Below are 72,089 nucleotides of genomic sequence, written 5' to 3'. Positions count from 1 at the left end.
CAATATTTATGCAAGCTTAAAGTCTACATCACCAACCTGTGTGAAGAGATTATAACTAAACTGACATCAAATCAAGCAAGCTTAACAATGATTACCGTAGAAGGGAAGTGTTGGCCAAGTAAGCTTGATGCGTATGTGCCTGGCTCCTCATGTTGTTGGCTTCATCCGATAAATCTTTCAGTCCATCTACAAACAAGATGCACACTATTCCAATGTAAGCATACACAAAACACTACATGAATAATAAATGAAGCATTGGCCAAAAAAATCCAGGCTGGCATGACTGTCTATCTTTTAAATAGTCAATGAGATGTTTCTTAACACAGTTCTGTTTATTATTCTTTTTTAAGTGAGTTGAAGGTTATTTAATAAATTTCCACCAGAATACAAGAAACTGGATGTGTACAGGTTATTTCTTGGTCTAGGTATCCATAACATATGGTTATGTCTTTGGTCATTAGTTTTAAACGTGCCTGTAATCTTTTTCTGCATTATTTCCATATAGAACATAATGCATGCAAACTGCCTTGTTGAAGAACAGCCTGTTGTGGAAAGATAATTTTTCAAGCTATAAAAAGTCCTATGGGGTCAGGGAGCTTGACTTCAACAATACTGATTTTAATACTCTTTAAATACAAACAAGAAATAAAATTTAAGTCTGTATTGCTACAACTGCCACACAAAGTTGGTGCATAATTGATGATTGACAGAACATGTGCATAGACAAAAAAGCATTCGGTAATGGATATCAAGGATACTTTCTATTTTTGCTAACTGAAATATTTTGCTTGAGAGACGTCTTCCTAAGTATGTTGTATGATCAGTCCAAGATAGATTTCTGTTAATAAAGACACCCATAATTTTATGTGAATCTATCTCTTCAATTCTGTTGATGCTTAGGAGTAGAGGCTTACACTTCTTTTGTTGCTTTTTGTCATGCAGATACATACATGTGTGCACGCACATGTGCATGAATGCACACGGATACCACTGAATGAAACAGAAATAAATGATCAGCTTTTTAAAGCAGCTCTCAATCAGCTCTACCCTGGTAGGCCGCCTGTTGAGCAAATAACTGTAAAGCTCTCAGAGTATAGGCACCATGTAAGTATCCATATCAATAAGTCAATGATAAATATACCGCCTGAAGACATGTCATGCGCACACACATGCACACACAAATACACACACATAAAAGTAAACACAACCACCCACACAAAACTCACAACCCACCTTTCTGCAGCCTTTGGATATACATGCGAAGAGCCAGGTTCCACAACTGCAGGATGCTCATCAGGTTGAGTTCTCCCCCTTCGTAAATATTATCCACTTGTCGCTGAAAGCAGACACCTCTCGCATCAGCAATATCAACATCTGTCTTCTCTCACACTGTATTCTGGCAAACTATACTTCATATGAACAATTACTCATGTTATTTCTCCACTTGTTCTGACCTGCAACAATTTGAATAATATCACTCTTTTTTTTTCAGAACAGACCAGTGCAAACTGAGCTGAACCTCTGCAAGATAGTGACTGCTAGGGAAGCAGACATCAGACACCAGACCAACTCTGGCATGGCAGTCTCCGTACAGCACAGACAAGCAGGCAGGCTAGACAGTTCAATGCACTGGTGTTTTTAACTTTGGTATTTTTTTTATATTTCTTCTCTGTTGTGCCACTGCATGTGCTTAGATATACCTGCATATATATCCATTGCCAGTGTTAAGATTTCTGCTGACTCAATAGTAAGTTTATTTACAAAGCACTTAATCAAATGATTTTGCTCTATGAGTTTTACAATAGCTACCTAAGTCTCTCAAAACAGTGGAGGGCAGAAATTTCATTTCAACTTCACAAGGACTGACACGAGCTCAACATAAGGTCAAAGACCCCAAAACCAACACATACTGAGCACAAGGCAAGTTTAAGAACCATTCACTCCAAACTCCTTCAAATGTCTATCCAACCCAACATAAAAACAGAAAAAACAAAACAAAACAAAGCAAACAAAAAAAAACAACAACAAAAAAAACACACACAAATTCACTCAAAATTCAAATCTAGTCTGGAACATAGTTTCACCACATCACACCTTCACTGCACATTATGCACTCACCCTGCGCATCTCCTGCTCACACTCGCGCAGCATGAGGTGGGGGATGCTGATCTGGATGTTGGCTGCATCCAGGGAGTATTTCTCCTGAGTCTTGTCCAGGACAGAGCTGACAATGTCCTGCTCCTCCTGTGACCTCTCCAGGTAGCCCTCTATATCCTTCCACAACCCTCTGACCTGCAGACATTGATTGGTTGATACAGATACTTACATAGTGCCTATCCTTGGACAGAGACCACGCTCGAACCACTCAAAGCACTTTACAAACACAGAGGCATTTGCACCACAGGCTGCCTACCTGGGTAGACTGGCTGATCGAGAGCTGCCTTCCACACTGGATTCCTTTATAATGACCAAACAGACAGGGCAGCAAAAAGGGGAGCAAAGAATCATATAGATGGTATAAAAGTATATTGCCCATTGTCATACAAGGAAACAAGCAATATACTAGAAAGAGACTTTAATAGGTGCTTGAATTCAAGTCTAAAACCTTGTCAGTTGACTCTCAGACTTTGGTCCAATTCGCAGACCAATTCTGAGTTTAGCTCTCAGACTATTATCAAATTCATTACGGACCAAGTATTGTTCTAATGTCAAGTGCATATGCTTTAGTAACCTGACAATTAAGCATATAATTTTTGACAGTAGCTTGATGAAGCCTTATGTACACGAAAGTGTGTCTTCACAAGTGACTGAGAACGTTGATGTTTTTGACTTTTTGCAGTCATTATCAGTTTCGCTTGTCAGTTTAATGACTTCTCTTTTACTAAGTCCTTTAAGTAATTTCCTGTAATTGTATTTACTTTTTTTTCCTCTTCAAATTTCACCCTCATTTGCCCAGTTTCCCCCAACCCTCCATTCATTCACATCTCCCACCCCTTCTAACCGATAATACTCAAATGTATTCATAAATACTTTAACAAAATGTCTTCAATCACTAATATGTGTGACGGGACATTAAACAAAATTCCTCCTCCTCCTCAATTGTATGTTCATAAAACATCACAAATTTAACTGGGAAACATTTCAACAACAACAAAAAGTTTCTCTGTGAAATGAGTGATCTGTTACTGTTGTTCATAAGCCCTGTTTTTTGTTAAATGTATTTCACTATATATGTCAAGATGTCATGCAAATGGCAATCAGTTATTTCCTATCATGCCATCAGCAAATTGTTCAAGACTTTGAAAAAGAAATGATAAAATCAACAATGAATGCTTCAAAAGAAACAACTCAACACATACATTCCCCCTGCTGCCCACACACGCATACAGGGAGATGACCGTGCGTTAATGCTGCCTTCATACACTACAGTACAACACTTATCAGTGCCAGTAAGACAGAAACAGACAAGTTTGCAGCTTACCTGCTGCACCCTTTGGGCTCGTCTGGCCATGTGTGTAGACATATCAAAATCTTGAGACCTCCGAGAAGCTGGGATAGGACTGCAACACAGGCAACACATCTTATATATTTCCTCTGTTTTTATTGTATTTAATTCATTTACCTAGTTATTTGGTTCAGTTAAATACATATATTATATTCCCCTCTGCCTCCCCCCTCCAGCATTTTGTAGGCTCTTGAGGCCTGACCAGCACACTGGGTCAAAAGGTAGATCAGGAATCTGCACCCCCTGCCCCCTTTTTTATGTAGATCTGGTGTGGACTGTATGGATAAGTCTGCATGCTTTGACGCCCCATTGAAACTGAAAATTATACTTTTCCTGACTGGCTTTCTAAGGCGAATGGAAAATAGCATGACAAGCTCTCTCTGCCAAATAGAATATGTCAATATAAATGACACACACACACACTGAAAAGACTGAAACAGCCTTCTGAAGTATGACTACTGAAGGCTTACAAATGAAAAAAAAAAAAAAAAAAGTAACTGACAGGACTGAAATAAATCATTCATATTGCGACTTGCTTAGGAACAAGCAGAAGGAAAATATTAACAATACAATTTGAGCTGACATTAGTAACAAATAATTCTTCCAGCATTATTTGCCTGCATTGCCTGTGGAAAGCAGATTGATTTTCACACAGACAAATCTGTTGTGACAAAAAGAAATACAATACAAAACAATGCAATGCGATACAATACCATGACTGGCAACAAAGAGACCACAGGCAGAGCACTGAATGTGTGTGTGTGTGTGTGTGTGTGTGTGAACGAGTGAATGTGTCTAACAATTACTGAATTAGTGTGTGAAAATAAATCAATATTGCTCCTATCAAGTTTCAATGGAAATTTGCTAGACTGCAATACTATAAGCACAGTGGGGCCTTACCTGCCGCGGTCAAGACCTTTGTGGGCAGCCAGCTGAATCTGGTCTCTTTTCTCTCTTTCCATCTCCCGCATTTCCTTTATTTGGCCCCGCAAGCTTTTTATCAGTTCACTGCAACAGTGAAACACTGACACCATGACATAGGGAAACTCCAAACTCCTGGGGCAACTGGTGGTGTCAAGGGCAACAACCAAACACACCAGTACATCCCTACACAAACAAAAATGCTGGGGCAACCAGTGATAACAGCAAGAAGCATACACACAAGTACATTCCTACATAAATATAAAATCAGAGATGCCAAGTGTCAAGTGTTTGAAGGAACAATCAGGAAATTTGGTAGGAACATTTTGAATTTGGTAGGAACGCTCAGATACTGAGCCACATCAGCAAATGTACATTTTATCTACAAGGCATACAAACACTTGGGCCTACCTTCAGCATGGTGTAACTGTTACGATTAATGTAACTGGTCCACTCAATGCTGTTTCATTGTAAACATGCACAGGATTAGCTGAGCATCAACATGTGAGACCAAGGTTAGTAGTGACTGCCCTGGCCTCGTGATCGATAGGTCTAGAGCATCTGGGTAATGTTATGACAGGAAAGCATGTGTCTATGCTATGTAGTCAAAAATGAACTTGTCTGAACAATTTTGGGGTTGGCATAACGCTGGAACAAACTGCGATTGAGCGTAACAAAATACAGCGAAATCATAACAGTTGGCACCTCTGCAAAATGCATGCAGGGAAGGGGGTGCGGGGGTGGGGAGGGGATTCAGAATGAGGGACATGGGAGTAATGCCACTGAAAAGAAAAAGGTAATAGCACATTAAAAACTAAAAAGCAGTGCAGGGTCACCTCTGGTGTATGGCCTTAAAGCGACCTGACAATGATAACCCTATGTGAACTACTGGCACTGGGACTGCCAGAGTACAAGCCTGGATGGGGCTGTGTGTACAGAATTCAGGGTGAGAGTAACGCTGGTGAGAGAACACAAAAGACAACTTGACAAGGCAACAAAATGATGTAGGAAAAACATTTAAAAAGTTTTCCAGAATTCTTACTCTCCATGACTTTGCCAGCGTTGCTTTGCAGATGCCGTCTGGCCCAATGTCTCAAAGAAACTTTTGCGATGCCTGATGGCTGCACAGTTCACTGTGGTTTCCATGACAAAGCCCAGGTCCTTGTTCTGTGAGGTCAGCATTGGGTAACCCAAGAGACCACTGTCTTTCACCCCTGTAGTGACATAAAACAAACACACACTGTACCTGACATCATGACATGTAGAACCTGTCAGGGTAAGTCATAAGCACTTTGTCTTTCAGTTTCAGTCTTTACCATATCACAGACTTCTGTTTTTATCAGATAATAGATTTTTTTCTGGTTAAAAAAAAAAAACAATATCAGAAAAAAATCAAGAACGAATGAACAAAGACCATAATAATGTAACTTCAAAATCACTGTGACCATATTCTCAATTCCATTTCAACAAAACATGTATCATTCCTTAATAAGTTAATTCATACATAGGGAAGGGCAATACTTTGAAAAAAAAGTTGGGCACTTAGGCATGAACCACCTCTAACTATACCAGAATACAAAATTTGGAACTTAATGATGTAAATCTTTTTCTTTTTATTTTATTTTATTCACTTTACATGTCATCATATTATCAATAATAAACACATATTGTACACACACACACGCACACAGTCACATGACATGCTCACAGTTTTCTTATCTTTCTGTCTCACAGGCACACACTCCCCAAGCATAAATTACCATGTTCCTTGCGAATCACATGAAGAATGACATATGTGGAGAAAGCAAACAACAGATGACAAAACTTGTCTCCCCCCGGGGACAGGAAGAGGGAAGCATTGATTCGAGGCAGTCTGGCATCAGCTTCTTCCTGCACACATGGTCCACATCAACTGTAACAAACTGTCCTGTTGAAAAACTGAAAATGTGCGTTGTGTATCAGCATGATACAGGATATAAGAAAAGTTACTTAATTAAAAAGAGAAACTGTTGACATGTCTGCTGGTAAATGGCGACATAAAAATAGCATTTATCCAGTTTTATCATCCAATAAACAAATATTTAAAACAGCACAAACTTCCACAGTACATTATATTTTAGTATTTATCTGAATTACTAATTCCCCATTAAAAAGAAATAATTTCTTTAAAATCAATAGATGAAATTAAAGAAAATGAAAACAAAATAAAGAGAAGTAAACCGAACATATCAAATAATAAAATTCAGTTTGCATATTACTAATAAAATGCTAAATTATATTATCATAAAACTAAGACTGCCTTTATGTGTATCAAGTTACATATTTTTGTGTCTTGTTATGTGTATCACTCTGTGCATGTGTGTGAGCATCTGATGCGGTATGAGAGTGAGAAGAGGGGTAGATGAAGGAAACAGGGTTGGCTAAACAAAAGCCAAGAGTATCTGAACTGTAGATCTAAAGAATCTTCACAAATCTTATTCATAACTCTTAAGTTGTCTTGTTGTAGTTATAACTTCTACATTTAAGTAGAAATAACAAATAAGTCTGTCAGACTCAGAGGCACAGTAAGTCCCTCTCACAAGCCAACCCTTTCAAACCAATCACTGCAAATGCAATGAGACCAGGAACAATGTACCCATTTTACCAAAAATGGAACACTGTACCCATGTACCAAATTTGGAACACTGTACCCACAATACCAAATTTGGAACACTGTACCCATAATACCAGATTTGGAACACTGTATCCACTTTCAGGATCTAAACCAGAAATCCTCCTGAGGGTAGCAAAAAACATCAGTACTGGCCAGACTGAAACCTGAAAGGAAGGACAGCAACATCTGATGATCTAGAGCTATGACTGTATGAGACACAAGGTCAGACTCCTGGTGCACTGGTATATTCCATCTTCCTGTATGCACGCAAGACATAGATTCTCATGGCAGATTTGGAAAGAAGAATTCAAGCCATGGAAATGAGGTGTAATCACAAGGTCCAAAGCATCAGGTACACTGATCTGTGATCACACAGATTCAATGTACAAGTGTACCAAAACATCAAGCAGCACATTAGACCATATGAACACTGGTATGGCCACATAACAAGATCCAATGGCCTTACTGAAACAATCCACCAAGGAACTGTTGCGGGTGAAAGACCGAGGGGAAAACAGAAACAAAGGATGGACTGACAACACCGCAGAATGGAGAGGAAAACCTTTTGCAGAGACCAAGATTGACAGACAACGGAACCAACAGATGTGAAGGAATCTGGTAAACAGTTCTTCTGTGTGGCGTTCCAATGACTTCACAGAGTTGAGGGAGAAGAAAAGTCCACTTTCTATTCCTGAGAGGCTATAATTAAAATTTCAACAACTTTACTTCATAAGTTTTGTTGTTTAATCTGTCACATCCAGTGTGTGGTCATATTTGTGGAAAATATACACACACATTATCAAATGGAATTATTGACTTTCACGTTCTAAATTTCATTTAAATCACTGCCATACATACAAAAATGCACAAACTCACACTTTTAAAATACATTTGATAACATTTCAGTCTGTTCAGATCTGAAATGAGTACATATATAAGAAGCATCATTTTCAGACTATAATTTTTTTTTCTAACGCTAGTGATAGTATACTGAATAGTAGTAACAGAGCAGAATTATTACTTGGCGAAAAGACGAATTTAACCAGATAATTACCTTTTGAATATTTTGTAACCAAATACAGCATACTTTACGAAATGCTGCTTCTGATTTCTTGTCTGTCACAGGCCAACAATCTCTGAAATAAGAAAGAAAAAAAATCCTTTTATGGTGATGGAACATGTTTCTTTTCTACCATCCCCAGCCAATTTAATCAGGAAATCTACTCTTTCAAAATTTCATTCTTTATTTTTTCTAAACACTGACTAATGCTAAACAGTGAAACATGGTTATGGATAAGTCATGAATTTATCTGTGTTATTCTGTGTGCAAGGTGTGTGTGTGTGTGTGTGTGTGTGTGTGTGTGTGTGTGCGCGCGCGCGCGCGTGCGTGCGTGTGAATATCTTTGTTACTGTGAGTGTCCATGCACTTAGATCTGTCAGAAATCACTTGACTGATACCACAGATAATCGATGTAATAATCAAAGAAAAGCAAATTCACTTCAGACCTCATTATGGTTAATATCAACTCATGAAATGAGAAAATATCCTTGCAAGCACATATTTGAAAACACACAATACATCAAGCATGTAGACATAACCACACATTCCCTCCCTGCCCCCCAATACCCTTTCCTATGCACAAAACTACAGCACACATACACACATGATTCCCCCCACCCCCATTCACCCCAAAACATATTCTTGTGCACAATGCTATTTCACCAAGTTATCACTTCAAGAAAACACTGATCACATCAACCAGCTAAGTGCCTGTAAGACAACTATGTCCTGCAAAACGTGTTGCCATTGTGCCTATAGACAGTTCACTGATGTCCTGCATCTATTTCAATTTTTCCTTCATAGGACTCAGGAGTTTGGTACAATGAAAACTACACCCTGAATGGTTAGTTTAATATGTCTGGATTATAAACATACCATGTGAGAATCTGGTGGAAGACCCCTTTCATCTAAATGATTTGCTAACTGGACCACTTAGAGCATGCGTTGAAACTAAATTAGTAAATAAAGTGACTTTGCCTCGCATGCCAAAAAGGCCTTGTACACCAGATGCCTAGCAGACCAAATATTTTGTCAAATCATTCACAACCAGGAGGAAAGGAACATCATCAAAGCACGCTCTCCTCTAAAGGGGGACACTCCTGTGTAAGAAAAGCTTAATCATGGCTCACTCTCTGAGAACATAAAATTTTTGTCTTTTTATCTTAACTGAACCCACATCTGTCGTTGCTATGACAGCTATTCACTAATATGACTACGAGTCATACAGACACAGAGAGAGAAAAGGGTGCAATGAACCACCCCCATTGACAAAAAGCATCTATTTATAAATTATATACATCTGCAAAAGTGGCGTGGAAAAGAACAACAAAAATAACTTAACACAGTACAGACCTTCAGTACATATAATTATATACATGCAAATGTTCGTATTTGTTGATTGTGCACTAGATATGTGTTTCCTGAACAGAAGTCATTAACAATATTTGCAACAATGTTGTCTTGTTTGTTCTATTTGTGTTACAAATACCTGTTACGTTCTTTTAAACTAAAGCCAATGATTTGGAAAACAAAAATCAGTTAAATCTGGTATTCTGGCTGCTTCCTGTAAATCATGCATACATGTATATCACTATATGTTCTTACTAATCTTTGGACATTCAGTCATACTCTAAGTGTAAGTTTCAATTACACACACACACATTATAATATATATATATATATATATATATATATATATATAGAGAGAGAGAGAGAGAGAGAGAGAGAGAGAGAGAGAGAGAGAGAACAATGTTCTTTGTACAGGTCAATACATACCTAAATTGCTGTTGAGACATGGTGGCATTAAGGCGATTAAACAAAAAATGTAAAACCACCTCAGCACCCGTTTTATTTGGCAGGTTGAACATTTCCCTGCAACATGTAACAATACGTTTTCCATGCTTTTCAAAGCACATTATTGATTAAGAAACTGAACAACAATATATTCCATAAAAAAAGGAAATTGATGCAAACGTCTTTTTAATTCATACAGCAAATTAGAAAAGATTTCAACTTTTTTAAACAAGGACTGAAGAAGGAAGGTGCGGCAGGACAGCAAGCGAGAAAGAGAGAGAAAGGGGCTTGGAGGAGAGAAACTAAGCAAACTTCAGTAACCGAATAAGCCTTTGGTCAAGAAAATTGGAATCATACTAAATACACAATACTGATATGGCACATGGTTAAATATACATACTTCTACTTTATGTATATTACATTTTTTCTATAGTCATATCATGTTGATACCTTTGTCCAAAACATTTCATTTATAGTTATAAATAGTGATCTTTTTGAAAGCTGCCAACTGTTCCCAGGCCAAAGATTTTGCTGTCAACTCTTGCTCTAGCTGAATACACAGTACATGCATGTACAAAGGATGAATGCTCCAACAACTGCTTCTTTTACTGTTCTTACACTACACAACTGACACTTTTAGACCAAGAAAATTAAATTTGTTTTATCACACTGGCAGGCCCAACATCATTTTTAGTTCATACACTATTCCTGGCCATTTCAACTATGGATTGGTATGTGCTAATGCCATAATTATCATATATGGGTGATTGTCTTTCAGAAGATAATAAACCAAGATTCTGCATGCAGTATACACTCAGCACACGAAAAAGAACCCACTGCAACAAAAGGGTTGTTCCTGGCAAAATTTAAAGAAAAATCAATTTTGATAGTAAAACACATACACATGCAGACAGAAAGAAAACAAAACAAAACAAAACATATGGGTGGTGCAGCAATGAGTCATAGTAGCCTGAATTTCGGAGAAATCTGTTGTGTCAATACAAATTACATAATAATACACTGCAATACACTTATGCAGTAAAAAAAACAACCCCACCAAAACAATAACAAAAACCCCAAAAAACCTGGCCAAGCAAACTGTCACCCTGCGTCAGACTCAACTGTGACATTCTGATTCACATTTAAAGACAGTAACATTCCGAAAACAAGTCGCTTTAACCAATTTTTGTTAAGCTTTAAGTAACTTTTTAATAACTGATTGTGTTTACTAGTACTTGTAACAAACTGGAAAGAATGAAGAAGAGTGACTGTGCTGTGTTCTTCTTCCTCCTCTTCATTTTTTATTTTTTCTACACACTGACTAATGCTAAACAGTGAAATATGGTTATGGATAAGCCATGAATTTATCTGTGTTATTCTGTGCGCAAGGTGTGTGTGTGTGTGTGTGTGTGTGTGTGTGTGTGTGTGTGTGTGTGTGTTTGCTTATTTCACAGATGCACCCTTTTATCGGTGCAGTAATCTACTGGAAAAGTAAACTGTCCATTCCTTAGTATCACAACATATGATGTTTTACTTGTTTTCCTCACTTGTTAAACGGGATCTTGTACTTCATTTCCATTGCAGCAGTGTCGAATCCCAGAAGTTGCAGATTAGTAAAGAAAATCTGCTTCGGGTCGAGACATGGAGGTAAGACATTATCACTTCCTGGTCCTCTTCCAAAATGGACGTTACTCTCGTCCATTGCGGTCGATGTTAACACGTAAAAGCACCAGAGTACATATAATAAATCCAATGTTGCTACAACCAACACTTGTTGAAACAGGCCGCCAACATCAAACGCCCGGATGCGTAATATGAACCATTTTCGAATATTTAAAAGTAAGTATTTAGACCAATTAAGGATAAGTTTCAGTTTCAGTTTCAGAAGCACAAGGAGGCGTCACTGCGTTCGGACAAATCCATATGCGCTACACCACATCTGCCAAGCAGATGCCTGACCAGTAGCGTAACCCAACGCGCTTAGTCAGGCCTTGAGAAAAAAAAATTGAAGATAGACTTGCTTCAATCTTCTGTCTTCTAATCGCCGTCTTGCCTCAGTAGACATTTAAGTAACTTGTGAGTGCACAGCAGGGGGTGGGGGGTAAAGAGAAAAAAAAGGGAGGGGTGGGGGGAGGTAGGGGGGCGTGGAGGGGTTGGGGGGGGTGGGGGGGGGGGGGAGAGGGAGAGAAAGAGGGGACGAGAGAGCGACGGGTCACAATATTTATCATTTATCATCACTTTACAAGTTTACAATTATTACTTATTCCTTGAGTGTAGTTAGACTATCTTGAGCTGAAGAAGAATAATACTTCTATCGTAGTTATATTGTTCTGAGCTGGAGAAGAATTATACAGAAGTAGATATAACTTTTGATAATTAAACTGTTTTTTTATTATTTTATTTTTTTATTTTTTTAATACTACTGCTACAGTAGTTAACTTCTCTTTGGTCCATGAAGTTGAATATATATATATATATATATATATATATATATATATATATATATATATATATATATATATATATAAAATCTATTTTGCACAATTTATTTTAACAGTCCATCTCTGATAATTTCTATTGCAGGTTTCTTAAGTCGTTAAATACTATAAAAAATATTATAAAAAGGCTTGAATTCATTTAAGTGAATATATAATCGATGAAAAATATTTGCAGGTTTGATTGAAAACAGTATGCAAATGATTTGTCACGTAAAGAATTGTACAGCAGGTACTGTGTATACCTACCATGAATGCAAGAAGAACACGAAAGCCTCGGGCTGTGGCACACAATAACTACGTTATGGAAAAGATTCAGTGAAGGTAATGACTGTTATAGTGAAAAGGTAATGACTGTTACTGTGTTAGTTATTTATGTTAATTGTTATTATACACATAAAGTACATTGTATCAGTAATATTGATAATTTCTTCCTTTTTCAATGTCAATTCCACACTCCCAAAAACGAATCAAACAAGTTTCTGAGTTTGTTTTCTTTCTCTTTCAGTTTCATTGGTGATGATAAATTAATTCAATTATTTATCTTTTTAAAATTGAATTTTCGTTTATTTATTGGAACTAAAACAATTAACTCTTTCTTTGTTTTTCCTATCGAAGTGGATTTTTCTACAGAATTTTGCCAGGAACAACCCTTTTGTTGCCGTGAGTTCTTTTACGTGCGTTAAGTACATGCTGCACACGTCTCATCCGAATGACTAGCGTCCAGACCACCACTCAAGGTCTAGTAGAGGGGGAGAAAATATAGGCGGCTGAGCCGTGATTTGAACCAGTGTGCTCAGATTCTCTCGCTTCCTAGGCGGACAAAACTAGGTGGATAAAACTAACCGGTAAACTGCTAACTTATTTAACAGCAAACTAATTGTTACAATCAGTAAGCTGTAAGCAACGATGATGTATATAAAAAAAGTGTGGACAGTGTGTGAATGTTGCAGGATGAGAAAGAGCAGTGCTTTTGTGCTTGTGTTACATGCTTTGTTATGGATAAAACTAACCGGTGAACTACTAACTGATTTAACTGCAAACCAATTGCTACAGTCAATAAGCTGTGAGCATCGATGATACATGAATACAGTGTGGACACTGTGTGAATGTTGCAGGATGAGAAAGTTCAGTTTTGTGCTTGTGTTACATGCTTTGTTATGAATAAAACTAACCGGTGAAGTAATGTGCTTGTGTTACATGCCATGATTAGTGACAATGACCCTGCCATAATTATAGTTTTCTTTGATCACTTTCTTTCTTCCTTATGTCTGAGGGTATTATTTTTTTTCTTGAACATCATCACCACCAGTTCAACACACTCCACATGGTTAGTATGTTCAAGGAAAGAAATGAAACAAAGCAGGAAAAAACCCAGAACAACTGAAACAGAACTGAAAATTTGATTCAAAACATAATAGTCGGCCTCTGTGAATACACACTGACATGTTGAAGGACACTTATTTGTGTGTTGAGGGTGAATAGCAACACTTACAGACATTCTAACAAGACAAACTGGTTTTCGTGCTCTGGAACTGAAAGCGGAGTTTGTGTAGAGCTTTGAATACACACTAAAGTCACACAGAACTGATGCAATGGTGGCTCAGTAGTAAAACATCCGCCTCAGAAGTGTACTCAACCTGTGGTGGTGGCTTGGATGCAACTCATTTGGATGAGATGATAAACTAGTATCCTGTGTGCTTTGTACATTTAAAAGAACCTACGGCAACAAGAGAGTTACCTGAAGCAAAATTCTGCAGAAAGATCCACTCTAGTATAAGTGTTTGTGCATGTCACCAAAGCCTGACTGAATGACACAGGAAACGAATGATGAGCGGCTTCAGGTAGCTGTCAGTTGCCTCTGCCCAGTTAGGTAGCCAGTTGTGCAAATGACTCTGTGTTTGTAAAGAGCTTACAGCTTGAACTTGATTTCTTTTAGCTTACAGCTTGAACTTGATTTCTTTTTGAAGACAGGTGTTATATAAATGATAATAATAATAATAATAGTGTGATGCAAATTGACGGGAGCCTTGCTGTGTGTGGCAGGGGCAGTGTGGTGATGATGGAGTGTGTGGAGAAGATCATCAAGAAGGACATGATCAACCCCACCAACGGCCAGAAGCTGAAGGAAAAGGACATCATTCCTCTCCAGAGGGTACAACCACCACATGATGATGATAATAATCATGATGATAATGATAATAACATTGGTAATAGCACAGTGAACAATTATGTAAACTAGTGGTAATGATAATGTGGTTAATAAAGTTATTGAGAGAGAGAGAGTGATAGATGTATATATATATATATATATATATATATATATATATATATATGGTAATAAAGTATTCAACATTGAAGTCATCAGTGTGACCAATTTTCTCAGTTGTTTCATTCCTTGGGTTAGAGTACAGCTACCTGGTCATACATACCATGTAATTTTTAAACTGTCTTTTCCTCAAATCTTGACCTCTGTGCCTTATACACCAGTGCACCTTATTTGTGGATAAAATTTATAACAGGACAAGCCTTATTTGTTGATAAAATTAGTAAAAGACCAAGCAGCACACATCAACAATATCACATACTCAAAAACCAATCTGATGCAATGTTTAACTCACTCAGTACGGCCAGTCCTCTCTTCTCCTCTACACAGACCCCTCGGATGTCCAGTGGGTGTCTCAATGACCCAACCTTTAGCTTCCGTCATCAGAATTGTGGTATTCTTTGTCAACATTCACGTCTTCAGTATAAGAGCCTTCCGCTTGCAATATTTTGATGATGGTAACTGGGGTGAAACGCTGTTAACGTCGTCTCTTTCGCCGTTCGTATGGAGAGAGTTAAACTGTACGTCAACGCAGAAGTCAGGGAGTTATGTGCATGCTGTTGTGTTGTACAGGGAGCGTCAAGTTTCACAAGTACTGGGGTTCAGCTGGAAGCAGTGAAGGCAGGCCCGGTGCTGATGGTTTAAATTGGGATTCAACTGTTTCTTGGCATGGACATATATGTATCAATACAAGTATGCAGCCCAGCACATACAATTATCTAACCTGTAGACGGACGTCCAGAACTCACAGCCTCTTGATTGATCTCGCATCCAGTTGAACATCGAGGACCTCACTCTTGAACAGACAGCTAGGACTCCCCCCTCCCCCCAAACCCCTACCCCCATCCCAAACAGCCAGGACTTCATCCCTTTCCACAGCCAGCCAGGTCCTTATCCCTCTTCAGACAGCCAGGACTCCCCCTGCCTCGGAGCACCAGATAAACGTCACACCAGGACAGACATCCAGGACTCCACTGCCTCAAACAGTGCAGCACCAAAACATCTGCACCGAACAACTTGACCTTAAGGTGGGGGTTGGGGGGGGGGGACAAACCAAGAGATTATTTGAAAAACTGGAGACCTATTTCATTGTTAAATGTTGTTTATGAAATAGGATTAGCCTGTTTTGCAAACATTAAAAAGTGTATTACCTAATTTGATTCTTGAAGATCAGTCAGGCTTTGTACCAGGAAGATATATAGAGGACAGCTTGCGAACAATATACGACATAATTAGCTACCTTGAAGTGAAAAACCTGCCAGGATTAAAAAAAATTATTCTTTATATCAATTGACTTTGAAAAAGCATTTGACTCTGTTGACTGGACATGCATGCATAAAGTTCTTCAAGAAATCGTATTTGGGGTAGAAATACAAAGATGGGTATCTACATTTTACACTGAAGAATATAAATCATATGCAGTTGGATATGTAGTTGTCAGACCTAAGAAGGTGGAAATTGTTGATTAAGATGCTGCGTACAGGGAGGTTCTGGGGGTGAAAAGTCAGGACAGCTGCAATACACTCATCCTTTTCTGTGTGTTCTCAGGGCATCAGTGCCTGGGAACGGGGGATGGCACGGGCCTTATCAAGGCCTCTCTGGATCAAGGCCTCAGGGTACTGTCTGGCTAGAAAAAAGCCGACCATCCTCTCAGCCTGACGTTCAAAATCCAGCTCATCACTACAGATGCGTCTGAGTCGGAGGAACTGGGAGAAGGGAATGCTGTTTTTCCAGGCCTGGGGGTGACTGGAGGAGTACATGGGGTACGAATGCGAGTCCAGTAGGGGGAGGGGTGCGTGGATGCATGCGTGCTCATTTCTATCAAATTTGTTTTTCGATTTCCAAAAGAAGAGAAAAAATCACTGATCACATTATTTTCTTCTTGATGCAACAACAACAACAACAACAACAAAACTGATCAGAATAGTATAAATTGATAACTACTTGCCACCGACGGTAGGATCAAGCTCTACCAGAAAAAAGGCTATCTGTTTCCCAGACTGTCGGGTGAACCTCTTCCCGAATACAGATTCCCACGACGGCTCTCAGAGTTATTCACAGAGCACTTTTCTGTTCTGCCAGTCGCAGTGCGGGTATTAGTGTTCTGATAGAAGATGGAGCTCAATGATGTGCAGATCTACCACCTGCGCTCTCTCTCTCCCTGTGTGTGTGTGTGTGTGTGTGTGTGTGTGTGTGTGTGTGTGTGTGTGTGTGTGTGTGTGCGTTTGCCACGTTTGTGTCGTAGACTGTGATGCGAGCGTGTTCGCTGAGCGTGGTTCATTTTGACTGACCTGTGTCAATAAAGTGGTTCATTTTGACTGACAAAGTCAACAAAGTGCGTAGTCTATGATTAACCCGATGTTCGGCTCTCTCTCTCTCTCTCTCTCTCTCTCTCTCTCTCTCTCTCTCTCTCTCTCTCTCTGTGTTTGCCCGAGGTTAACTTCAGAACATTTTCTCTGAAAATGTGTTGTCTGCCAAAACAAATCAAATCATGTTTTGTTTATAGTCCAGCCGACCACAACGACCACATCAGGGCTGATGTTGTCCGCCAATACCAAATTTGGAATATACTTTGTGGGAAAAAAATCATTATAGGCATACCAATAATAGGTTGCAAGTCGTCCGGATTAAGCCGTATATCCGGATAATGAGTGGTTTATATCATTGAGATTCCTGATCCAGAAATGAATGACTAGTCTCAACCCAGTTGCCGCAACGTATGTTTGGGTTGGAAAACGGCATAGTATTGTTTTTCTTGCTCGCAGATTTCATGCTGCAAATTTTTACATCCACTCATACCCACACTGTCTGTCTGTCTCTTTCTCTGTCACACACACAGACACAGACACATTCACTCATGTAAACACACGAGCACACACACACACACACACACACACACACACACACACACACACAAACACAGAGGGAGAGAGAGAGGACGGAGGAAGGGAAGGGTAGAGAGAGAGAGGGTGGGTGGGTGAGAGAGTGAATGACAGAGAGAGAGAGAGAGAGAGAGAGAGAGAGAGAGAGAGAGAGAGAGAGGCACACTGACAAGGAGAGAGGGAGGGGACTGCATGGCGCAATGAAGAGGTTGAGTGTATCACCGTGATCCCACTTTATCAGACAATACACAATCAGGTCACCCCAATACAGACAGATAACTGAAGATGAATTTCTATGAAGTTACCACTGTAACCTTCCGATGTGCAGCAATACCTTTAGTGACTGAAAGCCGATGTGTAATTTACAGGTCATAGTTGTGTGACTGTGCAAAGTTTGTAGGCCTATGATTTTATTTGCCTGTTATTTATCTCTCGCTTCTCGACTGTCTGTCGGCTCGACTGGTTGTCTATCCGCCTGCATGTGCATGAGTGTGTGTAGCAAGTATTCACGTGCATGATCATACTCTGCTTATGTATGTGTGTCGGTAAAGATACGTAAATGTGTGTGTGTGTGTGTGTGTGTGTGTGTGTGTGTGTGTGTGTGTGTGCGCGCGCGCGTGCGCGTTTATTCTCACTGGTTTATTGTCTGTGCGTTACAAAGTGACTGATTTAGACACGTAAGCATTTTCACATTTCAACACAAAATCGGGGTGGTGGAGTATCAGTATCAGTAGCTCAATGAGGCGTCACTGCGTTCGGTCAAATCCATATACGCTACACCACATCAGCCAAGCATATGCCTGACCAGCAGCGTAACCCAACGCGCTTTTTCAGGCCATGAGAAAGAAAAAGAAGAAGATGGAGAAGGTGTTGATAAAACAAAAAGAAGAAAGAAGCTGGTGGTGGTGGTGGTGATTGTGCGTGCGTGCGTGCGTGCGTGCGTGCGTGTGTGTGTGTGTGTGTGTGTGTGTGTGTGTGTGTGTGTGTGTGTGTGTGTTTCCGAAAGACTTGCACTCTGACCAGCTCTCAAGATCCACTGGAAAGGACAGAAGACCAATCTTAGATCTTAAGTGCTCATCTGATTGATAACTACTTGCTTCTCTCTCAGCTTCGATTTTTTCGAATTCCATCGTATGAATCAGGTCCCGTATCCGCTATGCCACCCCACCACTTTTCCGACTCAATGCCCAGTTTCTAGCTCAAAGTGTTCCTTGGTCAGGCTGTGTCCTGGGTAGAATGAACTAAAGCCCAAAGTGTGTCCGGAGACAGTGCCACCCAGCTCATACTGTCCAGGGTGGGAAAGGTCTCCAGAAGTCAATTCATGTGCGGGGGTGGCGTATGTCGCTCTCATGAGGCTTTAGTAGTTCGTGAAATGGACACTTCATGCAAATAGCCAGTCCATGTTCCCACCCTTTACATAGAAAAACAACACAATAAAAGCATTTCCATTATGGCCTCACATTTCCCCAGGGGCAATTTCCTCTTTTAGTACCCTAAATTATGGGACCTGTTAAAACGAAAATGTTCGTGTGCTGTATCATGCCGGTGTGTGAGAAATTAGACGCCGGAGTGTGTGGTCCACACTTTTAATTAAGAGTCTGACTTAAAACATACCACGGGAAATTACCTATATCACCAACACGAACCAACATTGGTCAATTTAAACTCTGCATGGTTGGGTGATCGAGAAACAAAAAGAGCGCCTGTCTGATTGGCACAGACTGAATGAACGCATCACTGCAAACGATTTTGTGAATTTGCGAATATGGCGACACAGTGGTGTACGGAATTGATCCATAATAAAATCAAGTACAACAACCCTCAAGATAGCTGAAATGATTCACGACATAAACTAAAGGTAATATCGCTTCAAGTCTGGAAGAAAAATGCCGTTAAATTAGGTACATGAATTTCGGAAAATGAAACAGGAAATAACATTTCCAGCTGTTCCCATTGAGCTCGAGTTTGTCCTCCGAAGGTGTTTCAGTGTTGTCATATTTAATGAACTCCACCTGTGACATTTAAAATTGGTGACATCAACCAGGATTGCTGCACGGCACCTGTTGACTGGAGCAGTAAGTCGCTTGTTTGGTCCCAGCGATCCAAGCTTTGGATTTCTACGCTTGCGTTGAAACCTCCGTGAAAATGACCACTTTACATCCCATAGCAAGCCAAGAGTGACCACCCTTCCCAGTATCAACTTTTGGACCTGCGTGTTGGCACAAAGTTTAAATTTAGTATTTTGATACGTATTTTGTACTGACATAACCACACGGTTTGTCTTCTCATGGACTGGAGACTTTTTCACAGGTAGGTGTCAAATTTATGTGCGCACGTGCACACACACACACACACACACACACACACACACACACACACACACACACACACACACACACACACGGTTCTGCAGATTAAAGAGAAAGCACACACACACACACACACACACACACACACACACACGGTTCTGCAGATTAAAGAGAAAGCACACACACACACACACACACACACACACACACACACACACACACACACACACTAGGTCCTGGAGTTCAAACAGAAAGCACACACACACACACACACACACACACACACACACACACACACACAAATAAACACTAGGTCCTGCAGTTCAAACAGAAAGCACACACACACACACACACACACACACACACACACACACACACACACACACACACACACACACACACACAAAGGGCTCTCGCGCACGCACGCAACAGGGTTGGCGCGTGGTGTAAAAACCGCACGTGTAGGAAATCTTGGTTCCGGGTTTGATTCATGCATCTGACTTAAACCCTTCTTCCACTGAACGAGTCGGGCTTTGAGCGCTAGTTCTTTGGTTGAGACGATGCGTTCATCGCATGTCAATGGACTTACATCAACAAGAGTTGGTCCCGGCAAACTTTTTGAACAAAAGTCGTCAACAACAAACAACAACAAAACGCATCCACTTTGAAAAGAAATACAAACTCGTTTTCAGACAGAAAGAAAAGAGATAAAATGGTGACACTGCACTGTAGCGATGCGCTCTGGTCAAGAACAGCCTGACTTTCACACAAACAAACCTCACACACACACACACACACACACACACACACACACAAAACGGTCAACAACACAAAGCAATCAAACACAGCATCTGAATGGGTCTGAAGCCCAAAGTCGACAACTGTAGGCCCACTCGAGTTATGGTGCAATATCTCTGACACTCATCGACGAAGGCAAGTTGGTCACATATATCTTATCAGGGGTTGTTGGCATGTTCGTGTGAAGGTCCGTCGAGGGGGTGGGTGCCTACACACTATTCTGTGTAGGCGCTTAGAGGTTTTACCAGGGACAGACTGCGGGTATATAAAGAATCTGTTCATTGTTTTCCGTCATTGTGATAAACTATTTCATTGTTGGTGGTTGCATATTACTTTCTTTCTGCGTTCGTTTGTTCGTGAGCTATAACTCCCACATTCATTGGTATGTAGGAGTTGCCTTTCAAGTGGATGGCCGGTTTTAGAGGATGTGCATGCTGGTTTTTTTCGCTTTTTTTGCGTGTGTGTTTTGTTGTTGTTGTTTTTGGTCAGCATTTCCCTAGCGCACCGATTACGGACATGGATTACGGATATTTGAAAGACGTGCGTATTTGGTCTTGTGCGTGTGTATGCAAACAAGGGGGATTAAGGCATCAGCAGGTATGCACATATTTTGTTGTCTTGTGAGAGCGGAAAAATCCACACCGTCAACCCACCAGGCGCCGATAGCGGGATCGAAACCAGGACCTTCAGATTCAAAGTCCAACGCCTTAACCATTCGGCTACAACGCCTGTGATATGTGGCTGTGTCCTCCATAGTTACATGTTTGCTGTTGGACTAAACTTTGATTTCTGTTAAACGCAGGGAACAATTCACATTGCTTCGTTCATTGTGTAATTGTAATAGAGGGTAAAATGTGAATTAGAATGATATTGATAATAATAGCAATGATTATGCTGCTGCTGCACATGATGATGATGCTATTGATAGTAGTAGCGGTAATAACAACAACAACAATAATGGTAACTGATAATAATAGATGATAACGATGATGATAACAACAACAACGATGATGATGATGATTGTGATGATGAATATGATGATGATGATGATAAACAGTTGTTCGTTACTGCTTTCATAGTTGTTATTACTATTACTGGCCAACTGCCATTGGCGATATTTGTTCACACATAAAAAGCAGGACGTCCGAATCGTTTGATGATGACAGTCATCCCCTTGTTTGGGCTTTCTTCCAGCTGAAGCCGTCACGATGGTGGACACCAGTGAAATCTTCACTATCAACCTGTACATGAAGTATGCCACCATTCCTGCGGTAAGGCCTCGACTGTTGGCTTTTTGTCACACAACACACACACACACACACACACACACACACGCACACACACACACACACACACACAAACACACACACACACACACACACACACACACACACACACACACGCACGCTTTCGAACACGCATCCCCTCCTCCCTCTCACCCCACCCCAACAGATATGCGAACTCATTCAAGTAAACATGCAGGCAAAAAGCCGGGTATGCGTGCTGAATACTCCTAAGCAAGGGGTGGATGACCGTTACCAACCAATCAACTAACCAACTAACACGCAACTCACCCCATCTAAAAAAACAAAACAAAACACAACCAATAACAGTCAAATGACGAGTTGGTAACCAGTGTGTGTGTGTGTGTGTGTGTGTGTGTGTGTGTGTGTGTGTTTCGTAGAGGTTTGTGAGAGAGAGAGAGAGAGAGAGAGAGAGAGAGGATGTATGCTCACTTGTGTGTGTGTGTGTGTGTGTGTGTGTGTGTGTGTGTGTGTAATGTAAACTGGGATAGGTGTGTGTGTGTGTGTGTGTGTGTGTGTGTGTGTGTGTGTGTGTGTGTTTGTGTACACACACATCTATAACATCCATGGTGTATGTATTCCACAGTCGGTGATTCTGGTCATACTGGTGCTCCTACAGAAGCGTGCCCGACCCAACCCCTGCGGTTACACAAGGCCTGGGCTTGTTGTGTGGGTTTTGCTCGCTCGTTTGCTGTGTTTCTTCCTTTATTTGTAGATTCTGTAAAATGATAATTGTATTTTATTATTGCGTCGTTTGTAGTCTATGAGTTTTGGTCAGGCAAAGCGCTTTGAGCTCTATTTTGAGCAAAGGTGCTGCAAAAGTGTTCATTATCATCATCATCATCATCATCATTACTATTAGTATTATCAGTAATTGTAGTAGTAATAGTATTAGTATTATTAGTAGTATTATGATTGGTGTTATTATTGTTTCTTGTCTTCCTCCCTGTCTTTTTTTTTTTTGTCTATTAGTTTCTTTCTCCAACCATTCACCAGCTGACTGGCTCACAGACTCGCCACCCAACCAGGAAACCAGCCATCCAGCCAAGCGAGCAGCCAACCCACCCACCTAACCACACGTTCACCCACCCGCCACCTAAAGCTCCTCGAATGAAGCCAGCAAGCAAACAAGCAAAACCACCCAGTCCTCACCCACACACCCGCGCCTTCGACATGCCCACCCCCGTACACCTTCCCAGCACACCTCCCGTCTTCCTTTTTTATTTCCGTGCGGGCACTTCTCCTGTGGGGAGGCCTGAGGCTGTTACAGTTTTAACAGTATCCGCAGCTTCTGTGTCAGAAATTTCCTCTTTTCCATCGTTCTCTTCGTTTCTGCCTTTCCCCCTTTTCTGTTGCCTCTTCCCTTGTGTCTTACTGGTCCGTTCACGAGGGTGTATGTGTTTTGTTTTTGTTTTTCCCTGAAAAGCCTTGAGTTTTTTTAAAATTTTCTTTAATTTATCTTCTTTTTGACTCACTTGTGTAAACAAAGTGAGTCTATGTTTTAACCCGGTGTTCGTTCAGTTGTCTGTGTGTGTGTGTGTGTGTGTGTGTGTCTGTGTGTCCGTGGTAAACTTTAACATTGACATTTTCTCTGCAAATACTTTGTCAGCTGACACCAAATTAGGCATAAAAATAGGAAAAAATTCAGTTCTTTCATGTCATCTTGTTTAAAACAATATTACACCTCTGGGATGGGCACAAAAAAATAAAAAATGAAGCCTAATTATATAGAAACTGCATTTACTGTTATATTTATATTTTTTGTATTCTCTAAACTTGGCACTTTGATCTGATATTCTGACCCAACAACAAGAGCAGTCATTATTATCATTTTTTTGTTCAAACAGGAACTTCTTTTGCTAAGCATGGAAGTTTTATTTATTTTGCAAACGTTTAGGTGCAGATAGTAAAAAAGGGAAATTACTCTGTAATTAATGCTAGGGGAGTTAATTTGCTTTAAACTGATCTTTCTCATCTTAAACATTACGTTTTGAATTTATGCTAAACACATAAAAAGCTTGGATCCTTTTTTTTTTTTTTTTTTTTTTTTTTAGTGTATCACAAGTGAGTCTTGAAGGCCTTGCCTCTCTTGTTCTTTTTTTAACAGGACTTGATAACTGGTCACTCTTTCTGTGCTGAAGAATGGCAGAATCGGTAAGCGTTGGACTTCTGATCCATTGGTAAGGGTCCGATCCCCTGTTTTGACCTGGTGTAGTGTCCTCGTGAAAGGCACTTTACCCCGATTTTTCTCACTTCACCCAGGTGTGAGTGGATACCTGACTCGATTGGGGAAGGTTAACTCACTCAGTACGGCCAGCCCTCTCTTCTCCTCTACACAGACCCCTCGGATGTCCAGTGGGTGTCTCAATGACCCAACCTTTAGCTTCCGTCGTCAGAATTGTGGTATTCTTTGTCAACATTCACCTCTTCAGTATAAGAGCCTTCCGCTTGCAATATTTTGATGGTGGTAACTGGGGTGAAACGCTGTAAACATCGTCTCTTTCGCCGTTCGTATGGAGAGAGTTAAAACGGCGGAAGGAGAGGACTGGGTCCCGCCTTCCTATGCCGAACGCTCGACACAGTGGATATGAAATCACTGCCCCGACAGCCGTGAAAGGCTATGTGACCGTTAAGCTAACTTTTCTTATAATTATTTTTATGTTCTGTGTATAACTATGTTCATGTACATGTGATAAAGTGACTGAATGTTCAGTGTCAGAGGACCGTCTTGGGTTTTTGTACACGGATGTGGCTGTACTTGTGTCTGATTTGCTTTTCCACGTTTCGGGTCCTGCAGAATCAATACTTACACAAAGTACAGCTTTTAAGCCCTTATATGACACAGTGTCAGAATCAGAATTAGAATCAGAATAACTGTATTATCTAAGTAATGGAAACAAGATGAGGCTGGATGGGCCGTAAGCAGCAAAGATGATTCTGTGCAGGCCCATGCCTTTTCTGGGCGGGTATGAAGACAGGTGGTCGTACGCCCTGGCGTTTGGTTCCATCACGGGTATCCTCATCAACGTCTTCTTGTACCAGGCAACATCAGACTCTACGGACAACTTCTTTTGTACGGGCCCCAGCAGCTCCAATGACACGTCATTGTCCACAGAAATCTGCAATCAGGTCTGGGTGAAATGTGAGTGACGGAAAGTGTTTGCAAATGTGTGTGTGTGTGTGTGTGTGTGTGTGTGTGTGTGTGTGTGCGCGCGCGCGTGTGATTTAATTTCAACTAAATGCATATGATTCCTGATGATGAGCCAACTCCTTCAGTGCCATTTACGTTTGACGTTCGTAAATGTTTTGATAATGTGTGTCTGTGTATGTAATTTATACGTGTGGATATATATATATACCTGCCTACCGATTTTCGGCAAACTAAAACTGAATAAAGTTCAGTCATATGTCAAAATGTACCTTCGCTTTGATTGTTCCTCTACTATCAGTTGACAAATCCAGAATCTGTTATCCACTGTGTTCCATGGAATATTGTACCAAATTTGTCTGCTGGCAATAACTGTGTTTAATTCAGTGAATGTTCTCCCATCAAAGATGATAAAGTATTCTATACTCTCAGTTTGAATACGTATTGAAAACGAGCTTTGCAATTTTGATATGGTTATATATTCTCAATTGTGTTTTTATGTTGTCAAAATTTCTTTAATTTTATTTTTTTCACCACCACGACGACGACGATGATGATGATGATGACGATGACGACAATAACGATGCGATCAGCGCTGCTTCTTCAAGCACAGTCCCTGGTGGCCAGTCTGGTGTGTGCTCCCCAGTTTCTTTGTATCACCACCACTTACAAGCTGGTCGGCTCCGTCCTGGGCTTCTTCTACAGCACGTTTTGGTGGGCTGGTCTCTAGACCCTCTGTCATACATGAAAGTAGTTGATTGTGGAGGTATATTTGTAACGCTGTATTGCGTGTGCGTGGAATGTATATATGTTTGTATGGATGGATGGATGGATGCAAGGATGTGTGTATGCATGTATTGTACGTACGAGTTTGTATGCGCATATATATGTTCATTGTGCATGATTGTGAGTTGAGGACTGAGTGTGTTTTGTATGTGTGTGTGTGTGTGTGTGTGTGTGTGTGTGTGTGTGTGTGTGTGTGTGTGTGTGTGTGTGTGTGTGTGTTGTAAAGCGCTTGTGCAATGAGGGAAGCGCTGATATTATCATTACTATTATTGTGGTTGTTGTTGTTGTTTTAACGTCTCTTCTCTCACACCCATAAAAATGCACGCTTGCACGTGTGCGTCGAGGTACACGTACACAATCACCCCCAAAGTACAAACGTTAAGGAAATGACGAGCAATTATTTAACATACGATGGCACGCATACACGCGCGCTCCAAGATGCATACACATTCACCTCTCACGCCCATGTTTGGCAACATAATTTTTTTGTTGTTTTTGATAAGTAGTTATTTACAATACTATTTAGCATTAAACAACCTGACAAGTGAATTTTATCATAGTATCAGTGGTCAGGAGCGTGTTATATATCATTTAAAGACACTTTGTTGATTCCAATATACGTACAAAATATCAACATTCACACAAATCAACCAAAAAAACAACAACAACAAACAACAACAACAAAACAAAAACAAAAAATACCACCACCACCAACAACAACAACAAAAAGAAATAAAAAAAAAAATCGTGTGACACTGCTCTTCTTCTTCTTTCTATCATCATTATCATTATTGTTATTGTCATTAATTATTAATTTATTTATTTTGTATAAGAGGGAAATATGTATTATTAGATTTGAAATGACACTTTGATACACACCCCGCACCCCCAAACTACTCAAACACACACACACACACACACACACACACACACACACACACACACACACACAGAATGTTTTCTCGTGGGTTTGTAGGTTTGTAGGTTTTTGTCTATTTTATGTGGCCTCTTTTCTGTTGCAGGATCGTATTTTATATCGTGGGAGCTGTCAGGAATGAACTTGACTCAGAACCTGTGGTGAATATGACATTGTCTTTGTGTGTAGTGTTCACAGTTGTATTGGACTGCATTGTATCTCGAGGCCTGACGTAGCGCGTTGGGCGACCCTGCTGTTAGGGCATCTTCTTTGCTGATGTGGTGTACATAGATTTGTCCGAACGCAGTGACGCCTCCTTGAGTAACTGAACTGATCTGTATTGTATTTTGTTTGGTTTATGCAAATTAATTCGCACTGGAAAGAAACACAACTCAATGCAAGTAAATTAATGAAACTTGGAAAGGGAGTGTGACTTTTAGTTACATCTGGAACATACTTGTCACTAGGCAGAAGTCTGATTTGTTTTGTAATAAATCATTGTTATTATATATATATCTGACAACGTATCCTGCGAACGTAAATGTAATGTTACGCTACTTGGTTACATGATCGAGATAAACCAAACGCTAGTGTAACATAAGCATGACATCTGGCTTTGCAGATAGGTAACTCTCTTCTTCTTCGGGATATACCAGTGATACTGTGTTTCATCGGGCTGTGCATTCGCTCGTTGTGGGCCATCTACAAATGTTACATCAACAAACGTTTTCGTGTTCAGGTGGGTGGACTATATCAGAATTGTTAGTATTATTATTATTATCATTATTATGAGCATTTACGCCTAATCTTGAAAACAAGCCCAAGGCGTTTACAAATAGAACACATATGTAAATATCAAAAAGGAAAAATCGAACACAAGATACCAAACATCATTGAAAACTATTTATCCTCACACACCCCCTCCCCTCCCCCCACACAATACACACAATTACGCACACGCGCGCGCACACACACAAGTCACACAATTATAAATAGTACACAATAAAAAAATAAAACCAACAAATCCTGAACCTATCACTCACTCACAAATAGTCATTCTAGTTCATACTGGAAGCGGATGAGCTGTTGATAATTAATCTGGGTAGGAAAAGGTGGGGTCTTCAGACTGGATTTGAAAGACTGCAGCGAAGATGAGTGACGGAGAGGCTGAGGAAGTTGAGCGTCGTCATCATTGTCATCAACATCGCGGCTATCTCTGTTGTTATTATTGATGATATTGTTGTACTTGTTGATTAATTGTTTGTATGTTATGTTCATATCTAACAAGAGCACTTAGTATGTAGTTTGTTTACTTGAGGCAGGTGGCGCGAGCTGACCAGGCAGTCATCCATGGTGCCCCAACGACCCACCCACGGGTCAAGGGATAGATGAGATGGGATTACTTGAATTTTCGGATTTCTCTTCAAGTTCGTTCTTTGTAACATATTTGTGGCGGCCTCTCTCTCTCTTTCTCTCTCATATTGTGTGTGTGTGTGTGTGTGTGTGTACATATCCTCCACCACCTTTTTTTGCTGTACAGGCTTACACGGGAAGTAAAAGTAAAATCCATGACGTATCCTTGTAAAGAAGTAACAATGAAGAAAGACCAGTGACAATTCCGTCACCTCCAGAGGAAGGTGGTAAGGAACCACCGAAATATGGAGTGAGACACACAGCTTGTTGTTCTGAATTAATTTCAACAATACACACTCGTGTGACTGAGAGCATGTAATTAAAAGAGCATTCTATGATTGGACAGAGAGTGGAAAATCTGGTGGAACGACATCAAGTAGATCACGTGACCGCCTTATTTCGGCCACCTCCGGCAAAAGAGTAAGCCTCGATCGTCCTTTGAAGTTATCGTTCCTGTTGTCACTGTTTCTTCTGTCTGTCCGTCCATTTATCTTCCACTTTCTGTGTTTCTCTCACCCATGACATATGATTTCCGTTTTCGTTTTTGTGTGTGTTTTTTCCACTGTAATTTATCATACATTATTTATTCAGACGCTCTTACGGTCCAAAAGTTTATAAACACACACACACACACACACACACACACACACACACACACCGGAACAGTAGGTATGTGTTATGGGACTGAACATTCCCCCCTCCGCCCCTCAAACACCTCCTGTTCCCATTTCAGGTTTTATACATTTGTACATAATTCTTGCATTTCAGTTGTTTCAATGGAATTATGATATCTTGTTTATTGACTGTTAGGATCTGTACGTAAACGAGTACACACATACGTACCCAGCCAGGCACGCCCACACACACACGCGCACATACACACGCGCACACACATGCGTGCATTGCCCCACCACCGCCGCCATCAACCCACATCTGCATGACAGTTTGTGATCGCTCATTGTGGCGATCTTGTGTAATTATGGGAGGATTTGTTGTATCTGTCAGTTGAAGGTAAAACCTTGTTCTTTTGATATCCAGAATACACTTTCTAGATTCAGTTCCAAACTGTCAAAGTTTGCGGACTGGTCCACATCTGCTGTAGAAAATACGGGAGCAGAAGCATGACCTCATGAACCAAAGGCGCTGGTCTGACCTTGAGACCCGCACCAGGTCAGTGTAAAACAGTGACAGGAAATGGAATGAAATCATCAAACAATATAAACAAATAAGCAAATACATTAAAACATAACGCAGTGAAGGATACGCCAAATGTAGATGAAAAACAACAACGTTTCAAGGCGTGTTCAGAGCATAAGAGCGTCGTGGGTCATTTCAGAGACCTGGCCCCGGAAGGACTTGTTCAGAAGGTGAAAGGGAAGGCCAAGGCTCAGCTGTTTCCTCATTTCAAGCTGCCCGCCCGCATCATCTGTATTGCCTTCGTGCAGGTCATCATCATCTACTATGTACGTGGATCATCAACGTACTGACCGTCCTCAGTGAAAACTCTCTGTCAGTCTGTCTGTGTCTGACTGTCTGTCTCTTTGTCTCCCTCTCCCTCTCACCCATTATCTGTCTGTCTGTCTCTATCTTTCTCTCTTTCTCGTTGCCCCTCGTTAATAGAGATTTTTTGTCTTTTCTTGTTACGGGCCAGCAGAAAAATAAATCAATTCTCTAAAAACGTGGCTTCGAAAAAAAAAGGAGAACTTTTGGAACGCAAGATTTTCATATGTACCTGTCTTACGTTGTTCACTTTTTTTTTTTTTCGTTCGAAACAATTGTTTGCTGTTTAGATTCATATCAGGCAAGCACACAAAAAGGGTTCTTTCAGGGGTTTTTTCACACGAAGATTTCAGATCTATGTCTTTCTCTTCCTTGTTTTTAATGCGGGTGGGGTGACTTTTGCTAGTCCGGATGGTTATGACAGATGGGATGACATTTACTAATGCGTGTTTATGACACACGGGGTGACATTTACCAGTGAGTATTTATGACTCATGGGGTGACATTTACCAATGAGTGGTTATGACACATTGGATGATATTTACCAATTTGTGTTTATGACACACTGGATGACATTTACCAATTTGTGTTTATGACAGATTGGGTGAGATTTACCAAGGAATGGTTATGATACATGAGGTGACATTTACCTGTGAGTGTTTGTGACATATAAGGTAAAATTTACCAGGGAGTGGTCATGATGCATGAGGTGACATTTGCCAGTGAGCGTTTTATGACAAATGAGGTGACATTTACCAGTCTGGGTGTTTATGACATGCTGCAACATAAAAAGGACCACTGTCTTGTGTTCATGACAGGTGGGCGTGTCTCTTACCGGTCTGGGTATTTTCTCTCAAGAGTTGATCAAACTGGGACTGGCGTCAAGCACTGGCAACGTCACTGGAGCTGAAACTACCATACTGGCTATATTTGATGGTGAGCTTCATTTATTCTTCTCTAAATTTGTAAAGGCCCAGATCTTCTGCTGTTCTGGTATTTGTTGTTGTGAATTTTGTTGTTTTTGTTGTTGTTGTTTGTTTGTTTGTAGTGTCTGTTGTTGTATTTTATTTGATTTGTTATTTTTGTTTTTATGAACAGCACCAACATTTTAAACTGATTTGATATTCCTATGTGATGCTAGTTTTTATTTCTATTGTCCTACTTCAGTATTCGAAATTGAATGACATATTTTATTAAGGATTTTGTGCATACCTGAAACGATATAAGACCCATTTTCAGTGTTTCTTTTCTTTAACTAAAACAAAATTGGTGATTGTACTCCATATTTGATACAGATTTAGTTGGTAAATTCTTGTGCAACATTCTTGCTCATGCAGTGAAAAACAAGAAATATGGTGATGTGGAATACACCAGTGTCACTTAGTGTGCATGATGCGGATAATTGATTTCGTTTTTAATCATAACTTGATTAGAAAGGTTGATTACTAAGCTACATGTCATTTTTGACTTGTGTGCATTGCCAAATACAAGAACATTGTCTTTTAGATACGTCCCAGACTTTAGGATATTAACACAGGGAATTAAATCGGTATCAAAAAGAAAAAAAAACGCAACACACATTTTTATCAATGACTAATTTTGGCTTACCAATCAGGTGTGTACGTGACGTCAGAAGTGGCTGGGTTGCTGTCGTCAGTAGTCTATGTGGCGTTATTCGTCATCAACTACAGGTCAGAGGTCCTTTCTTACGCCTTCCGGTTTTCTCATCTCTTTTCGTTTTTTTTGTGTGTGTTTTGTGTGTGTGTGTGTGTGTGTGCTTTCTTTGCGAAATGCTGGAGCGATTCTAGTGGACTTTGAACGATGTGTTCTTACTCAGAGTTTTTTGCTTTTGCATTGGTTAAAAAGAAAGAATGCTCAGTTCTGACGAAATGATAATCTCTCTCTCTCTCTCTCTCTGCATGAGTGTGTATGCGCGCGCGTATATTGTATATATATTCTTCACATATTTACACCATGAGCAGTAGACTATTTCAACAAATAATGTGACTGCAGTTTGTCTCTGTTGCTTAAAAATGTTATTATTGTTTCACTTGAATATTTACACAGTGAGCAGTTTATTTAGATTTGACAGGTGATGTGTTCGCAGATTATCTCTCTCTACTTTTTGTTTTCCTGGGGCTTTCTATCCAGGGTCCACATGGTCAACATTTACAGAGGCAACAAAGAACAATATGAAGGCACCAGCAACATCACCCCTGCCAGACACCTGGTAAGGCCTGAGGCAGTTTCGAGACTTAATGTTCTTATCATCTTAAGACATGACTTAATGTTCTTATCATCTTAAGACATGACTTAATGTTCTGATTATGATAGACATGACGTAATGTTCATATCATCTTACGACATGACGTAATGTTCTGATTATTTTAGACATGACTTAAGGTTCATATCATCTTAAGACATGACTTAATGCTCTGATTATCTTAGACATAACTTAATGTTCTTATCATCTTAAGACATGAATTAATGTTTTTATCATCTTAAGATATGACTTAATGTTCTGGTTATCTTAGACATGACATAATGTTCATATCATCTTAAGGCATGACTTAATGTTCTTATCATCCTAGGCATGACTTAATGTTCTTAGACATGAATTCATGTTCAGATTATCTTAGACATGACTTCTGATTATCCAAAGACATGATTTAATGTTCCTATTATCCTGAGACATGATTTTTTGTTCTTATTATCTTGAGACATGACTTCGAATAAAAAAAAAGAAAAAAAGATTGATACGATGATAGGAAAAATGTCGCAGCCCACATCCTGTATAACAATCTTTTCATGACACTTTTCTCGTTTCCGTTCCATTTACAGATAACTGTATAGCCACCACAAAAGAAACACGTGCTGATGGATGAATGAACGTGGGAATGCAATAAGTATGGAACGGATGGTTGAAAAGAGAAAGAGAGTTTTTCTGATTAAAAAAAAAGATGAAATGATAAACAACCACAATATTTAGACAGACACTCATCTTTGGAAGGTCACAGGTGCACAGTAACTGGGTAGATTATCGGATTTTGGGGTCGGATGGGAGGGTGGGACTACAAATCCGGGTTTAAAATGTTGATGAAGACACTAATTTTCATCTGTCAGGCTGCGAGTATGCGTCTGCCTGGGTACCAGATTGCCTACACATTGTGGGGTAAGTGGAGTGTGACATTCAGTTTGTGTCACTGTACACACTGTGCCCTGAAGAAGATCACTGTAAAAGGACCAAATATCTGTATAAAGTAATGAACGTGGCGTGCTTCTTTTACAGTTAACATCTTTCTGTCTGTCTGAATTATCTCAATAAACAGAAAAGTCGTTTTCTTTCTTTCTTTCCTTTTTTCTTATATTCAGTTCCTTTGTTTCTTTTTTTCTCTCTCCTGTTCATTGTTTCTGTTTCTTTCTTTCTTTTTTTCTTTTTCGCAGTCTTTTGCCTTATTTCTTTTGAATGAGGAGTTATGAAGTAGCAGAAACTGATGATCTGTTTACCATGTTTGCAGACAGTAAGGTCGTTTTCATTGTTTCTTTTCTTCTTGTCTTCTTTCTGTTCCCCCTTCACCATTTCTCTCTTTTTGTCAGTACTTCCCCATTTTTTCGTTCGACAGTAGAGTTTTAAAGTGACAAAAACTGATGATCAGTTTACCATAAATGACAGCTTGGACAGCTTGGGTGGTAGCCCATTTCTTTACGAATGAGCATAAATGACCATGGAAAAATACACTTGGTGGGGGAAACGGAATGGTGGTGGTGTGTCCATCGAGATCGATGATGACCATCGTTGTCATCCAGATGGGGGATGGGGTATGGGGGGAGGGTGGTGGTGGGGTGGGGGGAAGGATGCTCATGAATCTATCTGTGACTGCGCAGATGGCTGAATAGTCCAATCTGCGCACGAAATGTTCGCTGACAGTTGGGGCAGACAAAGACAGGCATATCATTGTCAGGGAGCTTGTTTGCCCGTGACTTTCTGGCCTGCCTCTTCGCAACAGCTGCAGCAGTCCTGTTGGCCTCGCACAACCTGGCGCCTTTGTGCACAGCAGCGCGCCATTTGTCACGGTCCACTGCAGATTCCTCCCAGGAGTCAGGGTTGATATCAAACGCTTTCAGAGAGACTTTCAGGGAAACGGAATAGGCGTGTAATAAATGGACAAGAAAGTTCAGATGAGATTGTGAACGAATCTTTCTCTCTCCTCACTCTCTGTCTCTTCTGTCTGTCTCTGTCTCTCTCTCTCTTTCTGCGTGTATTCAAACTGTAATTTTGTTTATGCCTATTCAGTTTTCTCCACTAACTTTCAATCATATTTTCTTTTGCTCCGTTTTGAAGGGGATGGCGGTGGAGGGTAGAATATGGAGGGTGGGGGTGGGGGTGGGGATCGGGAAATACAGAGGTTGATTGCAGCGTTTTCATTGTGTTTTGATCTTCTCCACTTTTTTTTTTCTTTTCTCAAACTGAGTCTCTAGCTGAAGTCCCTGTTCAGGGTGAGGGCTGGATGTAGCGGCAAAAAAACAAACAAAACAACAACAACAAACAAACAAACAAACAAAAGCACACAAAAAGCACACAAAAAACAACAACAAAAAACACACAAAACAACAACAACAAAAACCAGGTAGATGTACTTTGCTGTCTGGTACCCTCGTCAATGATAGAATTGGTCTTGTCTTGTCTGCCCCCCCCCCCCCCCCCCCACCCCGGCCCCTCTTTCCTAGATCCTTACTCTCTGTCTGTCTGTTCATCTGTTTGTCTGTGTCTGTCTGTCTGCCTGCCACATGTCTTTTTCTGAATAGCTTCCTCTCTGAGTCTCTCGCTCGCGTACTCATTCGCTGGTAAATTTTGTTTTTCAATCATTCCACTGATAGTATTTTTGTCAGTGACTCCAATGGGGGGCGAACACATGTCTTATGTCTTATTCTTCTGATTATAAAGTAATTATGCACTAATTCGTTTAATTCATCGACATGGATGAAATCACTTTGAATGAACTCAAGAACCAGTCCAGTGTGGGAAAGTGACTCTGTCTTGTGGTCCACTGTTGGTTCAGTTCCCATTTCAGTATCCTGAATTCAGCGACAGGTTCTAACGGCATTTTTCTGGCATTGTTGAAGCTATATATAGTATATTACCTTCTCTAAATATTGTTTCCGACTCTATTTTGAGCGTTGTTTACTTAAATGTTTGTACAGACTCTGTCGCTACAGTAATGTCCAGTTAGCCGCTTTTTCCGTAAAACAAAACAAAACACAACATAGAGCTTGAGTCGACAAGAGTCAGTTCGCGTCTTTTCTTTACTGATGAGTGGATAACACGCCACATGTCATTTTTCATATGCCTGCATTGCAAAACGCACGGACATTAAATTTGAATGTCTCCAAATTTAGGATGGCAAAATAGCAAATTACCCCATTATTGATGTTTGTGCTTTCTTACTCCATTCCGCGCATCAAACAGAAAATGTTTTCTTTTTGCAGGTCTTATGATCATCTTTATAATGATGTTCATCAGCCTTTCCATCATCTGTTATGGCATCTTCTTTTTGACTGAGTTTGGATATCTCAAGTCAGTCATTTACTTCCTTCTCCAGTCTTTAAGGTGACGGTGCTTCTCATCACTGTGGTCAAGTCTCTGTCTATCCATCTGTCTGTGCCTGTCTCTCTGTTTTACTTTTTTTTTCCCCCAGATTTTTTTTTCTCTTCCCAACTTTGTTTTCTCTATTTCGATGATGTTGAAGACGACAGGGGTGAGAAAGACGCTGCTATGAGGGTCCGTTTAGGTTTGGGACTGTTTGACAAAGCTGTCTCCATGTTTTGCTCTTCAACTTAAAAAAACAACAAACAACAAGAACAACAACAAAACAACAACAAAAAACAACAACATGTGATAAAACTTCTCATAGGTATTCAAACGCACCTGTGGGTGGGTGGTCTAGTGGTCATAGAAGCTAGTGTCCACTAGTTCCGAGTCCCACAATGGACCCGGATTTGTTCAGGTTGTTCAGATTGTGAAAGTTAAAACGTCCCTTTTCTGAGAACTTGGGGAAAAAGCATTTCTGCCTTGTCCCTCATACACAGACGCACACAGGACACGGACACAGACACAGACACAGACACACACAGACACACACACACACACACACACACACACACACACACACACACACACACACAACTGTAAACAAAATTGACTTTTGCAAATGGTAAGGACTGAAGACTGGGGACTTTATGCTTTATTTCACAGTTGTCTTCATTCATTTTGCGACTTTCTCATAATCAGAATATTACTTAGATGTGTGGGCGTGTGTGTGTGTATGTGTGTGTGTGTGTGTGTGTGTGTGTGTGTGTGTGTGTGTGTGTGTGTGTGTGTGTTGTCATTCTTCTGCACAGCACCTGCAGACGTCTGGTTCAAGCATTCATTTTCTTCACATGTGAACGTTATCATTTGACAATAGATAAATATAAAGAAGTGCAAATAAGGAACTTTAATTTGTAGACTTCGTAAAAGGGAAGTCGTTTATTTTACAGTGAAAAATAACCAATAATAAATGTAAAATGACGAAAATAGCAACGTTTCGAATAATTGTAGATTACAAACTGAAGCGAAAGAATAGTTAAAGTGTCTGCAATAACGGAGACACACACACACACACACACACACACACACACACACACACACACACACACACACACACACACACACACACACACACAGGCGAAAAACAACAACCAAACATAAAAAGGGGATGGGGTGAGGATAGTTGGGGGTAAGCGGAACAGACAATGTCGATCTCGAAAGTGCTGATTCGCGTGGAAATTGAGGGCGCGCGCGTGCGCGACAGAGAGGGTAATTAGTAAGCAAAAGAAGTGTGTATATGTGTGTTTGCGTGCGTGCGTGCTGGGATTTATGTGTGTTTGTGTTTGTGCGTGCGTGCGTGTGTGCGTGAGCGTGTGTGTGTGTGTGTTTCCTCGGTTTAACGTCTTTTTACTTGTTAGGATGCAAGATAAAAAGGCGCGCGCGCGTGTGTGTGTGTGTGTGTGTGTGTGTGTGTGTGTGTGTGTGTGTGCGTGCGTGCGTGCGTGTGTGTGTGCGTGTGTGTGTGAGTGTGCATGTGTGTGTGTGTGTGTGTGTGTGTGTGTGTGTGTGTTTGTCATTCTTCTGCACAGCATCTGAAAGAGACATATCTGTAGTGCAGGAAAAAACCCAAAAAAACCCACAAAAAAACAAAAAAACAAAACAAAATAAAACAAAAAAACCCCCAAAACAGGTGCAGTCAACAACTGAACAAATTACTGAACCTGTCGTGCTCTTCTGTCTTACGCTGTAGTGTTCCGCTGACGACCATTGCCATCTTTTACCTGCAAGTCCTGCTGGCCAGGCAGTTCCTTCTTCAGCCCAAAGTGAACGAGAAGGACAAGGAGCACCCTCTGAATGTGGACAACAGGTCTGTATTGTGTCAGTTGTGTCGTGTCGTGTCATGTCGCGTCGTGTCGTGTCATGTCGTATCGTGTCTGGTTGATTTTGATTCTGGCTAATAACTGGGCGTGGAGTCACACCGTGCTGTGTTGTGTTGTGTTGTGTTGTGCTGTGTTGTGTTGTGCTGTGCTGTGATGTGTTGTATTGTGCTGTGTTGTATTGTGCTGTGTTGTGTTGTGCTGTGCTGTGATGTGTTGTATTGTGCTGTGTTGTATTGTGCTGTGTTGTGCTGTATTGTGCTGTGTTGTGTTGTGCTGTGCTGTGATGTGTTGTATTGTGCTGTGTGGTATTGTGCTGTGTTGTGTTGTGCTGTGTTGTGCTGTGCTGTGTTGTATTGTGCTGTGCTGTGTTGTGTTGTGCTGTGCTGTGCTGTGCTGTGCTGTGATGTGTTGTATTGTGCTGTGCTGTGCTGTATTGTGCTGTGTTGTGTTGTGCTGTGCTGTGCTGTGTTGTATTGTGCTGTGTTGTATTGTGCTGTGTTGTGTTGTGCTGTGCTGTGCTGTGTTGTATTGTGCTGTGTTGTATTGTGCTGTGTTGTGCTGTGCTGTGTTGTATTGTGCTGTGTTGTGTTGTGCTGTGTTGTATTGTGCTGTGTTGTATTGTGCTGTGTTGTGTTGTGCTGTGCTGTGCTGTGTTGTATTGTGCTGTGTTGTATTGTGCTGTGTTGTATTGTGCTGTGTTGTATTGTGCTGTGTTGTGTTGTGCTGTGCTGTGATGTGTTGTATTGTGCTGTGTTGTATTGTGCTGAGCTGTGCTGTATTGTATTGTGCTGTGCTGTGTTGTGTTGTGCTGTGCTGAGCCGAGCCAAGCCGCGCTGTTGTGTTGCACTGTCGTATTTGATTGAAGATGGCTTTGTGCTAGCCTATGTTGTGCCGTGTGACACTGTGTTGTGTTGGATGGTTTGGCGTGGTGTCGTCTAGCGTTGCATCGCGTTGTGCTTCGTTGTGTTGCGTTGTGTCGTGTCGTGTCGTGTCGTGTCATGTCGTGCCATTTTGTTTGATGTTATGTCGTGTCGTGTCTTTCTGCATGGTGTTGCCTTGTGTCGTGTTCTGTCGTGTCGTGTCGTGTCGTGCCGTGTCGTGTCGTGTCATTTCGTATGGTGTTGCCTTGTGTCGTGTCGTGTCGTGTCGTGTCATTTTGTATGGTGTTGCCTTGTGTCGTGTCGTGTTGTGTCATTTTGTATGGTGTTGCCTTGTGTCGTGTCGTGTCATTTTGTATGGTGTTGCCTTGTGTCGTGTCGTGTCGTGTCGTGTCGTGTCGTGTCGTGTTGTGTCATTTTGTATGGTGTTGCCTTGTGTCGTGTCGTGTCGTGTCGTGTCGTGTCGTGTCGTGTCGTGTCATTTTGTATGGTGTTGCCTTGTGTCGTGTCGTGTCGTGTCATTTTGTATGGTGTTGCCTTGTGTCGTGTCGTGTCGTGTCGTGTCGTGTCGTGTCATTTTGTATGGTGTTGTGTCGTGTCGTGTTGTGTCGTGTCCTTTCCTGTCGTGTCGTGTCATTTTGTGTGGTGTTGTGTCGTGTCGTGTCGTGTCATTTTGTATGGTGTTGTGTTGTGTCGTGTTGTGTCGTGTTGTGTCGTGTCGTGTCGTGTCATTTTGTGTGGTGTTGTGTTGTGTCGTGTCGTGTCATTTTGTGTGGTGTTGCGCTGTGCTGTCGCGTTGCATTTGATGACGTGGCGTGTTGTTGCATACTGTTGTGTGCTGTGCTGTTGTATTGGGTTGGATGGAATGGCGCGGTGTCAAAACAGTGGTGTACGTTGTGTTCTGTACCGCTTTGCTTGCACTGCTCTTCGGAGCTGTGCTGTTGCTGTGTTGTGCTGGAATGTTGTACTGGGTTAGATTGTGTGGTATCGCACAGTGTCGCTAAAGTTTGTGTTGCGTTGCGTTTTCTTGTGTTGTCGTATTGTATTTGTTGGTGCGGCATGGTGTCACACAGTGTGTGTTGTGATGTGCTTGTATCATGTTGCCCTATCCTACAAGGTTGGCGTGTTGTGTTGGATTGGATGGTCATGGGTTGAGTTGCATTGCTTGGCATTGCGTTGTGTGATTTGTGTGGACAGTGGCAGTATCAGAGTCTTGTTCAAATGTAATTGAAAAACAAAGTGGACGATGTTGTGACCAAAATCGTCCCCGCTTTACTTTTTTGTGGTCTTATCCTTACTGTCTTTACTGAGAACTGTATAACTCGTCTGAGCATTGGATTAAAACCGCACGCACGCAGAAGCAGAGGCATGCAGAAGCCCAGGCACACACACCGCATCCACACGCACTGGAATACGAACATACTACACAGACTCGCTGACAGACGCACAGAGAGACAGGCACACTCACGCACGCTGACGTACACACTCGCACACACACTGCACACACCCACCCCCACCCCTACCCCACACACACATACACCCCCACCCCCACCAGACTAACCAATCAACAAACCACACCAATGATGCAGACACCTGTACGAGGTGATGGCCTACACACTGGTGTTCAGCAACCTGCTGGTGGGCGTGGCCTCTGCCCTCTTCCGCACGTGCAAGAGCTTGGTGCTGGGCCTCATCTTCCTGGCCAGACTGGACCGCTGTCTGCTCATGAGGGGCTTTGAGTCCATGGACCCTGGTAAGGCCAGTGAACCCCTCTCCAATGCCTCTTTCGTTCATTTTACTCTTTGATCTTAGCCAAAAGGCCGAAAAGCGATTGTTTTGTTCACCTTTATTCTTTGGTGAGGATTTTATTTATTTATTTTGTTTTAATACTGTCCCATCATCTGCACTGTTGAAAGGCATTACTCCCACGCCGCTCATTCCGAGTCTCCCGTTCACAGCCACGCCCGGGTTCCTCTGTTGCAGTCTAAACGCCGGCAGTCCGCAGTGTTTTCTGGGGCTGCTGGTTGGCAGCTGTGGTTCATAGGGAGTATGGTTTGAAATCGCATAATGAATTACGTCGTGAACATTTAGGGAAGGGTACGTCTGAAATTTACATTAAAGAATTTGGTCGTTACCTTTTTGGGAGGGTACGTTTGGAAATCACATAAAGAACTTGGTCGTTAAGTTTAGGAATGGTGTGTTTGGAATTCACGTTAAGAGCTTCGTTGTTGCCTTTTTTGAGTGTGTAAGTTTGGAATTCACATGAAAAACGTGGTAGTTACAGTTTGGAAGGGTATCTGGAAATCATAATAATAATTATAGTATTTACATGGCGCTGAACCTTGTGCAAAGACAAAGCGCTTTCACAGTAGTCATTTATGCACATGCATATGACGGGCGCAATAGCCGAATGGTTAAAGCGTTGGACTTTCAATCTGAGGGTCTTGGGTTCGAATCACGGTGACGGCGCCTGGGTAAAGGGTGGAGATTTTTACGATCTCCCAGGTCAACATATGGGCAGACCTGCTAGTGTGTATACGCAAGCAGAAGATCAAATACGCACGTTAAAGATCCTGTAATCCATGTCAGCGTTCAGTGGATTATGGAAACAAGAACATACCCAGCATGCACACCCCCGAAAGCGGAGTATGGTTGCCTACATGGCGGGGTAAAAACGGTCATACACGTAAAAGCCCACTCGTGTACATGCGAGTGAACGTGGGAGATGCAGCCCACGAACGCAGAAGAAGAGGAAGAAGATACACATGTATAACTGTGATTCAGCGGGATGGAAGTGTCTTATAATTACATGTCAACAGACAGTTAGAGAAACTGCAGAGCGGAAAGGAGGATAGGCGGAAGAAGCAGTTTTGGAAAGAGGTGGGTTTTAATGCCACACTTGAAAGAGCTGAGTGCAAAGATTTGACGAAGCAAGCGAAGGGGCTTAAAGGAGGTTACGTTTTGAATTCACATAACTAACTTGATTTTGATGCTTTCTTAAAAGGAACGGCAAATTAATGGCAGGAAGTATATGGGGACAGACGGAACCAGACTAGTTTCTGTTTCTTCAAAACGGCGACACAGCGTGCACACCAGTCCTTGTACGCTTCACCACTGACATCTGCTATGCCTTGTGCCTCCCAACAGAAAATTAATTGCTGAAATTCTTCGCTGAAAAAGAAGTATCGGACAGGAGTGCCTCATGGAACGAACATTGCAGATACGTGGCTAATGTGTCAGCCATGATGAGGACTTGAGAACAAACATGATAGGTTCGTCTATCCATACTGTATGCAGCGTGTTTGTGGGCTTGTTTTGGTTGTTTTTACTGTGTTGGTATGGACGTAAATATGTGTTAACACCGAGCATCATCTACTATTATGCGATGTGTGTTGTATTTCTGTTGTTCATCTCTGTACATAGAATTGGAAAAGGGTGACTTTTTTCCCGGCCAGATGAAGCCGATAACTGCTCAGCAGTAACGGGAATGTGCGCGGTACGGAAGCATTTTAGTTAAGATTATGCTGCTGCTGCTGCTGCTGCTCCTCCTACTACTACTGCTTCTGTAGTTATTGCTGCTCAGTGCTGGTGCCAGTACAACTGCTTGTACGGATGATGCTGTGGCTAATTCTGCTGTTAATGTTGCTTCTGCTACTGCTATAGTTCTAGAACCACTACTGCTGCTCCCGCTACAACTATTACAAAGCAAGTCCTTGGTGTGGCAGGGTACATGGCCTACGTGGGCAGTCTGTTGGTGGACAACGCCCACAACCACCCCGTCATGCGAACCTTCTGTGCTCTGCTGGTCAGGCTGACCTGCTCGCCACAAGCCAAGGTCGACAGGGGAATCGCCTATCTGCTGGAACCCGCAAAATGTCAGTTTGGGAAGAAGAGAAGGTGGTAGGGGTGGTGGCAGGGTGGTAGGAGGGGTGGGTGAGTGGGAAGTTAGGGTGGGAGACTGGAGGTGGTGGAGGATGGGTGGGTAATACTGGTGTTGTAAGGCGGGTGTGTGTGTGTGTGTGTGTGTGTGTGTGTGTGTGTGTGAGTGTTGTGGTGTGTGTGTGTGTGTGTGTGTGTGTGTGTGTGTGTGTGTGTGTGTGTGTGTGTGTGTGTGTGTGTATTGTGGTGAGTGCGTGAGTGAGTGAGTGAGTGTATGTGTGTGTGCGTGCGTGCGTGCGCGCGCGCGCGCGCGCGTGTGTGTATTGTGGTGAGTGATGAGTGTGTGTGTGTGTGTGTGTGTGTGTGTGTGTGTGTGAAAGAGACTGAGAGACGCAGAGATAGATGGAGACTGATTCATACTGACATACTGAAACTCATTTATTTAATTTTTTCATGAGAGACCCAAAGGGTTTCTGGACTCCGTGTGTGTTTATGCACGTTTGTGTGTGTGTGCATTTTTAAGTGTGTTTACACGAATGCACGTGCGCGTGTGTGTACATGAGCGTGGTTTGTATGCTTGTGTGTGTGTGTGAGAGAGAGAGAGAGAGAGAGAGAGAGTCCTTTCTTTCCGTCTTTCTTTTTTTTTTTTTTTTACTCTCTCCTTCCTCTCTTCATCCGCCCTTCCTTTCCTCATGCCTGTCTGTTTCCTCACCCGGATGACTGATGGGTGTGATTGTCCCCACACAGGCGGCACCAACTCGCGGGCAGCACGCCGCTGGCACCTGGCCTACACGTTGCTGAAGAACCCAGACCTCCTGCCGCGCCGCAAGTTGGCCATGCTCCTCGCTCGCTCTGCCGACGACAACGACAACGACCAAGGCGATGACTCGGACGCTGACAAGGGGTATAGCTCGTCCGCCAGTGACACCCAGGCGGTGGACGTGTCGATGAATGTGTCGAAGTCCGGGGAAGAGATGGAGGTTTCTCTGCACAGTGTTCTTCGGCTGGCCTGAGGTGTTGACAGGGACCGTTCCTGTGTCGTGTTCGCTTCAAACCTTTCACTTTCATTGTGCCTTATCGTACACACCTGACATTTGGCCACTGCTCTCTACCCTGCACACTACTGTAGACTTTAAAGACCTATTGGCTATACAGCGCCATTAATGTCAGGTTGTTCACGGTTTGGGTCTCGGGCCCCATAGACTTGTAAATAGAGTTTTTCCTTATCGTTTAATCTTCATCTTCCGTGTTGTTGCACGTGTTTTAATCTACACACGATGTGTCTATGTGATTTTTTGTTCAGTGGACAAAAAGCGTTTCATTACAACGAATATCAATGAGAAGATTGCCTTCCTATGTTCTTCGTTATGCTGTTGAAATAATGGAATATGTTTTGCTATGAAAATCTGTTGTGATGAACTTTTGAGGTCTTATTCAGTGATGAAATACTTATCGTACCTTTGAAATCTTAAGTTGTGCATAATCGAATGATGAAATGCACAGAATAAGCTCAGTGATTAAAGCCTTAAAATTCAACATAATTCTAAAATTTCAAAAATATCAAACGCTTGTTATCAACTTACTACAGTGTGGAATCAGTTCTTTTATCATTTTATGTTTACATGTCACATCACCGCTAATGACACTGAGAAGCTCAACGTTCAACGCTCGGCTGATGTCAGAGATCGACATAAGCTAACAGCAGGGCCAAAGCAAAGTGAGAGCTGTATTATCAATGATTTATCCGCTGCTGCAATGGGAATTTATTTACAGTTAAGTCTTTTGTGATGGACTATGACTCTCAAACTTGGGGGGTCAAGACTGCACTGGCTCTTTGCGTCTCAGCCCGGGGACTAGCTGGCTTTTGGGGACCTCCCAACGTCGCCTGTTTTGAAGCCCTCTACACTGGCCGATAGGTCATAGATAAGATAAGATAAGAATAACTTTATTATCTCCAACTGGAGAAATTTGGTCTGGTGCATTATCACAACATAGACAAGTAAACAACATGGGGACCATAACTGTAAAAGCCAACAACAGCCCCTACAAATATTACGAAGATACAAATGTAAAAAATATCACATACATCGTTTCATACATACATCCACACACTGCAGGTAATAACTAGCATTCTTAATGTAAGAACAGAAAGAATTAAGAAACATTATTTGAATATAATTATAAACATAGCCTACTATACTGCACATTGATTATAATAGACAGATAAAATAAGAATAAAGATGAATTTCGGAAAACTACAACCAGATAATCAGCACACACCCGCACCCCACCCACCCCCGGCCCCACCCCCACCCACCCCACACACGCGGATAACTTGATTAAACAAGAGTAATAAACATATGTTCTCAAATAAAAGCATTTCACATATTCGCTTTTAAAAAACATTGCAATTAATTATTACATCGTAATTATTAAACAGAAATATATTTAGAGCATAGCGGACATGCAGTGTCTTGACCAACTTCGTACATCCCTAACTTGAGGCGAGACACTCTTTGCTATAATCCAACAGACCAGACCGTCGGGTCAGAGGGTTGTATCGTCTGCTGTTACTGATGGTCATAGTCGGACACGACTGTCTATCAAACAAAACAACAGGAGACTGATCTTTTTCTGTTTGTCTCCTTTTCTGTCTTACACTCCCATTCAATTTTGTTTGTTTGTTTGTTTGTTGACTAAACGTCTTTCGTTGCATTCCTTGAGTTGAGTAATTCCTGCTAATATATATATATATATATATATATATATATATATATATATATGTGTGTGTGTGTGTGTGTGTGTGTGTGTGTGTGTGTGTGTGTGTGTGTGTGTGTCTGTCTGTGGGGGTGGGGGGCGGGGTGTGTGTTTGGATGTGTATGTGAGTGTGTGTATTGTATTTGGTATCGTAATTACACATTTGTATTCCGATATCTTGACATTGTGAACACGAAGTCTATAATTATACCATTCATACCGTTTAACGAACTAGTTCAATAAATTATTGCGTCCATGCTGAAATTGATAATGCAGATTTTGAATAAACATAATTTTCTTATGTTTTTGTGTTCAGTGTCTCTGTCTTTCTATTACTCTCTCTCTCTCTCTTTCTTTCTCTCTCTCTGTATAGGGTTTGGATAAAGCCTCTGCTGCAATAGAGAGTGTTCATCTATTCTTTTTGAAAAAAAAAATACCTCGGAGGCGGCCCACAAACACCAAACGATCTTATTTATGGCGAATTAAACAGGTTTCCATTAACTATTAACTTAGGCATATCTGTTATTACATGTTGGTTGAAACTGACACGAATGGAAGAACACAGACTGGGTTTGGCTAACAAAGGAAAAACAAACTGGGCTTCTAAGGTTCGTGATACGCTAGCAACGTATGGTTTCTCTTTCGTATGGGAAAATCAGGGGGTGGGTTGTGTTAACTCTTTTATGAAGTTGTTTAAACAAAGACTTGTCAATTGTGGTTGGCAAAAGTGAAATAGTCACATTAATGATAGCGACAGATTCTTAGAGTACAGAAAATTTAAAACCAGTCATAACGTTGAACCTTACCCTATGATTGGTCTAAATAGATATGTAAGGTATATGCTAACAAGATTTCGATTTGGAATTTCTGATATTGCGGTACATAGTTTCAGATACAAAGAACACAATGTGAATATGATGAAATGCCTTTTATGCAGAAATGCCACTGAGACTGAGGTTCATTTTGTACTCTGTTGTCCTGCCCTTGATGGTCTTAGATTTCAGTTTATACCAACCAAGTACTATAAAAACCCTAGTGTCTTTAAACTTTCATTACTTCTGGCTGCTAGAAATGAACTCGTAATAAACAATTTTGCTGTATTCTTATACCAAGCATTCAAAAGAAGATAAACTGTTAGCTCATGACCAATGACGTAGTATTACTATTATTCTGTGTTATACTGATAACCACAGCTTATGCAGTATCCAATCTGGCACTTATGTTTTCATGTTTATATCCTGACTTATATATACTATTTTCTTCCTCGCAAAAAAAAGAAACGAAAAAAAGAAGAATATGTTGTTATGTTCATACCCCTTCATATGGGGCTTTGGCCTCAATGTATAAATTCCAATTCCAAGTGTGTGCGTGTGTGTGTCTGCCTCTCTTTATTTCTCTGTTTCTCTCTGTCTCTCTCTTTATTTTTCTCTTCGTAGTTCTCTTCTTCTCTTCCTATCGCGCGCGCGCGCGCGCGTGTATGTGTGTGTGTGTGTGTGTGTGTGTGTGTGTGTGTGTGTGCGTAAAAGGTTTTACGCAGAAACTACACCCATAGGAGAGTCAGTTGATCATAACATTTTGGAACTGAATTTTGAAGCTACGTTTTACTATCGATCTGTCTGCCTATTGGTCTATCTGTCTATCTGGAAATGAAAAAAAAAAGTGTATAAAGAAACTTGTGTATGGATGTGTATGTTTGTGTGAAAGTGGGCGGCGGTGGAGCGGGACAAAGAGTTACAGTATATTGTGAAGCTTGTATATATGATGATTTATTCTTTGTTTGGTTGGTTGGTTTGGTCGATGTGCTTCAATTTTCTAATATGATATTATGTAAGTCATGTAAATTTTATCTGAAGTCCCTCCCGGCCCGTCCCCCCCCCCCACCCTCACCCCCCGTCCACTTGCTCCCTTTGCTTCTGTCTTGATCATCTCATAATTATAATTATTTTACTGCTTTGTGAGTTTTTGGTGCATTCGTTGAAGGTGAAATCTGCAGTGGTTGGCACACCCCAAGAATGAACAACACCCCAACTGGAAATTTCCTCTGTGTGTGTGTGTGTGTGTGTGTGTGTGTGTGTGTGTGTGTGTGTGTGTGTGTGTGTGTGTCTGTGTGTGTGTCTGTGTGTGTATTTCTGTGTCTGTGTGTTGTGTGTGTTGTGTGTGTTGTGTGTGTGTGTGTGTGTGTGTGTGTGTGTGTGTGTATTTCTGTGTCTGTGTGTTGTGTGTGTTGTGTGTGTGTGTGTGTGTGTGTGTGTGTGTCTGTGTGTGTCTGTGCGTGTATTTCTGTGTCTGTGTGTTGTGTGTGTTGTGTGTGTTGTGTGTGTGTGTGTGTGTGTGTGTGTGTGTGTATGAAGTGTGTGTGTGTGTGTGTGTGTGTGTGTGTGTGTGTGTGTGTGTGTGTGTGTGTTTAAACATTGTTGTTATCTACTAGTTTGTCTTCTCTTTGTGCTATCTATCTATCTCTCTATCTGTCTGTCTGTCTTTCTTTCTTTCCATCCCATTCATAGAATCATTATGAGTTAGGAAAAAAAAAGGAAAGAAAAAGAAAACGAAAACAACAAAGAACATTGGGATGATACCTTCCTCAGTTTGCGTTTTGTTGAACGATTAACGAAAGACAACAGGACAGGTCGATCACACACACATACACACACACACACACACTCACACATACACACGCGCACGCGCGGCGCGTAGAGATCTATCTGTCTATCTATCTACCGATCTATACAGATATGAACACACTATTCAACACATAATGCAGCCGGTATCCATGCCAGTCAATCAATCAGTTAGTGAGCTTCACAACCACAGATATGAAAGCACCGTAAACAAAAACGGAACGCACACATAAAAGCACCCGAGCCACACACGCACACACACCGTGGCACACACACATACACACACGCAAGTTTCAAGTTTCAAGTTTTAGTTATCCTTTCACTCCTATTGGAGTATGGAGGATTACTGCAAAATACTCTTTTCGTGCCCATAACAAACATTTCCAAATACACAACAATGTCACATAAAAGTTGAGAAAACAAGTGTCTTTTAACTCCAAAAGTATAACTAGGCAACATTTGCAAATCTAATCATCTTACTTACAGCTAAAATGACTTTTTTTGCCTCATTTGAGCATATTACAAAAATTAAAAACCGATTTTGGAGACAAATATTTTTTAGGAACATATCTATTTCGTAACTGATCATAATTGGGACATTCCATTATAAAATGAAACTCATCACCAATCACAGACATGTTACAAACCTTACAAAACCGTAACTCTCGTGGTATGCCTTTGTGTCTCCCTGTTTCTATTTCCAGCTTATGATTACTACTTCGAAAAGAAAAAGAAAGATTTCTTCGAAATCTTAAGAAGCTGATAACATAATTATCAGGCATTTGACTTATATATTTTTCTCTACCAAATCCACACGCACACACACTCTCTCTCTCTCTCTCACACACACACATCATCATCATCATCTCCCACATTGCCCCTGCCGTGCACCCCCGCCCCTCCCCGTAGCCCCCACACACCATAACTGACGGGATTAACGAGCCGGGTGAGTACCGAGACGGGGGAGTATCGGGCTGACCCACTGACGAGTCACTGAAAGTTATGGCCCTTGCGTATTGCCCTTTCACCGAAACAGTCTAAATCTTTCAAAGTGCGCTGCTCACTTGCTGTTTGCATATTTGTTGGTTATTTGAGTGTCTTGTTTAACTTACACACAGTCCATTTAACGGGGGCAAGAACATTTCATTATGGCGGATGACAGCATTGTGCAATTTTGTCGCGATCTCCCCAAAATAGTAAGTCAATCAGTAAAAAGTTGCATTGAACTCAGCTCGAAGAATGAAAGTAGGGACCTTCCACAGTTCTTTCAGACTGTTCGTAAACTGGACATCTCTCTCTTTCTCCCTCTGTGTGTGTATGTGTGTGTGTGTGTGTGTGTGTGTCCCGTGTGGGGTTCGTTCACACAATGTAAGGTCCATAGAGGTGGAGGGTTTAGTCGCAGTGAAAAGTATCCAGCACTATCACAGTAAACGGTAAAGTTCCACAGCACCACAGTTCAGTTGTAGCACAGTATCACTGGTGAGTTTGCACACAGTTTATATGATGCACAAGCGGGAAACATAAGCTTCAGTCCCAAAAAGTTACTATCTTTGGATATCCATGCTGCCACCATATAACAATTATCATGTTGCTGTAGTCGAGTTCTTTCATTATTTAGCAACACAAATGAATTGTCCTTAATTAAGAACATTACCATTATATAATTATTCTCATCCACTCAAGGACATTGTTATTAAGCTGTGTTGTTGTGTAATGAAGAATACTGAAATAAAGACATTTTATGAACACATGTATACTTTAGGACAAGAAAACTGTGAAAGTGGCATTGTTTCTACATGCCAAAACAGTAACAACTCTTGTGCCCACAGTGTGTATAGTATCTAAAGAGAGGAGACGTGGTGATATATATATATATATATAGTTTTATCTGTTGAATTTGGCTACCATGGCTGTTGCAGCCACTGCACTTCCACTCAGACTCATTGTGTGTAGACCTCAAGCTAGATCTCTCTACTGTAGCTTTTAATTGAACAGAATATAGTGTTTCTTCTTCTTCTTCTTTGTTCATGGGCTGTAATTCCTTTGTTCACTTGCATGTATACAAGTGGGCTTTTATGTGTATGACCATTTTACCCTGCTATGTAGGCAGCCATACTCCGTTTTCGGGGGTAGAATATAGTGTTTGAAAGTCCAACCATGCAGTGTTCTGTCTTGATGTACTAATGAACCCAACAACAATGACATTATTATTATCATTAAATGGTTGTAATAGTAATAGTGTTCTTGAATGGTTCATTTATTACACAGCTACAGCAACATGGCTTAATTGTATTTGAGTGGTGCACTAGACTGGTCATGTTCTTAATTGCTGAAACACTCTAGCTAAATTTGTCATTATCAGTGGTTTCTGGATTAGGTGGAGGTAGTGGAACATGCTTGATACCATCATTGTATTTTTTTGCTTTTGATGGTCTGTTTTGTGTCTGTATGGATGAACTGGTTTTTTTTTTTTTTTTTTTTTTTTGTTTTGGGGGAAAACTATTGTATTTTTGTGTTTTCTAAAATGTATTGTTTTATTTATTTCATTTTATTTTCATAAGATTTTTTTCTCATTGCCTTCATTTTACTGTGAAGTATATTGAGGCAACTATAAGTACTAGATTTGTGTACCATGCTCATCAAGAACAAATACTATTATAAATCATGCTATCATTATTGTTTTTACATATCGACTCAAGACCGGTTTATTGTCTAAACACAGGTACAGGAATTCACTGTTTGATATGTGCGAATATATAAATAAAATAATGATAATAATAATAATGGATACTTATATAGCACACTATCCAGAAATCTGCTCTAGGTGCTTTACAAAAACGCTTTTGTTAACATAAAACATTCCATTAATGTTACATACACACACCAAAATGTGACTACACACACACACACACACACACACACACACACACACACACACACACACACACACAATGCATAAAACATTTTAACATACACGTGTATCTAACAGCTACCCTAACACATACGCACACATAGGCAGGCACAAACTTACATAAACACACACACACACTATACACATTCATATACATGCATGTAGTTATGTACCAATGTGAATAAAAAGCTAAAGTTAAGCAAGTTACAAGTAAGTGTACATTGAAACATAGTCTCTCTGTTGCATACACACACACACACACACACACAAAATGCATAAAACATTTTAACATACATGTGTATCTAACAGCTACCCTAACACATACGCACGCATAGGCAGGCACAAACTTACATAAACACACGCACACACTATACACATTCATATACACACATGTAGTTATGACTAATATCACTTCAAGTGGAAAGACGTTAAACTGAAGACGAACGAATGTAGTTATGTACCAATGTGAATAAAAAGCTAAAGTTAAGCAAGTTACAAGTAAGTTTAGGACGTATACATGTACATTGAAATATAGTCTCTCTGTTGCATACACACACACACACACACACACACACACACACACACACACACACACACACACACACACACAAACAAAAAAAAAAAAAACAACAACAAAAAAACAAAAAAAGAAAAGAAAAAAAAGCATAAAACATTTTAACATACACAAATGTGAATAAAAAGCTAAAGTTTGGTAAGTTACAAGTAAGTTTAGGACGTATACATGTACAATGAAATGTAATCTCTCTGTTGCACACACACACACACACACACACACACACACACACACACACACACACACACACAATAAAACAACAACAGCAACAAAAAACTAAACTAAAACAAAAAAAAACCCACCATTTTCCTCCTCCCATCTCTAACTCACAAACTCATTATATTGAAGTTGCATAATATGATGATGGTGGTGGTTATTGGTTTTTTTTTATTTATTTATTTTTTTTAAATAATCGTTATGGCCCAGGTGTGATGTTGACCAGTTGAAGCAGTACAGGTGTACGTTGTGATGTGTGACAGGAGCTGCATGCTCACCTCAACACCTGCTTCGACAGCCACACCCTGCAGCAGCTGGTGGCCAGGAAAGCGCAGAGCAACATGGAGGTCAACACCTGGTCCCTCAACATTGCCGACTACAGGGACATGGAGGAGTGAGGGCTACACTGACTCTGCTGGACAGAATAGAACTTCTTCTTCTTCTGCGTTCACTCATATGCACATGAGTGGGCTTTTACGTGTATGACCGTTTTTACCCCGCCATGTAGGCAGCCATACTCCGTTTTCGGGGGTGGGCATGCTGGGTATGTTCTTGTTGCCATTACCCACCGAACGCTGACATGGATTACAGGATCTTTAACGTGCGTATTTGATCTTCTGCTTGCATATACACACGAAGGGGGTTCAGGCACTAGCAGGTCTGCACATTATGTTGACCTGGGAGATCGTAAAAATCTCCACCCTTTACCCACCAGGCGCCGTCACCGTGATTCGAACCCGGGACCCTCAGATTGACAGTCCAACGCTTTAACCACTCGGCTATTGCGCCCGTCGACAGAATAGAACAGAATTGAACAGAATGTTTCTTTATTTCCAAGCATAGCAGGGTCAGGAGGAATACTGGGGAGGGAGGGATGGATAGTCCAAAGAACAGAACATAATGTTCCTTTATTACCAAGTGTACCTGGGTCAAAAGGAATAATGGGTAGGGAGGGAGGGATAGTTCAAAGAACAGAACATAATGTTCCTTTATTACCAAGTGTACCTGGGTCAAAAGGAATAATGGGGAGGGAGGGATGGATAGTCCAAAGAACAGAACATAATGTTCCTTTATTACCAAGTGTACCTGGGTGAAAAGGAATAATGGGGAGGGAGGCATGGATAGTCCAAAGAACAGAACATAATGTTCCTTTATTACCAAGTGTACCTGGGTCAAAAGGAATAATGGGGAGGGAGGGATGGATAGTCCAAAGAACAGAACATAATGTTCCTTTATTACCAAGTGTACCTGGGTCAAAAGGAATAATGGGGAGGGAGGGATAGTCCATAAAAGGTACAGACATGAATCGGAAATCATATACAAACACACATATAATGGGATTTTAGACATCTCTCTCTCTCTCTGTCTGTGTCTGTGTCTGTCTGTCTGTCTGTCTCTCTCTCTCTCTCTCTCTATATATATATATATATATGCATACACATATTATTTCTTGTGCATGCACATGCTCACTCACATGCACTCCCCCCCCCCTCCCCCCTCCCCCAACACACACACACACACACAGCGTAGGAATGCATTTGCTCTCTTGAATCTATACACCACACATTGTACACTCATGGCTGATGATCAGATCTGCAGTTAATGGTTGCTGATTGCACAGTTCTCTTTTACACACTTTGGTTTGGTTTGACAGACAGGGCATTGACTGCTTTTGGGAGTAAGCTACTGGCAAAGCGACTGGTCTTGGTGTTAGTAATTTGTACCAACCATTATGGGGAGCAGCTTAAACATTCTGAAAGGTGGACGTGATTCATGTAAGAGGTGGCCGAGTGGTAATGAGCCTGACTAGGAAGCAAGTGTCCACAGGTTTGAGTCCTGTATATGGACCAGGATTTTTATTTCCACCTCCACCAGACCTGGAGGGGTGGTCTGGGTGCTATTCTTTCGGATAAGATAAAAAAACAACAACAACTGAGGTCCTGTTTGTAGCATGCACTTTGAATACGTAAAAGAAGCCACTGCCACAAAAAAATCTTTTGAAAAATCCACTCTGATAACGAAACAAAATAGAGTTGCAGAGAAAAAGAGAAAGAGGCAAAACATACAGGTGGTGCTGCACTGTGGTGACACAGTCTTCCCCAGCAAGAGCAGCCTGAATTTCACCCAGAGAAAGCTGTTGTGAAAAAAAGTAATACAACACAACACAGTACAAGAGAAGACAAGACGAGACAATACAATACAATTTACAATGCAATACAATTTTTTTTTAGAATCAAAAGGTAGCTGATATATATATATAATTTTATATATATATATATATTTTTTTTTTTTTTCATGAGAGATGCATTTATAAAGCGGATGACACTGTGGTCATTGAACATTGGACACAGGATCTGGACACAGCAAGGCTAAAAAAACAACAACAAAAAAAAAAAAAAAAAAAAACAATTCCACAGTGATAACCTCTGATGGGATTCAAACTCCTATTTCCCCAGTCAGCAGTATATCACATAGACCCTTACACCATGATGTGTTGAGAATATAAATGGATATATATTTATAAAAAAAATTTTTTTTATTAGGCTTCACATGAATTAAAAAAAAAAAAACAGAAAGAAAGAAAGAAAAATAGCTTATCAGTCCCAAGTTATGATCAAATGACAAAGTGTGAAGACATTCAAAGATTTGATGTGGATGGCTTGGGAATGTTAGTAAAAAGTGAGATTCTTCTTTTCCTTTTGTGCTTTCGATCTTTACACTGTTTAAAGGAAAATGTATTCATTTACTTTTTGACTTTCTCTGCAGATCCTTCAACATCTTCAAGCTGATTCACAAAGTTGTGGACGATGAAGAGGCAGTATACAAGGTAACTTTTTCATGTTTATTTTTAATTTCATTTTAGAATAAACACTGTGAAAACAGTAGTAAGGCATTATAATACAATCTTTTTAAATTAAAAAGAAAATCTAATGAACCTGAATGCAGTATTGGTGTAGGATTTGGTGGTTATTATTCATAGTGTTTTAATATATACATGACTTGCGGTGATACTTTTTTTCTGTTTTTTCAAAATGCTTCTGGTGCCACTTGCAAAGAAAAAGATTTTTTAGAATCAGTTATTCCCTCAGTTATATTTATTTTAAATGCTTCTTTGTACTGATAGTACAGCAGTTTGTACAACTGAGTGTGATTTGTAGGTTCAGTTATTTTATGTATATATTTATATTCATTGTCTTCATATTATTTTTTATTTGCTTACAGTTATTTCGTGCACATACTAACACATATGCATATGCACTGACATGCACACAAGCGTGTGTGCGCACACATGCGTGCGCGCGCGCACACACACACACACACACAAACACACTAATTAAGCCCTGTAGCTGTAACAGAACAGTATTCCTCACCAGACCTTTTGTTTCCTTGAATCAGCAATAAATAGTTTCAGAAAAAACAAAACAAACATCACCCATTCCATGAACATTTCCTGTTTCAGCTGACTGTGGGTGTTTTGCGCCACTTTGCAGCCGAGAACGTCAAATACCTGGAACTGCGCTCAACGCCGAAGGAAATCCCTGCCACAGGCATGACCAGGGAGCTGTACGTGCGAACCATGCTGCGTGCTATCCACGACTGTCAGGGGGAGCAACTGGACATCGTGGTCTACCTGTTGCTGTCCATTGACCGTCGACAGGGCGTGGAGGTGGCCCAGAAGACCGTGGACCTGGCGGAGAAGTTTCGTCAGGAGACGGATGGTCTGGTGGTGGGGATTGACTTCAGTGGTGATCCAGCAGTAAGTCTCCTTCTTCTTCGTTTTCTTCTTTGTTTTCATTTTCTCTTCTTCTTTTTCTTCTACTGCTACTTTTCCTCCTCCTTCTTCTTCTCCATTCCTGGGCTACAATATATATATATCTGTATATCTATATATCTATATATATATCTCAGTATATGTATCTATATATCTGTATCTATCTATCTGTCTCTCTCTCTGTCTCTCAATCTATCTATCTATATATCTATCTAGCAAGCCCTGTATCTATATATCTATATCTGTCTCTCTCTCTGTCTCTCAGTATATGTATCTATATATCTATATCTATCTATCTGTCTCTCTCTCTGTCTCTCAATCTATCTATCTATCTATATCTCTATATAACTATCTAGCAAGCCCTGTATCTATATATCTATATCTGTCTCTCTCTCTGTCTCTCAGTATATGTATCTATATATCTATATCTATCTATCTGTCTCTCTCTCTGTCTCTCAATCTATCTATCTATCTATATCTCTATATATCTATCTAGCAAGCCCTGTATCTATATATCTATATCTGTCTCTCTCTCTGTCTCTCAATCTATCTATCTATCTATATCTCTATATATCTATCTAGCAAGCCTGAAGAACACTATACAGTGCGAAACAGCTGATGCATGCTGTGCAAACCAAGCTTCCTTTTGGAGGTACATTAAGACCAACATGGGCATGAATGAGAACTGTTTAAAACCGCCATCCCACCCCAGGTGCAAATACAGTTTTAAAGGTTAAAAGATTAACCAAGACTATTTTTTTGGTGCATTCTACATTACTTATTGAAAAAAACAAAGACATCTGGGCTTGGATTTATATATGTGTGTGTGTGTGTGTGTTAGATATGTGAGAAGCTTTTATACGCATGGCTGTTTTTAGCCTGCCATGTTGGTGGTTTCAGTGCAGTGTTAGGTAGGTCCACTCCCAACCACTCTCCTGGGATGTTTATCCTTGTTAGCCATACCACCTGTGGGGTGTGTCAATGTTTACTCCAGATGTAACTAACCTTTCAAGTAATCACGGGAATTGGAGCCCTGCGGACTGAAAGTGTGTGACAACTACACTGGCACTACCGTGTCTCTCCTGACTAGTATATCAGCCTTTTGTTGTTGTTGTTGTTGTTGTTGCCTCATCATCTGCACCATTTTAGTGGCATTATTCCCATGCAGGTGACATCCACACTAGGGTTTTTTCTGCCGTTGTATCAGTGCTGGCAGTCCACAGGTAACTATCAATGTCAGAATCAGTGTAATAATAATAATAATAATGGATACTTATATAGCACACTATCCAGAAATCTGCTCTAGGTGCTTTACAAAAACGCTTTCGTTAACATAAAACATTATGTCTATGTTACATACACACACCAAATGTGACTACACACACACACACACACACACACACACACACACTGCATACATACATTTTAACATACATGTGTATCTAACAGCTACCCTAACACATACGCACACATAGGCAGGCACAAACTTACATAAACACACGCACACACAATACACATTCATATACATGCATGTAGTTATGTACACATACATACGTATACACACATAGTCAAGCACAGCTAACGAAAAGGAAGTGGACCTGCCACAGTTGAACTTATTGCTGAGGGAAAAGGTGAGTTTTGAGACGAGATTTAAAAGATGCGAGGGAATCAGAATGACGGAGGTTATCAGGGAGCTTGTTCCACGTCTTTGGCGATTGAAAAGAATATGATCTGTGTCCATAGGTCTTACTTCTGACGTGAGGTATCCTGAGAAGTCGAGAATCAGAGGAAGAACGGAGCTGGCGAGACGGGGTATAGATATGGATGAGTTCAGAAAGATACTTGGGGCCAGATCCGTTGACTGCAGAAAAGGTCAGAGTGGATAGCTTATAGTCTATTCGATCAGAAACAGGCAACCAGTGGAGAGACTGAAGGAGAGGAGAAACATGGTCAAATTTAGAAGCTCTGCAAATGAGTCTGGCAGCGTTATTCTGAATTCGTTGGAGTCTGTCTAACAGATACTGAGTTTGTGCTGTGGGCTGTTTTCAGGTGGGGAATGCAGCTGACTACATACCTGTATTCTTATCAGCCAAAGAGAAAGGACTGAAAGTGGCCAGCCATTTGGCTGAGGTAAGAACTATCAGTTGCACATGCAAAACCATGTGTGTGTATTCTTGTTTTGGGAATGTGTGTGTGTGAGTGCATGTGTGCATGTGTGTGTTAATGTGTGCACTAAATAAATGTAAGCAAATAAAATATAATATGAAGGCAATGAATATAGATATTTGACAGAGAGAGTTTGAGTGTGTATGTACTAGAGAGAGAGAGAGAGAGTATGAGTTTGGAAATGTAAAAATGTAGTTCAAACAATCACATTCCATATTAACAGCTGCGTGAAGTTCACAACAGGCCAGCTGATCTTATTGTTTAGTTTTATTGATGATGAGAGTGGATTTGAAAAAAACTAAACTTGCTAATGTGAATGTCAGTGAGGTTGTACGTGGCATACAGTGAGAAATTTGTTTATGAAAGTCTGATCTTAGGTGTTATTTTGAAATATGAACAAGTACAATTTGATTAAACTAGTAATACAGTGAGAGTGTGATTGTTAAAGTTTGATCTTAGTTACATTACTTAAAAACAGAAGTTGTGGAGAAGAACAGCTGTGAATATATATATATATATATATATATATATATATATATATATATATATATATATATATATATATATATATATAGTGTGTGTGTGTGTGTGTGTGTGTGAAGGGGGAAGTGTTAACATACAGCTTCTTGTATTGTATATATGTGTGTGTGTGTGTGCGTGTGTGTGTGTGTGTGTGTGCAGGGGGAAGTGTTAACATACAGCTTCTTGTATTGCAGATTGCCAGTTTTGAGGAGACTTTAGCTGTGTTGAAACAGGCTCCTCCAGATCGAATCGGGCATGGTACATTCCTTCACCGTCATCAGTCTTGCCATGGCTTTGAAGAGATAGAGAACATTGTCACCAACAGGAAAATACCTATTGGTGAGTGCTTCAATCATTTGTATCTCTAAAAGTCAACAGAATAGAATAGAAAAGAATAAAATAGAATATGTCTTTATTACCATGAGAGTACCAGGGTCACAGGGAGTATTAGTGGGGATAGTACATCAAGGGTACAAACATGACTTGGAAGTCATATCCAAACACAAATACAGTAGGAGTTTTGACACATATACATGTAAGTGCTTGTACATGTGCATGCTCACACACACATGCATGCATGCATGTATGCACACACACACACACACACCGAGCATATCAAGGCATGTGCTCACTTGAACATACACTGCACATTACATGTAACATACAGTTGGGGCCGATGTCTAGGTTGATTAATGATTACTGGTTGTGCAGTTCTCTTTTTACACCTTTGGTTGGTTTGAGAGACAGGGCATTGACAGATTTGGAGAAGATACTGTTGGTAATTTTGTTCCAGATACTTCTGTAATCAAGTGGATGTCTTCAGTTTGACTTGTTTTGTGAGAGTGTGTGCAGAGATGTCAACTGTTGTGCTCAGTCGCAGTTTGTTCTGACGTTACGCCAACATCAAAATTGTTCCCAGTTCATTTTCAACTTCATAGCATGGTCACATGCTTTCCTGTTGTAACATTACCCAGACGATTCAGACTTACTGATCACGAGGCCAGGGCACACTAACCTTGGTCTCACGTGATGATGCTCAGCTAAGCGCGTCCATGTTTACTTTGAAACAGCATTGAGTTGACCAACAGTTTAATCGTTTGCCCGAACAAGAGAGAATGTGGCTGAATCAAGTAGCGTCTCAGTTAAACAGTGTCTGTGCCTGTTTACTGATGTGGCTCAGAGTCCGTGTGTTCTTACCAAATTCACAGCGTTCCTGCCAAATTTCCTGAATGTTCCTACAAACACTTGACAGGGGTTGGCATCTCTGTGTGTGTATGACAAGGAGGACGAATTTGTGTGTGTGTGTGGTTGTTTATGTGTGTGTAATAGTAATAGTGGCAGTACTTGTTTTTGATTCAATATCTATTTACCTTGACAATTTAAGATGAAATGTGTGTACATGTGAGTGTTTGCATGTGCAATATAACACTGGATGTTCTTTGTCATGTCTGATACAGAGGCGTGCATGACGTCCAACTTGAAAACAAAGACAGTGACAGAGTACAGTGAACACCACTTTGCTGTCTGGTTTGAGAAGAAACATCCCGTGATCCTCTGTGTGAGTGCACTCTTGTGCCATACCTCAGCACTGTAACATGTTTTGTGTGTGTAGCCCAGAATTTGGGACATTTCTTTTCTTCTATATTTTGATGTTGATGAATGATGATGGAGTTGATGGGGGTCCATTTAGGTTTGAGACCACTTGACATGGCTGTTCTCTCATCATATATTCTGGCACCAGCCAGGCTGAGAGATACAGACACTTGCAGTTGGTCAAGAAATTTGAGCAATACTCCCAAAGATACTTCTGTAAAGTGGATGACCCTTGACTGTGTGATCCTAGTCTCCCCAGTCGAGCCCACAGCACACTGAACTCTGCGTAGGAGTCCATTACAAGCTGAACAAATCCACCTTTGAAAGACCTTGAATCCACATCCTTCCAGTCCTCAGTCTGCAACACTAGTCACTTTGTCAAAGTGGCTGACTGAGTCCTGTGACTTTCTTTCTAACATGTGTACAGCTAATACTGCTTTCTACTTCTTATCAGTGTGCACACTGGAAAATAAAAGACGCTTTGTGGGTATAGAGTGGAGAATTTACCAATCCCAATAGATGTGCAGACCTTCTGGTGCCTTGACACCCTTCAAGTATAACTGCGTGCAGATCAAGTATATAAGTTAAAGATCCATGATCCATGTCAGTGTCTGGTGGGTTATGGAAACGAGAAAATATCCAGCATGCACACCCCTGAAATTGGAGTACGACTGTCTATTTCATGCTGTAAGAATGGTCATACACGTAGCAGCCCACTGGTATGTATATGAGTGAACGTTGATGTTGCAGCCCATTAAAGCAGAAGAAGAAGAGGAACAATTACAGAATTATGGACCATAGTGTGAGAAAAACTTGACCTAAAGAGCGAAGGCTGATTGGTGGAACTGTGTGACACAGAACCTTCCCCTCAGAAAAGTTCACTGAGGTAGTCTGGACCTTGAAGAAGTTTTTTTTTTTTAATGTTTGTTACTGTCTACCCCTTGTTAACTGTTGTGCAGATTGACTGGAAGTGTCAAACAGCATTTTTTTAAAAAGTTGTGTGCCCTTGTTGGTGTGAAAGTTACAGAATGTGTTTTATTTTTAACACTCCCTGGCATGTTTTAATTCTTGTATGCTTTATATTTTGCATTCTTTTCTGTCTCTGATTTTCTTTTGATTCTAAAGTGTGCGTTGATTTGTTCATTGCAGAATGCTTGTTGTGTTTATTGAAGCATACTCATTGATTTCCTAATTAGTAGCAAAAATAGAAATGACATTTAGAGACTTCCAATTTTCCAACTGACAAAACAGTTTTCCCATTCCCTTCAATGCTTTCTTCAGTTTGGTCAATTATCTGTTGTATCTGTCATCCATGCTCCATTGTACACAGATATTCGTTTTGTTCCATTCCTTGACTTCTCTCTTAAATTTTGTACCTGTTACCCGTATTTTGTTGATAAAAAAAAACACCCAGTGTTGTTGAGAAGAGAGAAAAGTGCACTGTATAAATGTCTATTGATCAATATCATCAGTACAGTCATCTCTGTTTTTTGTTTTCCTACACAGACGGACGGCAGTGGAGTGTACATGACGTCGGTGTCAGAGGAGTACATGCACGCCGCTAGGACCTTCAACTTTTCCAAGAAAGATTTGTGGCTGATCTCCAATGCCTCCATCGACAGCAGCTTTGCCCCGGAAAGTGTGAAGGAACGGCTGAGGGAAAAGTGGCAGCTGGCACGTCCCCAGGATTTATGATAGTGCCGTGCGTTGGGCTGTCGGCTGTGGGAACATGACCTGGGGATTTAGTCAACCCTTTCTGCAGAGCGGGTGTCTTCACAATGAGAACTTCCAATAGTCAAGGGATGCAAAGTGACGTGAATGTTTGGTGCATGTTTTGTTTGTCTTTGCAACGTACAAAGCAGTTTCTTCAATTAAAAGAATAAAAAAAAAGGTCAGAGGACTTTAAAAAAAAAAAAAATCAGAATATAGTTTTTGGGACAGTAATAGTCTGAGATCAGTGAAAATAATGAATTCCACAAAAAATTGACAGGTAGAAATTTATGGGTATTCTTATTGGAATCCTCTGATGTTTTATTACTTATATATTGTTTTATAATACCTTTTGCAATCAGTGATTTTGAAAATGTGTTCATGTTCAGAGCAGCTATTTTTATGCTTTCCTTTTGATTTTAATGCAAGATGTGATAGTTTTGCAGAAAAAAGTAATATTTCATTGTTTTATATTTATTATATTTTGACAGCGGATACAAAGTAGAACACACACAAAGAAATACAAATACAAACACACGCACACTAAAGTGGAGTGTTGGCCTTGTGGTAACGTGTCCGCCCAGGATGCAAGAGAATCTGAGCGCACGCGTTCAATCCCCACTCTTGCCAATGTTTTCTCCCCATCCACTACACCTTGAGTGGTAGTCTGAACGCTAGTCATTCAGATGAAATGATAAATTGAGGTCCTGTGTGCAGCATGCGCATAGCGAGCATTAAGCCTTTCACTTCAGACAGCAGACGTATCTGCGGTTTAGGGGTAACTGCATAAAAAAAATCAGGTGTCCAGCCACACATTTGCATTGCTTAACTCACTCAGTACGGCCAGTTCTCTCTTCTCCTCTATACATACCCCTTGGATGTCCAGTGGGTGTCTGAATGACCCAACCTTTAGCTTCCATCGTCGGAATTGTGGCATTCTTTGTCAACATTCACCTCTTCAGTATAAGAGCCTTCCGCTTGTAATATTTTGATGATGGTAATTGGGGTGAAACGCTGTTAACGTCGTTTCTTTCGCCGTTCGTATGAAGAGAGTTAACTCCCTTGCAAATGGCAACTGCCTTGAGTGTTCGAAGCAATTTCTCAGCAAGTTTTGGCTCAATTTTAATGCGGTTTTTTTCATTTTATAAAGTGAAAAGCTGTTGAACATGTCAGTGTGGCTGCCAGAATGTACATTACAGGGGAGGCGGCTAGAATTTTGTTTGGTTTTCTGCACAAATTCGACAATAGCAACCATGAAAACATGATAGAAAACGAAAGTAATGCTTTTGTTGATCAAGTGAAGTGATTCTGGTTATCCTGATGATGATTACATGCTACATGGTACATCAACAGGAAACGGACAGGGTTGTGTCAGAAGTGGGGTTTGAAAAAACAACAACAATATTTTAGCTTGAAACCTTTATTTAGGGGTTATAATCTATTATGAAACTCTCCAGATGAAAAGCTTCAAGTTAAAATATTGTTTACTGTGAGTTTTTGTGTTGTAATATTGTGTGATAGTGTCACAACAGGCACAACAGTTGAATGAACTTCTTGGTTTTGCTCGAGAGAAAAATCCTAATCTTCTTTCAAGTGTCAGTGTGCAGGTTGTGTGACAATAGATTGATTTTCTTTGGGATAAACAAAAAAAAGAAGGAAAATTCATTTGTAAGTTTCGAGTGTGTGTGTGTGTGTGTGTGTGTGTGTGTGTGTTCATGAACAAGAATTCCACATTAACTGCAGGAGAGATTTAACCAAGGTTATTTCCAACATTTGTTTTATGAAAAACATTTCCTTCAGTCTGGACGCAAGACGACACACACTTTCACCACAGTTTACTGTGATTGTGCCATCTCCTGTTAATTGTCTCAATTTCTTCTGTAAAACAATAGAAAGAAAGAAAGAACACATTCTGCTACTAAGATAACATCTGATGCTGAATACCTATCAGTATTTCTTTTTCTGGAAAATAGAAAAAAAGAAAGTCACAAACTCAATGCCTCTGACACTATCATGCCAACAGACGTTCAGGTTGGTGAGAACTCTTGAGGGTTGTGACCTTTACAGTTATAGTTTGACTCAGAACAAGATGAAACAAAGAAATCTATCAGGAGTGTTGTAACAACCATCTTACAAAAGACACCCACGCATGGCTGCAGTAACCAGTCCTCAATTAATCAATCTTTTCAGGATCATAATATTCCTTCTTCAAACTCACAGGCAGCAATAGTGATATATTTTTTATTATAATAATGATGATGATGATCAGAATAATGTTAATTATAATAACACATTGTATTATCTCACCAATAAAACATGACTGTTGTGCTGTGTGTTATATCAGCATGTTCAGTCAGTGCTCTTGTCCACCCAGTCAGAAGCCATGTGAAATGACTTACAGAACAAAATATGCACATGGAAGAATGTCACCCCTACATTCAAAGTCCAAACAGGTAATTGAGACCAAATACTGGCACTCTCTTCCACTTTGGTTCATGTCCTGTATCACTGAATGTATGGTGCACTGCTAGATACAAAAGGTATGATTTGGGGAGGTGAAAGTGTGGCTGATGGCTAGATGCAAAATGGATTCATCTAAAGTATGGCAGACTGTCAGGTGCAAAAAGTGTATATTTTGGGGGTGAAAGTATGGTGGTCTGCTAGATGTAAATGTGTATGATATAAGTATGGTACACAACTGGTTGTAAAAAGGTGTGCATTTAAAGTGTGGTAAACAAATGATTGTAAAAGATAGTTCAACTGAATTTTATTTGCAATGAAAGTATGGTAGGCTGCTTGATGCAGAAAGTGCATATTTTAGATATAGTTTACAGCAAACTGCAAAAAGCTGTACATGTTCTGGGTGGTAGTGTGGTGGACTGCTGGATGCAAAGAATACTTTTAGGGCTAGAAGTATGGTGGACTGCTGGAGGCAAGAGATGTATATTATAATGATAACGAATTATAATGAATTATTTGGTGCAGAATGTGGTAATTTTTAGGGGTGTATGTTTGGTGTGTTGTTTGATGCAAAGGCACTATATTTTGCTGAAAAATGTAAGGTGGATTGCCAGACACAAAAGATGCACATTTTGGATTTGAATCTGTGTTGGGCAGCTAGATGAAAAAATTATGATTTGAATTTTTATTTGAAATGGTTATAATATTCCAAAATGAATCAGTTATGTTGTGAATATATTGACAGGAATTTTAGTTTTCATGCATTAATGCTGATCTCACATCAAAATGACAACTTACCATGAAAATATTAATTGTGACTCATGTGTATGTGCTTAATCAAGCTCTGTGGAAGAGCTGTGTCTACTGCATGCAGCGATACATTGCACCATTGAGTGAAGAATGGCTCTGGTTACTAGAATAGAAAAAAAACAACCCATGTGTCTGTGCTTACACAATAATCTACCATGTGCATATACGATATCCTACCAGGAGCAAACACATGCTTTTATGTTCTGTGCATTTTGGCAGAGGCACAGGGTAGGGACGATGGAGGTCTGTTGTTGATGGCCGGCTTTCCCAGGAGGGATGAGAGGCCTTAGTGAGTAAGTAAACTTTTGATACATTTTCTGCTGACATACCAGCACCTGAATCAATCAGGATGATGGTATGAACATTGTTAGCACTGTCTGTTTTAAAATAGAAATTAAATTACAGCTTTAAGTAATGATCATGGTTTTTAAGACACACAGCTTCTACATTTAAAGTCTTCCAAGAAATTAATTCACTGCCGAAACGCATCATGACTAAAGTTAAGACACACAGCTTTTTCAGTTAACGTCTTCAGTGTCCTTTGTTTTGAGCAATGCTTTGAGCAGGACAGCTGCCGGCACTGAGAAATCCAAACAACGTGACGGCTGCTGGCTAATCCTGCCAGTGGCTCAGGTCTCCAAACTTGGCTCAGGCTCTGTGGGTGAACAGGGTATTTTGATCCCCAATTAAACACACGTTGGACGGAAATACTCTTTCCCTGTATTTTCCTGTCAAGCTTTCTTTCCTTGTTTGTTTGTTTCTTCCTTTCCTTCTTTCCTCTCACTTCGCTCTGTTTCACTGTAGTCTGTCATTCTTTGGTTTAATCTCTCTCTCTCTCTCTCTCTCTCTGGCTGTCTGCTCCTTCCCCCTAATATTACTGGGATAGTTTTAAACTTTAATTTTTGAAACTAAACATCAGTGTGATGGAAAGAGTATATATATATATATATATATATATATATATATATGTGTGTGTGTGTGTGTGTGTATAGAGAGAGAGAGGGAGAGAGAGAGAGAGAGAGAGAAATACATACATACATATAGATAAATAGACAGACAGATAGATGTAAGTAAATTACAAAAAAGGAAAGTAACAATTTTGGAAAATAGTGGGTAATTTTCCATCCAGCCCACGAGTAACATACGGTCAACATTATCACTTGTGACGTTTATTCTATGTGTTGCATTATTTCTTTTAATTCTTATTCATTCGTTCATTTATTCACTAATCTATCTCATTCATTTATTTATTTATTCATTCATACATTTGTTTGTTCTTTTGTTAGTACATTCATGTAATCATCTACCTATTTAATTCATTCATGTATTTTACATTGCTTCATTTCATTTAAAAGTTTTCTTCCATTGCATGGGCATTGTATTCTACTGATGAGTTTTAACATGCATCAAAACAGATGTTTTGCAGTTTAAAGATGTTGGGAACTTGCAACATTACATTCTGACAGAGATGACAGGCAGAGGAGCATCACAATTAGTAGTTTTATTTAGGTTTTACATCGACACGCTCCTATATAAGGCGATTGTATGTCTCCCAGAGCCATTCATGCACACTTTCTTGTGTGACTGGCACACTGCCTGTCGTCACAGTGATGTGGAAGCCCTATATATTATACTAGCATCACTATATATTATAGTAGTAGCATCCCTATATATTATAGTAGCATCCCTATATATTATAGTAGCATCTCATGTTAGAGGACTGAAACTGAAGGCAGACGCAAAAGTGACAAGAACCAGCATAAGAAAAAAAAAAAGAAAAAAAAAAAGCTGAGCTGGAAAACAGAAGTTCTGGCGAACAGTTAAACTAGAAAAACACAAGCATTATTTCTTTAAAAACAACTTTTGATCTGGAAAAACAGAGCTAGAAAACAGACATATTAGTTCTGCGAAAAACTGTTTGAGCCAGAAAAAAGCAACAACAACAACAAAACATAACAAATACTATTTTGGAAATGGAGGAAAACGAAAATATAACAAAACAAGAAAAAGTTTTTGAATTGGAGAAACTGGAACATTAGTTAAGAAACTGAGAAAAACAATACCAATGATGACCTCCAGACCATTTTCCGGTCAAAGGACGAAGTCATGACATGGCCAGAGATTCAGACAGATTTGAATAGTATGAAACTGTTCCAAAACATGCAAGAAAAAATATCCACTTACTGGTATCTCATCCAAAAATCGACCCAAATAATAACAGACAAGTTTTGTCTGTAACTCGCCTGGGTCCGTGGTCGATCAAATAATCCCCATAACTTCGCACCATTCCTGGATTTAATGTCACAGTCAGCGAATACTTCGCGAATACTTCCTCAGAATACAGAATACTTTATTATCTCAATAAGAGAAATTCATGTGTGGTGTATTTAACGTAAATAATACACGAAAATCACAGTCACTTAGTGTAAACACATAAAAGACATACAATGCTGAAATGCTATGTTGATAAGGATCTTTCGCATCGACGGTAACATCGCTTCAAAAATGCAATCCGCTATAATTCCTAAATAGTGTGCAACGTACCCACCTCGAATTTACTTGAAACATCGCAGACAACGTATTTTTGTTGCGCTAAATATGAGCTGTCTGAGTTCAGGAACTTGGACGTGCGTCGCGGTCCAACAGACTCACAGACAGACCGAAAGTCATACAACCCACACCCCCCTTTTGAAGGAGTACGTGTTATCAAGTATTATAATGTATTAATCAACAGAGCCCAGCTGACAAACCCGAAGTCCAGGCATGAAGAATGACATACGTTACTTGGAAAGCAAAGGTACAGGTTCAAATCCGCATGAAGAAAGAGGAAGGCGGAAACGCCGCAAAACTCTTCCAGCGGTCCACCATGCAACGTGCCTGAAGACGTAACAGGAAATCACAGGCCAACTGAAACGTTTGTCCGCAGAATACCTTGCTTAAAATAACGCGGTGACTCCCAAAGCGTCCAGGTGACGCCCCTAACAAGCTGGCAAGCGAATCCACCGCCTGTGTACAAAGTGGGGAGCAAAGCCCTCCATCCACATACATGCCTCTGGCAGAAACGTGTGCCAATGAAACCATGTCATGGAAGGAAGAGAATCGATATCTTGGGGAAGATACAGGTATCCTGGAACGAAGGGACAGCATGGAATATGAATGGAAGAAAGAAATGTCCCGGAAGGTGTATCACGGGAATGAGCGGAAGTATAGTAGAGATGCCCTGGAAATGACAAGTAGCGCTGAGATTAATAGGAAGACCGAGATATCCTGAAAAGGACAGCGAGTGAAATACTGGAATAAACATATAATCCCGTAAGGAACAACACATGAATTGAAGGTAGACATAAATGTTCGAGAAGGGGAAAGGACAATACAAGCATTCATAGAATGGATATAGATAGAAACCTGGAGGTTGCAGCACGAGAAATACTGAAAAGTATAACTATCCTGGGAGGTACATCACAAGGATGACTGGAAAGTAGATTTGCCCAGGACGGGACAGGGCAGCACAGGAAGATATGGGAGATAGATGTCCTCAAAGGGACAACACAACCACAGCAGTAATACGTATCTCACTGATTATTGTAACCAATGGCAATCATTATTACCACAAACACGCCACTCCGTTGAAGTGATTTTAAGTCATATCAATCATTTTCAGTCAAATCTCCAATAATCACTTGATTTAAATCGCATAGTAATGACACAGGAGCGATAACCAAGAGAATTCATGTTTCAGCCAGATCGATAATGTGCATTTTAACTGTGACGTTCCATCGTAAGAATTTATATTTAACTGACATTTCGTAGGAGGAATGAAAAGACCTGCTTAATTGTAACATTCCATTGTAAAAATGTGTATTTTAGCTGTGACACTCCATAGTATGAATGCACTGTTTTGCTGTGGCATTCCGTAGAAAGATTGTACATTCATTAAACTGTGACATAGTACAGAACCAGACCATGAGTTTTTTCCCCCTTTTATTGTATAATATTTTTTACTTTCATATTTAATCATCATCTTCACCATCATCGTCATCCTCATTATTTTCGAATCAAGTGAGAGAGGTAGCTAGACCATAGACACAAGAGATATCATAGTGTCTATGGCTGGACTTAGGGACGTGTAGGCGACCGTACTTAGTGGCCTTGTGGTAATACGCCTGTCTAGAAAGCGGCGAGTGTGGACGGGTTGAGTCCCACACACGGTCCGGGAGTTTTCCTCACCTCCACTCGACGTGGAAAACGGTGGTCTGGATGCAATGATTCATTGTTAAAACGATATACCGAAGTCCGGCGTGTGCAGCCGCTTGCACTTCGAAAGCGCTCGTCACAGAATCAACGCCGGGCAGCAAAATGGTTGTCCCTGGCACAATTCTGTAGAAAAGTCTACTTTGAGACGGTTAAACAGATACACTTGCTGACAGGAAAAAAGGGAGAGAAAAGAAAAAGAAAAAAAGAAAGAAAGAAAGAAAGAAAGAAAAAACCACAAGAAAAGAAAAAACCCCACACCAAACAACAACAACAAAAAACGTGGTCGTGTACTGTGGCAGCCCGAATTTCACACAGAGAAATCTGCTGTGACAAAAAGTAATACAGCACAATGTTAACGAGTATATGGTGGAAAAAAAAACCCAACAAAAACAACACCACATCGCGTTTTGTATTTGTCTTTCTCCTTGTGGGGAGGAGAAGTCCCACGAACCATCGAAGCCCTCTTTCTGTGGCAGTGAGTCAAAGTTAAGCTGTGGCGGTCCCATCCCTTGCCCCTCCTCTTCTCCCACAGTCTTCATTCTTGTTCGCTTTGGGCTGCTGTCTCATCCCCAGATATCCTCCCTCTCACATTCTCCTGATCGCCTCTTCCCGTTCCACGGCAAACATTCAGTTTTAGCGCACATCTCTGTCACCCTGTCCATTTCTGTATTGCCGTGGTTTTCTCGCTTCCCCTTTCATGTCCCAAAACGTGCCTTTTGGTTGGTCGCTAGGGAAGATCCAGTCCAATGAAAACTGTCGTTGTTTGACGCTCTGCGCTGTGCAGTGTTGAGATGACAGTGTTTGCAGGCGTGACGAAAACTGCGTCTAGGGATGAGGGCCCTTGCTGAGATGGATCAGTGGTACACACAACCAGAGGCAGTAATTATAAACTAACCAGCCGAAACCATAAAAAAGGAAGAACTTATTTTTTGTTTAAAACCAGAAAAGAAAAGCAGTTCAATGTATTATTATGAGGAGTACACTGTATCCCCTAAAAAAGGAAACGAAATAAAACAGAAAAAAAGCCAAAGTTTGCCGACACCCGCAGTTGACCAAGTAATCAACACAGCCGCAAGTTGGAGGGAAATAATGGGGGAAAGTTATCACGAGAGCATGGTATGAAGGGCACAAAATTTCAGTTGAGACAAATAAAAATACACATCTGATCCCGGTCTTATTACAAGTTTTGCACATGCATTCATTCTGCGTACATGTCGGCTATGTGGTGGAATGAATATGTCCATTTAAAAGAACAGAAGAAGAATAAGAAAAACAAAACAACAACAACAACAACAGAAGTTCCCATCATCGAACAACCAATCTCAAAGAACTGAACTAACTGGAACAAGGACTCCTTGTCGGAGTACGCGCTTTCGCTTTGAACTGACTGTCCAACCAAGTTTCAGAGACAGGGAGGGCCAAGGGGGGCAAGCCTGGATACACAACCATGAGCGGCAGACGAAAAGTGGGCAGACACTGCAGCCTACGAACTGCGCGCGAAAGGTATGAGAAAACTCACCCTCCCCACTGTCACTTGTGAGTTGGACGTCTGTTCAGTGAACTGACTGTGTCTCCGCTTTTCACGCGCAGTCTGTCTTCCACTGGTGTGCAAACGTTCAGCTTTTTCTTCTTCACAATTTCTGGCAAAAAAAACAACAACAAAAAAACCGAAAAGAAAAAAGGGGCTGTTGGTGAGTGACTGGTTCAGAAAGTATACCGGGTTCTTCCTCGCAGTTGGTGAGTGTTTGTTTTATTATTATTATTTTATTTTATTTTTTGTAAGATGTGTTTTTTTTTTAAGTTGGTAATGGAATCACCCTCATTACTGTTATTCATTTGTGTATTCAATCAGTCATCTGTTCATTCAAGAGTTACAAAAGCAGAGAAACAAAGGAAGCTATAACTGTAAACAAAACAACAACAAAACAACAACGACAAAAACCCGAACGTACATAAAACACTGAATGAAAAAAAGATGACCGAAGACAATGATCTGAAACAGTGAATACAAGAGGATGAAGATGATGTAATGAGAACAGTACAAAAGTGACCATATATCTATCACAAGAAACGCAGTAACGATGTAATGAAACAGCAATAATAGCTAAAGTAATGACAGATTTAAACAACTGATAACAGACAACACTAAAAGTTATTTAGTATTTTGAATAAGTGATTGCGAAAGCCTACGATGAACAAAAAGAGTCATTGAAAGCAGAACCGTTGACGTATTTAAAAGAATGGTCGAAAGATAACATAATAACACAGCTCATGAAAGTCAACAAATTAATGACGTATTTAAAGCTATAGGTGGATATCAGACATGATTTGATAAAAGCAGAGAAAGAAAGCGTCATGTTTAGAACAGTAAATAAAAAGTGAAGTGTTCATGAACCTTAAAAAATGACTTGGACAATAAAATTATCCACATTTCTTCCGTGTATTTTTTCAGTTCATAAGAGGGAAAAAGTTGTAAACTGGTTAATATTGTAATGTATACTCTACACTTCTTCCCTTCCACTATTTGACTTGCCTCTTTTTGTCATTCGACAGGGGGGAGAAATGTAGATTATACATAACAATGTTATTTAAACAAATTTACGATTTTTCCGTCTTCGGAAAGCAACTGAATGGAAAGAACACAGAGGAAGAAATGTGGATATTGCTCATCTTTGAGTCCATGTGTGCGCACGCACGCACACACGCACACGCACACGCACACGCACACGCACACACACACATATTATTCCAGTCTCTCTATTTCCGTCTCTTTCTATCTCCCTTTCTCCCTCTCTCTCTGTCTCTGTATCTCTTTCTCTGAAGCCCACACACTCATTGCACCATTTCTTTCGTTTACAAACGCACACACACAATTGCAACCCCCGTACCTCACACGCACGTTCATACGTACGTAAGCGTGCACACTCTCATATTCACTCACACACACACACACACACACATACACACACACACACACACACACACGCTGACATGCACACACTGACACGCACACACACACGCACACACACACACACACAACCGACGTACGCAAGCGTGCACACTCACTCACTCACTCAAACTTACACACACACACACACACACACACACAGACACACACACACACACACACACACACACACACACACACCGACGTACGCAAGCGTACACACTCACTCAAACTTTCTCTTTCTCTCTCTTTTTTTTTTTCTCTTTTTTCTCTCTCACACACGCACATACACGAGTAAGTGGTGGAAAGAGAGACAGGAAATCAGACACAGGCATTTATGCAATCGTCTGAAAGGGGTAGTGAAAGCACACGCACAGTCCCAGACCGTGTGATAGCTAGCAGAATGACGTACGGGACCAAACAGACCACAAACTTTGGGCGGGGTGAGACAAACAAGGCCTGTACTTGTGGACCATACACTTTCTACATAGCGTGCAGTGTGAGTCTTACTTTACAGAGTAAAGAACTTAGCTGAGAACTATATTTTAGAAGCCGTCTTTTAACTTGAATTACCTTAGAAATAGACCTATTTTAGAAGCCGTTTTTAAAATCAAATCATCCCCCACGCAGTGCATATACTTGCGCATAAATATGCAAACATGTAGACATATAATTATACATGCGTGCATGCGTAGGTGCAGGCACGCACATACTCACACGCACACACACGCCCCCTCCCGCGTAA

The 72,089-nt window shown here is 40.6% G+C and overlaps 4 protein-coding genes across 6 annotated transcripts in view; 3 read left to right on the top strand and 1 right to left on the bottom strand.

Annotated features, from left to right (window-relative positions):
* LOC143297353 (uncharacterized) overlaps positions 1-11,712 on the bottom strand; it is a 22,404-nt gene extending 10,692 nt beyond the window's left edge. For both annotated transcript variants that reach the window (XM_076609658.1, XM_076609659.1), the window contains exons 1-10: positions 11,481-11,712; positions 9,916-10,011; positions 8,134-8,215; positions 6,187-6,316; positions 5,469-5,640; positions 4,406-4,513; positions 3,482-3,560; positions 2,119-2,292; positions 1,234-1,336; positions 96-186 (exon numbers count right to left, since the gene is read on the bottom strand). In XM_076609658.1, coding sequence (XP_076465773.1) covers positions 96-186; positions 1,234-1,336; positions 2,119-2,292; positions 3,482-3,560; positions 4,406-4,513; positions 5,469-5,640; positions 6,187-6,316; positions 8,134-8,215; positions 9,916-10,011; positions 11,481-11,635 — 1,190 coding nt within the window. In that variant the 5' untranslated portion in view covers positions 11,636-11,712. The remainder of the gene's footprint in view (positions 1-95; positions 187-1,233; positions 1,337-2,118; positions 2,293-3,481; positions 3,561-4,405; positions 4,514-5,468; positions 5,641-6,186; positions 6,317-8,133; positions 8,216-9,915; positions 10,012-11,480) is intronic.
* Positions 11,713-20,921: 9,209 nt separating this feature from the next.
* On the top strand, positions 20,922-44,772 carry LOC143297360 (stimulated by retinoic acid gene 6 protein-like). Of its 2 annotated transcripts, none has more exons than XM_076609667.1 (18): positions 20,922-21,004; positions 21,938-22,014; positions 22,634-22,716; positions 24,993-25,189; positions 25,789-25,909; positions 27,004-27,058; positions 27,520-27,636; positions 28,657-28,730; positions 29,647-29,773; positions 30,629-30,746; positions 31,426-31,501; positions 31,962-32,040; positions 32,934-32,982; positions 35,298-35,418; positions 37,148-37,264; positions 39,745-39,908; positions 41,881-42,030; positions 42,782-44,772. In XM_076609667.1, the coding sequence occupies exons 2-18, from the start codon at positions 21,952-21,954 to the stop codon at positions 43,045-43,047; spliced, it is 1,977 nt and encodes a 658-aa protein (XP_076465782.1). In that variant the 5' UTR covers positions 20,922-21,004; positions 21,938-21,951; the 3' UTR covers positions 43,048-44,772. The 2 variants fall into 2 exon arrangements, with proteins under 2 accessions (XP_076465782.1, XP_076465781.1); XM_076609666.1 differs by having other exon boundaries at positions 20,993-21,125.
* Positions 44,773-48,444: 3,672 nt separating this feature from the next.
* LOC143297313 (N6-Methyl-AMP deaminase-like) lies at positions 48,445-64,972 on the top strand. Its single transcript, XM_076609593.1, has 8 exons — positions 48,445-48,605; positions 51,374-51,504; positions 53,877-53,937; positions 54,571-54,867; positions 56,932-57,012; positions 57,765-57,909; positions 59,028-59,128; positions 60,670-64,972. The coding sequence occupies exons 1-8, from the start codon at positions 48,558-48,560 to the stop codon at positions 60,856-60,858; spliced, it is 1,053 nt and encodes a 350-aa protein (XP_076465708.1). The 5' UTR covers positions 48,445-48,557; the 3' UTR covers positions 60,859-64,972.
* Positions 64,973-69,961: 4,989 nt separating this feature from the next.
* Positions 69,962-72,089, top strand: part of LOC143297501 (uncharacterized) — an 18,165-nt gene continuing 16,037 nt past the window's right edge. Inside the window, exon 1 of the mRNA XM_076609901.1 lies at positions 69,962-70,134. The gene's annotated coding sequence lies outside the window, so the exon portion shown is untranslated. The remainder of the gene's footprint in view (positions 70,135-72,089) is intronic.

The sequence above is a fragment of the Babylonia areolata genome, chromosome 22 (assembly GCF_041734735.1).
Source record: "Babylonia areolata isolate BAREFJ2019XMU chromosome 22, ASM4173473v1, whole genome shotgun sequence".
NCBI classification, from domain to species: Eukaryota; Metazoa; Mollusca; class Gastropoda; order Neogastropoda; family Buccinidae; genus Babylonia; species Babylonia areolata.
The sequence above is the reverse complement of the archived record's forward strand: the minus strand, read 5'-3'. Positions and strand labels throughout refer to the sequence as shown.

Coding starts and splice junctions, on each gene's coding strand:
- LOC143297360 (XM_076609667.1), top strand. CDS start 21,952: ATGGTGGACACCAGTGAAATCTTCACTATCAACCTGTACATGAAGTAT. Junction 22,717..24,992: donor ACAAGGCCTGGGCTTGTTGT/GTGGGTTTTGCT, acceptor GATTCTGTGCAG/GCCCATGCCTTTTCTGGGCG. Junction 31,502..31,961: donor TTATTCGTCATCAACTACAG/GTCAGAGGTCCT, acceptor CTTTCTATCCAG/GGTCCACATGGTCAACATTT.
- LOC143297313 (XM_076609593.1), top strand. CDS start 48,558: ATGGCGGATGACAGCATTGTGCAATTTTGTCGCGATCTCCCCAAAATA. Junction 57,013..57,764: donor TGGCCAGCCATTTGGCTGAG/GTAAGAACTATC, acceptor CTTGTATTGCAG/ATTGCCAGTTTTGAGGAGAC. Junction 59,129..60,669: donor AACATCCCGTGATCCTCTGT/GTGAGTGCACTC, acceptor TTTCCTACACAG/ACGGACGGCAGTGGAGTGTA.